At 38.7% G+C, this 71,740-nt stretch overlaps 5 protein-coding genes across 7 annotated transcripts in view; 2 read left to right on the forward strand and 3 right to left on the reverse strand.

The window, feature by feature from the left end:
* Positions 1 to 1,341: 1,341 nt before the first annotated feature.
* Positions 1,342 to 36,298, forward strand: LOC105935750 (toll-like receptor 13). The gene is made up of 4 exons (XM_036125733.1): positions 1,342 to 1,624; positions 14,935 to 15,052; positions 16,535 to 16,709; positions 34,816 to 36,298. Exons 1-4 carry the CDS (start codon positions 1,342 to 1,344, stop codon positions 34,897 to 34,899), a joined length of 660 nt encoding a protein of 219 aa, XP_035981626.1. The 3' UTR covers positions 34,900 to 36,298.
* LOC110367115 (slit homolog 2 protein) lies at positions 8,928 to 11,795 on the forward strand. Of its 2 annotated transcripts, XM_036124871.1 has the most exons (4): positions 8,928 to 8,998; positions 9,218 to 10,140; positions 11,219 to 11,277; positions 11,683 to 11,795. In XM_036124871.1, the coding sequence occupies exons 2-3, from the start codon at positions 9,286 to 9,288 to the stop codon at positions 11,255 to 11,257; spliced, it is 894 nt and encodes a 297-aa protein (XP_035980764.1). In that variant the 5' UTR covers positions 8,928 to 8,998; positions 9,218 to 9,285; the 3' UTR covers positions 11,258 to 11,277; positions 11,683 to 11,795. The 2 variants fall into 2 exon arrangements, with proteins under 2 accessions (XP_035980764.1, XP_021167460.2); XM_021311785.2 differs by lacking the exon at positions 11,683 to 11,795 and having other exon boundaries at positions 11,219 to 11,339.
* A 2,951-nt stretch (positions 36,299 to 39,249) lies between the features above and the next one.
* Positions 39,250 to 40,502, reverse strand: LOC105935751 (C-C motif chemokine 20). Its single transcript, XM_012876306.3, has 4 exons — positions 40,290 to 40,502; positions 40,093 to 40,195; positions 39,669 to 39,743; positions 39,250 to 39,579 (listed from the first exon to the last, which is right to left on the reverse strand). Exons 1-4 carry the CDS (start codon positions 40,369 to 40,371, stop codon positions 39,525 to 39,527), a joined length of 315 nt encoding a protein of 104 aa, XP_012731760.2. The 5' UTR covers positions 40,372 to 40,502; the 3' UTR covers positions 39,250 to 39,524.
* Positions 40,503 to 51,479: 10,977 nt separating this feature from the next.
* On the reverse strand, positions 51,480 to 52,670 carry LOC105935752 (C-C motif chemokine 20). The gene is made up of 4 exons (XM_012876308.3): positions 52,508 to 52,670; positions 52,310 to 52,412; positions 51,913 to 51,987; positions 51,480 to 51,819 (listed from the first exon to the last, which is right to left on the reverse strand). The coding sequence occupies exons 1-4, from the start codon at positions 52,587 to 52,589 to the stop codon at positions 51,765 to 51,767; spliced, it is 315 nt and encodes a 104-aa protein (XP_012731762.2). The 5' UTR covers positions 52,590 to 52,670; the 3' UTR covers positions 51,480 to 51,764.
* An 18,551-nt stretch (positions 52,671 to 71,221) lies between these two features.
* Positions 71,222 to 71,740, reverse strand: part of map3k15 (mitogen-activated protein kinase kinase kinase 15) — a 48,763-nt gene continuing 48,244 nt past the window's right edge. For both annotated transcript variants that reach the window (XM_021323449.2, XM_012876309.3), the window contains one exon: positions 71,222 to 71,740. This exon is cut by the window's right edge and continues 4,310 nt beyond it. The gene's annotated coding sequence lies outside the window, so the exon portion shown is untranslated.

Below are 71,740 nucleotides of genomic sequence, written 5' to 3' on the forward strand. Positions count from 1 at the left end.
AAACACAATTGGACTCGGTTAATCAACCTGTCTTGCGCCATTCCTACTGTATCCAAGTTACAGTTTTGTCACTACAATCTCAGATCAATCTCTTCATATTTCTTAAAAATGTGTACCAACGTTATAGAATTAGATTTATCAAATAATCATATTAAAAGAGTCGACACAAATGCCTTTAAATCTATGGAAAATTTAAGAATTTTGAAACTGAGTCAGAATAAACTTTCATTGGTTCCTACTGCCATACGCACTCTGCGCAATCTTTCTGAGCTTGATCTCAGCAACAATGTCATCAGCACGCTCGGGTGTCAAGATTTCTCCAATCAGACAAAGCTTAAAAAACTAAGCCTGCATAACAACTTGATTCTGGCTCTGACTAATTGTACTTTCAAGGACTTGGAGCAACTCCAAACTCTCACATTACAATCCAATCAAATTTCCGATTTAAAAGGAGCTTTTAAACAATACCTGCCAAACCTTAAACGGCTCCATTTAAATGGAAACAAACTCACTGCTATTGGAAAGGAGGAATTTAAAGGACTGACATCGCTGTGGAATCTGTCACTACATCAAAATCAAATTAACAATTTTCATAATGATTGTTTTGTTGGACTGGGGAATCTAACTGACATCCAGCTTCAATCAAATGATATTAAAGCCCAAAGCCTAAAAACAAAGGCCTTCCATGCTCTTACCAACCTGAGGCGATTGGATTTAGGCAATAATCACATCAAGTATTTCAATAGTACACATCTACCTGATCCACCATTTTGTAATCTTTCCCATTTGGAAGAATTGTCTATTCACGCCCAGCACCACAGGGGAAAGTCTTCTCTACCTTCCAATTTCCTCCAAGGGTTAAAAAATCTTTTGCGTTTCAATGCTAGGAATTGCCAGCTTACTTCTCTTGACAATGACACATTTATGTACACACCTAAATTAGAAAGACTCGATATAAGCTCCAACGATTTAAGGACTCTTTCTACCCAAATGATTGCCCCTATTAGGAACCTAAGAAGCTTGTACATATCTAGGCTGGCACTTGAGTCATTAGATTTCTTTGTGGATGCAAACCTGACTAACCTGGAGTTTCTGCAGGGAAGATACAATCAATACTCAGTCATCACTGAAGATGTAATAAAATCCCTTCCATCTCTCACGTATGTGGACTTCAAGTATAATAGTTTCTATTGTGACTGTGATAATGTCTGGTTCCTCAACTGGACAGTTGCCAGTAAGCAAACACAGGTAAATGATGCGTATAATTATTCTTGTAACTACCCAGATGAATTCAAAGGCAAAAAGCTTTTGGACTTTGACTTAATTTCCTGCTTAGAGGATATGGGTTTTATCTGCTTTGTGTCCACCACATGTATGATCCTCTTTGTCATTGCTGGCTCCTTCACTTACCATTTCATGAGGGCGCAACTGTACTGTGCTTACTACCTATTCTGGTCATGGCTCTTTGACTCGAAGTATACAAATCAGCAAGTTCCCCACCAGTATGATGCCTTTGTCTCCTACAACTCCAATGATGAGCCCTGGGTGACTGGAGAACTGTTACCCAAACTGGAAGGAGAGCAGGGCTGGAGGTTGTGTCTGCACCATCGAGACTTTGAACCAGGTTAGACCACTTCTGCACTACATGGTTATGCTGTATCTTTTTAAAACCTGAAAAATACTACACAGGAACTCTGCAAAAGCAAAACCTTCATCTATTTAAAGGGCTTTTAAACTTTAATGGCAGAAAGAAATACCACAAAAATAAGAGTTTAGTGGCCATTTTTCACAACAGAGAGCATTCATAGAGGCCATTTCTGTTTAGTGTGTTACTTATTGTTTTCATTAAATGCGCTGCAAGGTTTTTATCGTTAACTAAAACTAACAAAATTATAAAAGCTATAAAAGTAAATTTTTATAAAAGTAAAAAACATTTTAGTTAACTGAAATAAAAATAAAAACAAGACATTACAAAAAATTAAATTAAATTAAACTGTAGAGTTTACAAAACTAATTAAAACCAACTGAATTCTAAGAGAAACTACTTAGTTTTCGTTTGTGTGTCTTTATCATAATGCATTAACATGAAATCTATTTTACGGTTGCAGTTTTAGCTTTTTTCGCTTTACTGCATTATGCAAAATCTATGATTGTTTTCTGGGTTGTTGTAAAACTCAACTATTTGTTTTTTCTTCAGTATTTCAACTAGTATGTAAGTCTTGTTAGATAAAAGACTAAAATGATGTGGATAGGCATGAAAAAAATTATTTTCATGACTTTTTTTTCCTTCTGCCATACTCTAAGCTACAAACATTTGTTATTTTTGTGTGCATGTTTTGGTTTAGCTTTGATTTACATTAAATTGGCATGCATTATCTGATTGCCACATAAATGTTTATCTTAACATTTTATTCATCAGAAACTTGGATTTGCACTTAATGACAATTAATGGCAATTTCAAAATTTTGAATATTAATAATTTTACTACATCTTTGATCTCTGGACAAAGTTCAAATGCAGGTTGAACTGAATCTCTGATTGCTACACTGGGTCTGAATATGCCAGTTAAACTACTAAAACTGCTAACATTGGGTACATTTTCAAATATAAAAATAAGACAGCAAAGTTTACAAACTATGTTTGTGAAAACATTGTCTGTGGTGCATATCCCTAAAAATGAAAAAAATTATTGATATATGACATCAATTGTGAGTTTTGGCTGAAGTTAGGTAAACAAAATGCTCTTTAGGGCTTTCTTCCTGTTTTCACCTTGCAGGACAGTTTCTACTTGCAAATTAAATCTTAAGTTCAGTCTATTAAACAGATGTGACCACAACATTTAATAGATCATTTCAGTTCTCAGCACTCAGTTCTGTGCCTCCAGCTGAACTGTAGAGGGCGCCACTGTACTGCTGCTGGAGCTGTTTATCAGCCCTGACCGGCTCTTTTTGCATGCATTTACCTCTAGGAAAGCCAATCGCAGATAACATCACAGATGCCATCTATGGAAGCAGGAAGACCATCTGTGTCATCAGTCGCAGATACCTGGAGAGTGAGTGGTGCTCCAGGGAAGTCCAAACAGCCAGGTATTTAGTAGTCTCTAAATGTGCATCCTTATTATCTTGATAGATGTTAATTTTTGCCTCACTTTACAGTTTTTTTTTTAATGCGTTGCTTCTGTAGACTTTCAAAATCACAAAAGCAAACAATTAACGATTTAGATCTATTTCATTTATATTTACAGATTTGATCTTTCAAAGCTATCAGTGTGCCAAAATACTCACACCTGTTAAAGCCCTTCTTGCTTTCTCTTGATTTCACAGCTTCCGCCTCTTTGATGAGAAGAGGGATGTGCTGATCCTGGTCTTCCTGGAGGACATCCCCACCTACCTGCTGTCTCCTTTCCACCGCATGAGGAAGCTGCTGAAGAAGCAGACCTACCTGAGCTGGCCTCGAGCCGCAGCCCAGCCAGAGGTGTTCTGGGAAAAACTGAAGCAGGCTTTGCAAAGCGGTAGCAATTCTAATGAGGACAATGTTCTCAGTTTAACAGACGCACGGGAATGAGAGAACATCTTTAACACTTGAGAAATAGTGTATGGTTTTGTTGTAAAATATCAGGTAAATAACAGAACAACTGCAGCAAGCTAGTCAGTGTTTTTATGGTTAAGGTTTGATTATAGGGAAATTTTGCATTAAATGAGACAAATGAGATAAAAACAGGTTTGATCATGATTTATCCTATTTTTTCCTGAGGTTTATTATGATTTTAGATTTTTCTGCTCTTGTTGTCATGATTTTATTTTAGTGTCTGTTTTATTGCCTTTTGATCCAACACAGTGGTTTACACTTGAGACTTTTTTTATGTTCATTCATGTCTTCCCTCTCTTTAATGACACCAGATATTCTACACACCATATTAAAAACTCGTAACCGTTTGTTTTTCTCACTGTGTAAGATTAAATCACACTGAGCTTTTTCTTGACGCAGGTCAGTTTGGATGAACTAAATTACCTTAATTTACAGAGTTTACAGAAGGTCAGGACATCAGAGTGGAGGGTGTAAGGGGACAAAATTGAATAAATAAATCTAAAATGAAATAAAAAAAATTAAAAATACAATGAAAAAAATGTACCATGAAATAATGAAATGTAAAATGAAATAAATAAATGCACCATTAAATGTTCCATTAAAAGGGCCATGACAAATGTAATTTTTCTGGGGTTTTGAGGGTATAATATATACTGTTGTGCACTGATGAGGCCGTGTTAATGTAAAAACTGAAAACCAAAGGAGCTGCTCAGGGGCAGTCAGCTTTGTTGCTTTGCTCAAAAGCGGTCAGATCAAAAAACGGATTATCTTTCTAGGAAAGTACATTTTTATTTTGCCTCCATGCCCCACTTTGGATGGGGTTTTCATCTGTTTTCAATGAAGATAAGGGTAACCTTGTTTAAATGATAGAAATAACCAATGGCTGATTATGGAGCTGAATAACCAACAGCCGGAGAATGCAGACAGCTGGGGAATCCGATCGAATAATGACATGTGTAAGAGGTGATAGAGGCAGGACAGAGCTGTGAGCCATCCATGCCTATGTTCTGACCTTCTGGAAACAACTACACTAAAGGTCAGGTGGAAAAAAAAAACTGTTTTAGTCACAACAAAGCAAAGTGGTATGTTTCTTTTTTTCATTCTTCGTGGGAGGCTTGTAAACCTCTACAAAGTATTTTAGATGTGAGAAACCAAGCAACTACCTGTCATGTTTTTTAAGTGTTTAGCCCACATGCAGATACAGACGGGAGACAGGAATAAATTTAAGATGTTTATTAAAGGCTCGGACAATGGGGAAAGACACAACGGGTGGCTCGAGCGAGGTCTGAATGCCAGTGCTGGAACGACTACGGAAAGAAAGAGGAACAAAGTTATGAGAGATCGAACCAGGGGAAAATTCCAGAATCTGGGCCGCCAACCATTTAGTCGAGAAGACCTATCCAGGGAGAGTAATGGCGAGGGAACTCTGTGACCATAACTCATTGATGATAACAGGTGGCTGAGGGACTGGAGGGCTGACAGATGGTAATGCTGGCGAAGGATCCGGAGCGCACCCCAGTTGACGGCAGACGGGACGAGCAGATGGAAGAACCGGAGTATTGCGGGTGAACCAGGTAAATCCAGGGAAGGAGGTCTCACGCCCGGCTTGGTACCACCAAGAGAGTATGAGGGGAGCTGCCAGAGCAAAATCTGAGCGGCGGGGATTCTGAGGAGCTGGTTCTTTAAACACGACGTCAAGGCAGGTGAGTAAATCCAGACCCGAAAAACTGAAGGACACCAAGAGAGACAAAAATTATTCCAAAAACAGGATTTCCAAGATCTCACAAATACGAGGCACATGAGACAGGTCAGAGGCCTAGGCATACCACGACTGGGTTAACACTCTGGGGTCTTCCATCTGTCTGAGCGCTCCTTAAGTAGCCAGTAGAAGCCGCTCCTGATGAGCCACAGGTGTGGGCCACGCCCCCCAGTCAACTAGAACCACCTGTGGAGCAGAGTTAGAGCACAGAAACCACAGAGAACCCTGACACTACCGAAGACACTTAACAGTTTCTAGAGAGAATATAAGAGGAACCAAATAGACAACTTGGTGCATGACAAATGAGCCAGCAGTCTATTATAAATGATGAACAGAAAACATGATCAGTGCCAGTGCTAGACAAAAAGTAAAGCGAGGACTAACTTTCCTGGGCTGATGCAACATTTTTAGACCCAGATGCAAATTCAAAGGTACACAGGCAGTGATTGCAAGGTGAGTTGACTACAATGACTACAAAGAGTTTAAGTAGGACTGAAAAAAATTAGCAAAGGCAAGACAATTAGCAAAGGCGAGACTCCTAAAGCAGCATGAGTAAGATGACATGATGGGGGATTTCAACTTTAGAGTTGGAGGACAGCGCTGAGGGAGAAAAGGTGATCCTGGGGGCTATAAGGGGTTCCTGAAGAGGACAAAGCTGGTGGAATCTGTTCTGAGACTTTGGAGCAAAGGGCGGCCCTCTGGGGAGCAGGGAGTAGAGGACTTTCACCTGTTTTACAGGTGACCTAAAAACTCCGGTTATGATAGAAAACAATAGGAACCCTCTCTGGGAGCTTCTAGCTGGTTCCTTTATTCCTGGAGTTGCTAAAAATGTTAAAAGGTCATTTAGATCACTGTATTGCTTTCCATTACTGCGGCCCACACAGCAAGTCCAAAAGTGAGCCTTCCTCTTCTCAAACACATTTCCTGTACCAATTCAATGGGGTTGTTTGAAGGTGCAGTAATGAAAATAAATTAAACATAGAAATTGATCAGAAATGTAAACAACTATCACAAATTAATAAATTCCTTTGTTAACCTTCTTGCCTTGCAACAAGAAGGTTCTGAGTTCAAGTCCGACTCTGTGTCTTTCTGCATGGAGTTTACATGTTCTCCCTGTGCATGCGTGGGTTCTCTCTGGGCACTCCGGCTTTCTCCCACAGTCCAAAAACATGACTGTTAGGTTAATTGGTCCCTCTAAATTGTTCTTAGGTGTGAGTGTCTGTGTAAATGGTTGTTTGTCCTGTCTGTCTCTGTGTTGCCCTGCGACATACTGGCAACCTGTCCAAGGTGTGGCCCGCCTCTCGCCCATTGAACGCTGGAGATAGGCACTAGCAACCCCCGCAACCCCATGAGGGATAAGCGACTCAGAACATGGATGAATGGATGCCCCCCACTCCTAATTCTATGGTGCCACCACTACTTCAGTGGCAATGGTGGCTTTATAGGCCCGTTTACACTACACTTTTTTAACCGAGCCGAGCCGAGCCGAGACCAGTCCGAGCTTGGATCAGTTAACCAAGCCGAGACGACCGTTTACACACCAAACTATCCCGGTTCCTTGGTTGCTTTTCGCCTCCTAGTGACGATCTGCGGTACTACTGCTCTCTGGGATTGAAGGCGAGACCGAGCAAATCAAATTGGCGGCACCCGTAACATTCAGGATGTTATGGTTAGACAGATTCCGCTTTTGGGACGTGGATAAGACAAACGAACGTCTAATAATGATTTACAGACGCAGGAAACAACGACAGACACTGAGGTTCATCACACTGCTAAGCAGAATCATCTCTGGAAATCGTGTGGTATGGTAAGGAAGCTAGTATTTTTATGAATGTCTGAAATTTGTCTGAATGGAGTGTGAATCGGGACGTGCAGCCAGACACGCCAGAAAAAACGCAGACAGTCAGCTGACTGTAAGGGGATGACACGGTCCGCTCATGCGCTCTTCGTTATCAGATAACCGGGATAAAAAAACAGGCCGAGACCACACCTGGTACTGGTCTGCATTTAGCGCGGTCCGGTTTAGTCTGCTGACCATTTACACACAAAAGTTATCTCAGTTACCCTGCTCAGTTAAAAAAGTGTAGTGTAAACAGGCCTTATATCCCCATTAGTAGATGAGGGTGATAGCTGACAGGTGTGCTTGTCTGCTATTGGTCCACCACAGCAGGGATCCTGGATTAAGGAAAATTACTCACATATTCAATTCAATTCAGTTTTATTCATATAGCGCCAACATGTCATCGGGCATGTGTCACAAGTCAAATCGTACAGATATGTCAGAAAGTTTCCTATCTAATGAAACCCAGCAGATTACATCAAGTCTCTCCAAGCAGCATTCACTCCTCCTGAAAGATCGTAGAGCCACAGTCGTCTGCATTGTTGATGACTTTGCAGCAATTCCTCATACTGAGCATGCATGAAGCGACAGTGGAGAGGAAAACTCCCCTTTAACAGGGAGGTTGCCCTCCAGCAGAACCAGAACCAGGCTCAGTGTGAACGGTCATCTGCCTCAACCGACTGGGGCTTAGAGAAGACAGAGCAGAGACACAAAAAGCGCAAAAGCAAACATTGATCCATATTCACAAGACTAACTAACACCTCAGGATCCCGACACTAACGGTAGTAATAAATACCAAGCAGAAAGCAAGACTACATGGAAAATAATGGTACCATCTGACAAAGCCAGGAATATTAAAATGATGAAGAGATAAGAAAATTGCTGTACCAGACAATTTTATTTACCATTTTCGTGTAAGCAAAGCTGGTCTTCAGTTCTGAAGAAATCTTTTCAAGATGATACTAATTAACAATCTGAGCCTCTCCAAAAAATAAAGAAACATGACATTTGTCAGGTTTCTTCTTGCATTTTTTTTAAAGAAATCGTGCTAAATGTTTATCCATCCATCTATCGATTCCTGCTGATCAGAGTGGTATGGGACTGGTGCCTGCCTTCAGTCATCATGGGGTGAGAGATGGGTTACCCGCTAGGCCCGGTGGCAGTCAGTCACAGCCGTGTTTGGTTGGCAAAATTATTTCCAAAAGTTCCAGGAAAAAAGTTGTTGGGCAGGCCAAGTCTCTCAGAGAGACAGTAAAATTCAAACTAGATGCCAACTTTAGCATCAGCAATATCTTCTTCCAGTGCCTGCAATAGTTTCACTATATATATTTTTTTGGCTACTTTGGTCAGGCCGGACAATAAACAGATCTTTGAGCCCCTTTGACAACATTGCGTGGAGCTTAGTAGCCAGTGTAGTTACCTTTTGCCATAATTAAAGTTCTCCTCTGTAGGTTTAAGTCAAACTCAGGAGCTGCTAATCATTCTCTACAATCATTCAGTCTGTCCCCATTAGGTCAAAGATTTATGAACTAAAGCTGCTTCTTTTTAAGCTAAATTTAAATTAAAGTTGATTTTTTATTTTTGGTCAAGTGTCTAATGCACATGCAACAGGTATAAAAACAGCAGTACCCAAAATAACGTGTTGTATTTTGTTTTCTTAGAAAAAACAATTATTAATAGAGTAACGTGTTGCAAGTTTCACTTCCTCAGGAATTCACAGAAAAGGACTGAGAGAGATTCTTTTTCATGTTCATGTTGCAGCGAAGAAAAACACAACAAATAAGTCTTTGCAGAACGGACTCTGTCAGGAGGTGAGTGGGTACTTCTTTTTGTGAAGGTCACTTATCTGTGAGCTTTTTTTAACATAAAAAACGGTCTTAAATGTTTATGATTATTTTTTTCTTTTAACTTTTGTACTTATTTAGTACTCATTATCACCGTATTTTCTTCCAAATACATGGACAACTTTTAGAAATGTTGCAAACTTACACATTGTATACATGCTTTTTTTCTTTTTACTGAACCTTCAGGCATCCTGGATGCAGATATACTCACCCAGAGGTTGTTTTCAACATTTGGATTTGACAAAGATAACCAAATGGGATCAGAGGACAGAAAAAGCTCAAAAGGACAACCAAGAGGTTTCAAAAGCAACATGGTCTTCCTCTTGATGATCATGATGTGTTTTCTTGTGCTTGTTGGTGGATTTTCATTGCAGAGCTGCCAACTCAGCAACAACAAAGCCATATGTGTGATGAGGAGACTAACTACCATTCCTCAGGACATCCCCCCAACAGTTACTGGCTTTGACCTATCTGTAAACAGGCTGACAAGAATACAGCAATCAGATTTTACACCTTTGCCTCTTCTACTGTACTTGGATCTGAATCGCAACAAGATTTTGCAGATTGACAGCGCTGCTTTTGCCACTCTGACTTCCCTCAAAAAGCTGAATCTTAACAACAATAAAGTTGTTAAACTGGAGGAGAGAGCTTTCGATGGCTCAAGCAACCTCATTGAGTTACGAATTAATCATAACCAGATTAAAGCAGTGTCATCTACATCTTTTCTGTCCTTGACAAAATTAAAACTTTTGGACATTTCTTACAACAAACTGCAAAAGATCACGGATCTTCATCTCATCCTGCAGCATATGCCACAGCTAGAGGAGTTGGTGCTGAGAGGAAATAGCTTAAAAACTTTTCATTCATGGGAACTTACCAACCACTCACTCGATCTTCGCACTATTGATTTGACTTTTAATCCATTGCAAGACTTTAGGATCACTGCTGATGTCTTCCAAAATCTCAGCCGCCTGAAGATCGGGAATCCTTTTGGCAACAAACCAATGACGTGGGACGTGAGAAACAACACTTTCCTGAGCAGAGTGTCCAGCCTTGACGTCAGCGGACTTATCGTACCTCTTGATGACATGGAAACGTTGCTTCAAGCGGTAAACTCCTCACTCACCTTTCTACGGATGAACAGCATGAGACTCAACCAAAGCCATCTCATCGGTGTTTCTTGCTCCATCCCGACAATGTTCAAACTGCAGCTCCAACGCAATAAGATGAAATCGATTAATTCAGATTTTTTCAAATCATGTATTAATCTGACTGAGCTAGATTTAGCATATAACGCGATAAACAATATCCAACAAAATGCCTTCACGGCTCTTAAATGTTTAAAGGTTTTGAGGCTGAGCAGCAACAAACTTTCGTCTGTTCCAAACGCAACGAGGAATCTAGAAAATCTCTCCGAGCTTGATCTGAGCAACAACAATATCCCCTCAGTCACATGTACAGATTTCTCCAATCAGACGAAGCTCAAGGAGCTAAGCCTGCAGACTAACTCAATCTCAGCTCTGGATGACTGCACTTTCAAGGATTTGCTACAACTCCAAGTTCTGCGATTACAATCCAATCAGATAACACACTTAAACGGAGCATTTAAAAACCATCTTCCAAACCTTAAACGACTGTATTTGAATGGAAATAAACTCACTACCATTTTACCAAATGAATTTGGTGGCTTGAGGTCTCTCCTGAACTTGTCACTCCATCAAAATCAAATAAAGGTTCTTCATAAAGACAGCTTTGTCGGACTGAAAAATCTAACTCATATTTTTTTGCAGTCGAATAGCATCCAAAGACAGGCCTTAAAGTCAGGTGCTTTCAATGCTCTTAGTAATCTAAGAAAACTGGATCTAAATTCGAATCACATCAGATATTTAGATATTAGTCCTCTGACCCACCCACCATTTTCTAATCTTTCCCGTTTGGAGGAGTTGTCCATTTTTGGCCAGCACAGTTCTGGAAAGTCCTTTCTGAGTGTCAATTTCCTCCAAGGTTTAAACAACCTGTTAAGTTTCAATGCCAGAAAACTTCACATTACCAGTCTTAATAAAGACATGTTTCAATACACCCCAAAGCTGGAAAATCTTGATGTTGCCGCAAATGATTTGAGCAATGTGTCGTCGCAACTTTTTGCCCCGGTTCGAAACCTTAAAAACCTCTACTTACACCGAACAGGTCTTCATTCGCTGGATTTCCTCATCGATGCTAACCTGACCAAGCTGGAGTTCCTGCAGGTGAGACACAATCAATTCTCAGTCGTCACTGAAGATGTAATAAAGTCACTTCCATCTCTTGCCTATGTGGACTTTTCATACATCAGTTTCTCTTGTGACTGTGATAATGCCTGGTTTCTAAACTGGACAATAGCCAATACACAAACACAGGTTGATGATGCGTATAACTATACTTGCAACTATCCAGATGACTTCAAAAACACAAGACTTTTGGATTTTGACTTCACATCCTGCTTAGAGGATAAGGGTTTTATCTGCTTTGTGTCCACAACGAGCCTGATTCTCCTTGTCATGGTTTCATCTTTCACTTACTATTTCATGAGGTCCCAACTTTACATTGCCTACTACCTATTCTGGGCTTGGCTCTTTGACTCAAAGTATAAAAATAAGCAATCTCCCCATCAGTATGATGCCTTTGTCTCCTACAACTACAATGATGAGCCCTGGGTGATTGGAGAAATGTTACCCAAACTGGAAGGAGAGCAGGGCTGGAGGTTGTGTCTGCACCATCGAGACTTTGAACCAGGTAAGGAAATCTTTAAATTGGATCTGTAAAGAGCCTGTACATTTGCATAACAATGGGTGTTTGTATACCTCTACTACTCAGGACGAGGGGAGAGTCAATGCAACAGAGGCTGGATGATAGAATCTATCAGTATCTGAACAGAACAACACAACTTGAGCAACCGTGCTAAATGTTGTAAAGAGAGCATTGTATGCCTTTTACATGTTAGCGTTCACTTGTATACTCACTGGCTTCATATTTGACACCCCTTAACAATCAACAATCCATCTTTTAATTGGGCTATTTGACCACCATACCTGATCTAAATCCAACAACAGGCCTCATATTAACCTTTTTCAAGTGCTGCGAGGATTGTCTGATGTGTCTATGGCGCATCCTTTGTGTCTGGTGACATTAATTTACCGTTCAGTTATTGAGATGATCATGGGGTTTATGCTCCTCCGACAAGTCATCTTGTAGTTTGCAGAATGACCTTTAGCAGCAGTCCATTTCTGTTCGAACATATCAGTCTGTTATGGGACTGTGGGTGTGAAAGAACACTTGGCTCACTTCTCTTTACAACATTGCTTCCGCTCCCTGAGCTTCGCACAAATGTGTTTTTACTCAAATCTCTCAAGAGTTAAGGTCTAAGTTTTGAATGGGCTATTGCAACAGCTCAGTTCATTTCTTTTTTAGCTACCTTGAGGTAGATTTGTTGAATTGTTTTCTTTTTTTTCTTTTTTGTCATTGTCCTGTTCATAACCAAGCTTGGTCCAAGCTTAGGCTGTCAGACTAATAATAGTAACACATCTGACTATAGAACACTGTGATACACAGAGGTCTGCTCAGTGCACATTGCTCACAGACTTTGCCAGTAAACATCTCTAAATCATTTCCCATTGATGTCTATGCTTGACAGTCACTATGTTGTCTCCTAGCATTACACATTTTATTATTACCAATTACCTCCACATTGGTCTCATCTATCCAAAGGACTTTATAGTATCGTGATTGATTCTGGTGCAACTTTGTTGAGCTGCCCTGCTGTCACTGAGAGAAGCGGCTTTCTGTGGGCTGTCCTACCAAACAAGTCATACAAGTTCAGTGTATTAAACTCTTGTGAACTTTAAAATTGAAAGGCCTGTACAGTGTGTTATGTAACTCAAATTCTCTAAGACCAAAGAAGACATTTATGGATGGAGTGAAAGAAGACATAAAGGTAACTGATCTGAGAATAGAAGAGGCTGCAGATGGGGTTAGATTGGGACTGAGGACTGTCTGTGGCTACCCCGGAAAGGGAAAATGTGAAAGAAGAAAAATACTGGAAAGCAAGAGCTTAAAGGAATGGCCACACAACAGAGTGAAACAGCAAAGAGTGAAAAAACCCCAGAAATGATTATATGCAAAGGAGAGTTGACCAGTGGAGTGAGGAGACCAGAGACACATGGGCTCCATCCGAACTACCCTTGATAATAGCTCCTAGCTGCTGTTCCTAGGGCCTGTTCCTTGAGTGTTCATGGGGTCAACAGTAAGAACTCATTCATGGGAGGGAAAGGAACCTTAGACTGCTCCACCGATTTCGGACAGCCTTTAACTCCGACGTCATTACATGACAGAAACGCACATGGATGATCCAGGCCTACAGCCTTCTGAAAATGAACTACAAAGTACACGCTCTCTCCCCTCCAGACATTTTCGTTAATTTCTGTGAGGTGGGATGTGTTTGTACATCATGTCACGCAAAGGATTGTGGGATACCATATAGCTCTTTGCTGCCAGTAAGGGATGTCGCATGGTTCCTAGGCTAAATTAGCCATGAGAGGAAGCATATAGGCTCCTTCCTCACTGACTGCACTATTCGGACAGCACTTATCATGGGGACTGCTGACACTCTTCGGCTAAAGAGTCCTTACTCAATAAGGGTGTTTGGATGATTCCATGTAATCTGTTGCAGGGAATGTCAGAACAGAAGCTAAACATACAAAGACCAGACACCAGAGAACAGTATAATCACAAAACACTAAATGACTCCTCTGGAGATGGACTGAAACAGAAAGACAAAAGTACAGATTCAGAGAAAACCAGAAACATGTTTAAAAGAAATCATGAAGTAAAGAGAACTCACATCAGAAATAACCAGACAAACCAAAAAAAAAAAACTGTAACAGGAAAAAAATCAGAATCTAAAGACTACAACTTTAATGGATAAGAACTAACCTCTTAAAGGCATACTATGCAACATTTTTCAGTTAATTAATGTGTTCCATACCATTTTGGATGATTAAATGAGTCATTTCAGGTCGAACAAAGGTTTTCTCGGCAGCCCTGGTGGTCTGTGGGGGAAATACCGCACTTGCAATTGCAAGAGCTCTCGGCCCGCACACACAGGCTCAGAAGTCTCGCGCAACACCACGAGACTTCTGAGCCTGTGTGTTACCGACACACAGGCTTGTTACCAAAAAAGTACACTTTTTTGGTAACAAGTTTTGTCCTTTTTGTCATAGCTGATCACCTACGTGTTCTTGTAAACATCACTCAGGATGTTTCAAATCCTCTTTTTGGACTCGTAATGAGTCCTTCTGTGCTTTTTTTTTTGCAGAAGCAGAAATATTTGCAATCTGATCTTTGGATCACATCAGACATTCTTTGATTCTATGCTCTTAACAGAGCTGCTGTTTCTGCACCCAACACTTCAACCTACCCACGCAGTTGTTCATTTCCTCTTCACCATAGCTGCACATACCAGTTTAGCAGCTATTTTAGCTCCCGCTTTTAGATGTGGGCCTCCAACAGCATTTTTTCTTGTGCTGTATAATTATAGATGATCACACATATCTAGCAACTCTGTTGACACGGATCCCAGGTTGGATATAATGTCAAGCCACATTGTTCTATCCACATCCTCTGCAGCCATCCTATTTCGTGTTATTTACACACGTTTGGTAGAGATTCCCATAGTATCTGGGATACTGGCCACATTACCACATTCACAGGTCTCCAGAGCAGAAAACTGTTTCTGCTCTGGAGACCTGTGAATGTGGTAATGTCGCTGGTATCCCAGAGGGTGTCGCTGTCTCCTATTAGCTGATCTGTTTGAAAGTAGTCATGATGCATCACTGAAATCCTTTGTGGTTTGTTGTTCCTCTCTGCAGGGAAGCCCATTGTAGACAACATAACAGATGCCATCTATAGCAGCAGGAAAACCATTTGTGTGGTCAGCCGCAGATACCTCAGCAGCGAGTGGTGCTCCAGAGAGGTCCAGGCAGCCAGGTAATGAAGGTGATAATGCAGAAGTACAGTGCTGCATGTTTCTTCTTGTTTTGCATCTTTGTCACAATGGTGGTTGCAATAAAATATCATATTGGGACTCAATAATGGCAAATGATTTGATGACTCTACCGTGACTTGGATTGGTATATTGGGGTGAAACATCCAGCCGAGGACATCCCTGATTCTCTACTAAACAGTAGTTTATTAAAACAGTTTCATTCTGCAACAGAGTTTTATTAAAACATAGTTTGTAATCTCTGAAATGTTTAACTCTCACTACTATTTGTGATGTTAGGGCCACCTTAGATGCTGTAGGAAGTCATTCTTACACACGATTACAGATTCTATAAAACAGTTTGGATTTGTGAAATTTTTAGCCTTCTAAAAGTCCATTTTAAAGGTTGTTTTTCTTGTTGCTGATCGTTTTAATGCTGATTTTAAGTCACTAAACATTTCTTAATGGTCACATTGTGTTAAGGGTCTTGTTTACTGTGAATAGTCTTGCTACTGAAAGGTGCTATACAAATAAACTTGCCTTGCCGTGTTGTTTTGATAGCTGCCTGTAATACCTTTTTATTATCGTGTTAGCCCTTTATTTCATACCTTAAGTTTTTACTCATATAGTTATTCCACTGCCTTATTTCCAATGACTTTTTATTATTTTTAGAATCACTATATTACTTTACAGTTTAGTCTTTAATTTTGACAGATATTTACATTTTCTTTTTTCAATCATGACAAATGTCATTTCGAGGAAGTTTACAAGACATTACATTTGTTTACAAGTTTACATATTAAGCATATTACATTTTCACCCCCATAATATATATATATATATATATATATATATATATATATATATATATATATATATATATATATATCAAAATGTGCGTCTTCATCCAGTCAAGTACACTTTTTGGGGGAGTGGTGGCCTAGTGGTTAGAGCATGGAGCTTCTGTCCCAGAGGTTCTGAGTTCAACTCCCACAAGCTGCCATTCTGGGTCCCTGAGCAAGACCCTTAACCCCCGATTGCTCCCCAGGCGCCGCACAGTGGCAGCCCACTGCTCCCCAAGGGGATGGGTTAAGATGCAGAAGTGAATTTCTCCATTGTGAGATCAATAAAGTTAAATTATTATTCAATTATTATTATTAAGACTAAGCGGATCAAAATACTTGACCAGTCCAGTGATATAGGCAGTTTCAAATTCAACTACCTACAGCCCAGTTCAGTGGTCCTTTTAATACAGTCAGATTAACAGTGCTGTCCTAAAGCAGGGGTCTTCAACCCTGCTTCTCAGGATCCACTATCCTGCATGTTTTAGGTGTTTCACTGCCTCCACACACCTGATCCTGATGGCTGCTGAGGAGGTCATGCAATCATATGGTTCAGTTGGGCGGAGCAGAGACACAGCGAAACCTGAGGAGTAGGTTTGAAGACCCCTGTCCTAAAGCCATTCTTGTACCTTCTGGTCTCCTCAGTTTCCGCCTCTTTGACGAGCAGAAGGATGTGCTGATCCTGGTCTTCCTGGAGGACATCCCCACCTACCTGCTGTCTCCTTACCACCGCATGAGGAAGCTGCTGAAGAAGCAGACCTACCTGAGCTGGCCTCGAGCTGCAGACCAGCCAGAGGTGTTCTGGGAGAAGCTGAGGAAGGCTTTGCAGAGTGGACACCATCTGAACGAGGACAAGCTCCGGTTCACGGTGACAGGAGCACAACCGTGAGAAGGAACTGCAAGATTATCCATATTTCTTCTGGATGACTTGGGATATTTCTTCTCTGGTAGATGCAAACAACAGAGCACTTCTTTCAAATAACTTTTATTTTTTTATTTTTATTGTAATCAACAGAAAGATCTCCCAGTGAGAGTTGGGAGAATTGTTGTGTGTTTGAAACCTATGCTATGCTATGTTTCTATTAAAAAGAAAACATTCATGTTCATGCAAGTTTTTAAAGTTCAGACCAGTTCAGTTCCTCCTGCTGTCTGTATTTCAAACAAGAAATATCAATATTTTTTTAAATCAATTTTTATTAAATTATTAATAAAAACAATTCTGAATAATTATAACCGCGGATAAATTACATAATTTGTCAAACGACTTGTTTAAGACTTTTGACTCAACTTTAATGCCTTTACTTGGCACTTGGAACCTGGTAAAACTTGAGACTTACTTGGGATTTTCAATACAATGACACAACCCCACCTCTGGAAAAAGTATTTACACTCTCACAGATTTCTTCTAACCTGACCCTAGCCAGATAAATTTCGTTCCGCCTAGCTCCGCCTAGCTTCATTCATATCCATCTGGGACATCTTTCATAGAGAGTGATTTCTTCAACCAATTTTATTGTCTAGCCAATCAGGACACAGGGCTGGAGTTTCATAGATGTGATGTAGTGGAGAAGCGAACATGACGTGAGACTGTTTTGATTCAGACAACAATGGTAGGCTCGCATCGAGGAATCAAGCGTTAACATTGATGCTGCTATTTCTTCCGTGTTGTCCAATCTACTTAATGTTGTTTCATTAAAAGAACATCAGAGAACGGCTCTGAAGGCTTTTGTTGGTGGAAACCATGTTTTCGCCCTTCTACCGACCGGATTTGGCAAGTTTTGTTTTCCGGGGCGCGCCCGTGTCGGAGCGGTTAGCACGAACCATGTTAGGAGGCCTTTAGTCCTCGACGTGGTCGGCCCGGGATCGACTCCGACCCGCGGCGCTTTGCCGCCTGTCTTTCCCCCTCTTCCTGTCAGCTCACTGTCAATAAAACGCATGCCACTAGAGCCGCAAACACACGTCATTTTTTTTTCCTGCGTCGCTCTCACAGCGTCACGGGTTGGCTTCGGTGTGAGTGGTTGAAATAGCACGTCGATAAAGATGACAGACAAGTGGCTTTTCCAATCATATGCAAGGATTTTTGATAAGGCCCAGCCTTTTGAAACGCCATTCCTATGGATCTGTCCCAGATGGATGAGTGGAGCTAGGCGGAGCGAAATCCATCTGGCTAGGGTCAGGTTAGATTTATTCTGCTTTTTATATTTAAATGTTTCAGATCAAGAAACTTATTTTATTGTCGGAAAAAGATAACCTAAGTTAAGTACAAAACAAAGTTTTCAAATGATGACTTCTTGGCCCCGTGTGAAAATGGAAAGGCCCTTCTTGTATTAATCATGAATTAAACATCCCCCCATGCACACCAATGTCAGACTACTGACCTTTCAAAATCAATAGATTACGTGAAAGTAGGCAGGGACAGAGAAGCTGCCCAGAGTTGATGATATAACAATATAATAGAGCACTGGTTCTCTGTATCTCAGAGAGTTGTTTATATATATAACAACTGAATGCCTTAAAGTGGACATATCTTGCAAAATCCACTTTTTTAGCATTTAAAACATTGTGTTTTGTACTTGGAGTTTCTAGGAGAGCAGAGAAGTTGAATCTACTCTGTCCAGAAGCTGCGTAGATGTCTGTAAAATTTGATTGGATGACACTTTTTGAGCCATTCACTTTTCTCTGTTTTCTATTATGTTTTTTTTTGTATAATTATGTCACAATATTGGCTGCAGAACTTTGAAATTAGGCAAGGCAAGGCAAGGCAAATTTATTTATATAGCACAATTCAGTACAGGGACAATGCAAAGTGCTTTACATGATTAAAATACAGCAAATTAAAACAAAATAAAAGCAAGTAGGAATAAAATGTAGATAGAAATTAGAACAAAGAAGTGGTGATTCAGTTAACTAGAACAGTTGAAGGCAATCCTAAACAAATGTGTTTTTAATCTTGATTTAAAGGAACTCAGGCTTTCCGCACCTTTACAATTTTCTGGAAGTTTGTTCCAGATAAGCGGAGCATAGGAACTAAATGATGCTTCTCCATGTTTAGTTCTGGTTCTAGGTTTTCAGAGTAGGCTGGAGCCAGAAGACCTGAGTGGTCTGGATGGTTGATACACTGATAACAAGTCTGTGATGTATTTAGGTGCTAAGCCGTTTAGGGATTTATAGACTAACAGAAGTATTTTAAAGTCTATTCTCTGAGATATAGGGAGCCAGTGTAATGACTTTAGAACTGGGGTGATGTGCTCTACTTTCTTAGTCTCAGTGAGGACGCGGGCAGCAGCGTTCTGGATCAGCAGCAGCTGTCTGATCCACTTTTTAGGCAGACCTGTGAAAACACTGTTGCAGTAATCTATTCGACTAAAAATAAACGCATGGATTAGTTTTTCCAGATCCTGCTGAGACATCAGTCCTTTAATCCTAGAAATGTTCTTCAGGTGATAGAAAGCCGACCTTGTAATTGTCTATAGATGCTTTTGGAGGTTCAGGTCTGAGTCCATCACTACTCCCAGGTTTCGGGCCTGATCAGTGGTTTTTAGCTGAAGCAGCTGGAGCTGTGTGCTAACTTTTGATCTCTCCTCTATTGGTCCAAATGTTATTACTTCTGTTTTGTTTTTATTCAACTGAAGAAAATTTTGGCACATCCACGTATTGATTACTTCTAGGCATTTACTCAGTGCCTGAACTGGTCCATAGTCACCTGGTGACATGGTGATGTAGAGCTGTGTGTCGTCTGCATAGTTATGGTAGCTGATGTTGTTGTTTTTATTATCTGAGCTAGAGGGAGCATGTAGATATTGAATAGGAGGGGACCCAGGATGGACCCTTGGGGAACCCCACATGGGATTTTTGTCATCTCTGATGTAAAATTACCTACTGACACAACAAACTCCCTGTCCTTTAAGTAGGATTTAAACCAGTTGAGAGCTGTACCAGAGAGGCCGACCCAGTTTTCCAGACGTTCTAACAGAATGGAGTGATCGACAGTATCAAATGCTGCACTGAGGTCCAATAGAACCAGCACGGTGGTTCTTCCACATACTGTATTTATATGGATGTTGACTTCTAGTTTAGATTTATTTCTAGTTTAGTCTCGGGAAACCATAACATTGTACTTCAAGCTGAAGGATGGTGAAGCTACAATAAGTCAAAATGTCAGGCTGTTCATTACACCGTCCCCCGGCATACCACAAAAATGGTCGAACTGGGTGGAGTGGAACGCTCTGCGATCTGGATGGGGGTTCGGTGTACACACATATGCACTGTGGGAAGCGCTGTTACCTTGCAGCAAGAAGTTCCTGGGTTCGAGTCAATTAAGTATTATGCCTGTTGTGTCTGCATGCTATATGTTATCTGTGTACATCCTAAGCCGTTGTCTGTCCCAAAAAAATGTCACCATAGTAACACATGGTGACAATAAAGGTTATTGAGTCCTGAACCTTCTGCTTCCCCAAAATCGGAAGCAAACATGGAGAAGCAGCATTTAGTTTTTATGCTCTCCTAATCTGGAACAAATTCCAGGAAAAATGCAAAAATCCTGATACCCTGAGTTCTTTCAATGTCAAAAAAAAAAAACATTTTTTAGGTGCCTTTGGCTTTTTTATTTAGGCTATTTACTTAAACATAATTAATCCATAGTCCAACTTTACTTTTCATTTATTAGACCTCAGCGATGTAATCTTGTGTTTTGTTTCTTGGGCTTTTGTCATGTAAAGCACTTTGAATTGTCGTTTTGCTGAAATGTGCTGTACAAATAAACTTCACCTGCCTTGCCAAAGGGAGCAGAGGAATTAAAGGGCTATGCTGGCAGAAAACCAGTCAGACAAATTTTCCCAAGAATGGTCAGAAAATACACAGATACAAAGTTGACAGGCTGAATCTTCTTATGGCTGCCATCAAGCGTGAGATCCAGCGAAGTAGAAACTGTAAGCCCGACACTTAACAAGGAACAGAAACATTGGCAATTATTGCCACTGGTTCCCTTAAAGTTTTGTTTTTCTATTTCTACTGGGGTTTGTTTTTTCTTTTCTTTTTCATTTTAAGATAATAATAGAATTAGACAAAGATGAGTTCAGTCAATATAAAAAAATAATTTCCATGTTAATGTATTTTGTTTATGAAAGGTGTGGTGACATCACTGTATAAAGTATTCAATCTAGGTGTTATTGCTGTGCAAGTAAATTCTCCAAATAATGTAATTTAAACAGGCGACCAGAGTTGGAAATAATTAATGGCAGTAGCTGGATTTGGTCTGGACTAATTGACTGGTGACTGAGCTGATTAGACAGTGGCTGGTGGCTGAGAGGTGATAGGCTGACAAAAAAGTCCACAAAATTCCAACATAAACAAACAAAACCCTAAATCACGACAAGGACAGAGAGCCAAAGCGGGGAAGACATGGTAGGGAGAGGAGAAGCAAAAGTGTCCGCCTTTACCAAGAGCCAGAAGAAGGTATATGGTATATTATGGCTAGTGGAACTATTTGTGTTACAGAATGTTGGACAGGAGAAACCAAGCTGACCAAAGGCTTTAACCTGGCAGCACGATTCATCATCCACAGAGTGGGACCTTAATCCATGGTCCACAGCAACTGTGCAGTGAGCTCTCTACTGCGACCGCAGCGGAGAGCTCACTGCACTGGTGACAGTACTGATATGTATATCAGACAGGACTGCATTTAGAAATTAAATTAACTCATGGGTAATGAAAGAGTTGTAGTCGCCACCTCCAGTTTTGGTACAAAATATTTTTTCAAATTCAGTTTAAGGTACCTTTTAAAGAGCCCGAAATTTTAAACATCCTTCTTAGAATTAAGATTAATAGCCAGTACCTGTCATTTAGAATGCACTGTGACGCCCGGCGTGACATAAATTGTCGTCGCAATCACCGATACTGGGGGCGGCATTTAGTGCCCAAATACGGGCAGTAATGACGGCCTGACGTGACATCCTGTGTTGTTTCTTAGCAGAGGCACTGCACTCATACAGCTGCGATAAACAACAATTATTTCGGATTTTCAGAGGACTTCACCATTGAAATTTTCTAGAGCTATTGTTGAAGCAACAATGCCCACGTGCATGGCAGTTTGATGTTGCAATACATCGGGTAAAAGTGGAAAATCATCACAAAAATAAGGAGACCGCTGCTGCAGCAGACAGATTCAACTCACATTGTTCCTTTTTGGTCTCCTTGCTTTAAACTGGTATGGCTGGATTTTGTCAAAAATCAGGTTGCTGTCAAGAAAGTCTTCTATATATTCCAAATCACTTTCAGATGATGATGATAAATCCATTAAACTCCATCACTATCGCTAATTAATCCATCACTCTCTGCTAGTTATGAAAATTAAATTTTTGTTGCAGTTTTTGAAAAGTAATAAAAAAAGAGTGTAAAGTAAGAAAAAAAGTGGACATTGACACGCATGCAATAGTTATTGTGTAGTGTGTATTGTCTGATCTAAACCTTTTAGTGCCACATGCGTTTTATTGTTAAAACTAAGAATGGTCTCTTTTATGACAACATACTAGGCTTAAAACTATTGCCAAGCAACTTGCATATGATCAACGATGAGAGTGAGACAGAGATCTTTACATCAAATAAAGATGATCTACCATCAGGATCAACATTCAAACAGGAAGTGAGGTTGTGGCACACAAAGTGGTTGTCATCAGTGGAAAAATCCAGCTCTCTCCCTGAAATTCTAAGGATAACAAATAGGAAGTGCTACCCAAACATTTCTATAATTTGTCACCTTCTGTCAGTTATACCTGTCACAAGTGCTTCTGTGGAACGTGCTAACTCAGGCCTTAAAGCAGTGAAAACTTTGCTGAGGTCAACAATGGGACAGGAAAGGTTTGTGGCTTTGCTACTTATGTATGTCCACAAGGACATTCATTTAGACATCAACAAAATCATAGACATATGTGCCCAGAAGCATCCTAGAGGGTTGACATTCATAAACCCATTATCATCGTCATCATAAAGTTGAAGGTGTTGTAGAAGAGAACAATATTCTTTGTGAAGTATTACAGTTCTATTATAGGCTTATGGCTTAACTTCACAGTACATGTTCATTGGTTTAACTTACTTTAAAGTTTTTTTTTTCTCAACATGGTTTATCTTGTTAAAATATGTTAAAAAATCCTTTATCACTTGAACTATACCAAACTGTTCTTAAATCCTTGGGTCTTTCTAAGTATTTTTTTCTTAATATAGTTTATATGGTTAAAATATATTGTTAAAATACATGTATATTTTTAAAACTCTTTTGTCACTTGAACCATACCAAACTGTTATTAAGTCCTTGGGTCTTTTTATTTAATTTTCTGTATAAATATCATATGTGGAAAAAAAGAAAATCTTTGTTTGATTAATTGTTGATAAGGATAATTTTTTCTTCAAACTACTTTTTAACCTTGTGCATGCTGTAAAAAGCACGAGATTTTGGCTGAAAAACCCATTTTCAATTACAATAAGGTAATCATGCTAATTCCACTTATGTTCATCCATTAAAAATTATTATCAATTAAAAAACCCTTAGATGAATAATTAGGGTAGTGTGAAAGAGTAAAGATGGCATTCTTTGGTCATTTAGCCTCACATTGTCTCGACCCCATGACCCTTGACCCTTGACCCCATGACCCTTAGTTGCGCACCCCCCTTGAAAAATCCTGGATCTGCCCCTGATCTTTTGAGCAACTCTCACATCCTCACTTAGAAAGCGAGTCAGACAGTAGACTGAGATGGGCAGTCTCTAACCACACAGCGAGAGTTCGCTCACATTCTCTCCTTAAGTGTAGGAAATACTTTCCTTTTATTGAAATGTCCAACCACTGTCGTGGAATCCAGTAATTTGCATCACAACGAAAGGGACCGTAGCTCTGCTTTGTGTTGGTAAGTATTACAACTTTTTCCTTTATGGAGCGATAGTTAAGATAAGATAGTCTTTATTGATTTCGGTCCGTGTATCTTTTGATAATAATTTTTAAAATTTTACTTTTCCCTTTTTGACAATGAAAAAGAGAAACCCTTTGTAATTTGACTTTGTATATTAAAACAAAAATCAAACGGCCATTTTTTTTTTGTTTTTCAATTCCTGTGTCTGAAACGAAAATCCAATGACCAAAAGTACCCTCACCACCTTCGAGGTGAAAAGAACTCACATTATCCGTTTTTTTTTCCTTTTTGACATCTCTTTTATGTCATTTATTACTTTAAACACATAAAGAACTAACTAAATTTAAATCATTACCCATCCATTTTTACCATAGAAAAAAGAAAACCAATTGAAATTCTTTTTTTTTTTTTGCAATTTAAATGGAAAAAATAGAATAAAATGTCTTTAGTTTTGTTTTTTAATCCTATTATCAAAATCTCCACCGACGGATAGTTTTTGGTCATTAGATTTTCGTTTCAGAAACAGGAATTGAAAAAACAAAAACAAATAGCCGTTTGATTTTTGTTTTAAAATACAAAAAAGAAAATCGAAATATAAAGCTTATCTCTTTTTCATTGTCAAAAACGGAAAGGTGAAATTTGAAAAAATGATTTGAATTTCATTTTCCATTTCGGGTAACAAAAAACAAAAATGCTTTTAAACAGAAACGAAAAAAGGCTCGTTTGTTCATATTCCGAGACCGGAAGTGGTCACGTATGTTTGACAAAAGAACCAAATTCTTCAGAATAAAATGTCTTTAGATACAACAAAACAAGGCTTGTCATCCATAAAAATCTCAGTGCAGATCTCCCAGATGAGAGGGGGAACAAGAGGATATTACGCATGAAAAGTGAGGCGATTTTCAAATGAAATTGGCTGAGTTTACTGCAGTTAAGCCAGCCCTCAATTGCTTTTGTAGGTCATGCGATCCCCATGCATTACGATGGTAATGCCTGAGACTACTTTCCAAAATAAAAGCAATGTGTTTGACGTGCTTTAGCCTATTCTATTCTTTGTTTTGTTGCACATATGGACTTCAGTTAGTTAAAATAATTTCTTCCAGCTTTATGAATTTTTTTTTTATAATTCAGGCCTGCTGGTGAATATGGAAATATATATTTTGGTCATAGTCACTGTTTAGCCTGAATAATTGCAAAAAAAATAGCAAACAGCCTTAAACAGTCTTGCTGTTGCGATGACTTGAATAAGTGAAAATTTGCATAGGGATATTAAAACAATTGTTTTTTTCCAAGTGACTACTTTCACTTACAGATGACGGATTAAGATCTTGAGATGTTACTCATCAAAATCCACATACATGATGTGGAATTTCTAAATTAAAGCCCTCCAAAATCTCTAAGTTAAGTCAATTTCACCTAAGGTGCTGCTGTTGCTACTAAACGGTACATTTTCAGGGGATACTGTCACTTCAGCCTGACAGTAGAACACCTCCAGATGTTGCTCAACAAATTTCATCCAAATCTTATGTGGAATTTCAAAGTGAAAGCCCTTCAAAATCTCTCTATATATTCGCTTTGACCTAAGTTACTGATAATATTGCTTCTAACCCTTATGTTTTAAGGGAACATTTTTGATTCAGCATGACAGTAGAACATCTCCAGAGGCTGCTCAACAAAGCTCATTAAGATTTAATGTGGAATTTCAAAATAAAAGACTTCCAACATAACTAGATACACTATATTGCAAAAGTATTCACTCCGCCATCCAAATTATTGGAATCAGGTGTTCCAATCACTTCCATGGTCACAGGTGTATAAAAGCTATGCATGCAGACTGTTTTCACAAACATTTGTAAAAGAATGGGTTGTTCTCAGGAGCTCAGTGAATTCCAGTGTGAAGCTGTGATAAAATGAAGCTAAATACGGAAATTCAGACTGAAGAAACTCATTGCTTACCTCCATCAATAAAGGACTCATTCGCCTCCGAGGCAAGCCAATCAGCTTTCAACTGCTCCTCCTCGAAGCCAATCGGTGTCCTGGATTCATCTTAAAAGAACTTCAAATCCAGCTCAACTTCTACCCAGCAAGCAAGCAGTCGCTGTGCGATGTCGGATCTGGACTCTGATGACTGGATTCAACCCACCTCCATCCCCTTCTCCACCATCATAGCAGCTCCATCTGGCTTTCCTATGTGCTCCTACAACCTTGTTCCTATTAGAGTGCAATTCCTCCTGGACTCTACAGAATTCGCTGTCATATCTCAATCGGTCCGGCAGAAGACCGCCATGTTGAGCCCGGTTCTGCCAGAGGTTTCTTCCCAAAGGGGAGTTTTTCCTCTCCACAGTTGCTTCAAGCTTGCTCATCATGGACTATCATGCAAACCTGTGTTTATCAAATTGGACATCTAGCTCAAACAGATCATCATATGGACTGAACAAACTTCTTCTATCTCCACTCCACCACCAGTTTCAGGCCTGGGGGATCATTCCTATTCTCATACACCTGCTTATGCATATTGAAGTATAATTCAGCGTGAATGTTTCCTGCCGAGGTCTGAGCGCCAAAGTCTTAAAATATTGAATCAATAAATTCTTCTAATTGTCTCTTCTCTCCATGTGAGTTTTTCAGATTGAAATGCCAGCTGGCAAAAAATCCAGTTGTCAACTTTCCTCACTCCTAAATATTCTTGAGTCAACTGCTGTATCATAAGAAAATGGAAGTGTTTGGGAACGACAGCAACTCAGCCATGTAAACTGTCGGACTGACCCCGCTCCGATAAGTGCATAGAGCGAAAAGGTTGCCAACTTTCTGCAAAGTCTAACACTACAGACCTCCAAACTTCATGTGGCCTTGAGATAAGCTCAAGAACAGCACAGAGAGCTTCATGGAATGGGTTTCCATGGCCGAGCAGCTGCATCCAAGCCCTACATCACCAAGTGCAATGCAAGGCATTTGAGACACGTTCTTAGGAGTGACAAATCAAAATTAACTGTAGTCGACAGTTGTAAAAAATATAAATAATAAAATAGGCTGATGCACGTCAACCATATTGCTTTTATTTTGGAAAGTAGTCTCAGGCAGTAGGAACCACATCCGGTTTCCGGAATAAGAACAAACGAGCCGTTTTCCCGTTTCTGTTTAAAAACATTTTTGTTTTTTGTTACCCGAAATAAAAAATTCAAATAAATTTTCTAATTTACTTTTCCCTTTTTGACAGTGAAAAAGATAAACGCTTTGTATTTCAATTTTCTTTTTTGTATTTTAAAACATAAATCAAATGGCCATTTGTTTTTGTTTTTTTAACTCCTGTGTCTGAAACGAAAATCCAATGACCAAAAGATACACTGACCGTTTTTACTTATATTGTAAATCTGCATATTTTATATGTCTTGTTCTTAATTTACAGACAAAAGGTGCAAACGTCATACTCCCTCAGCTTTGGACTTTTAAAAAATGGGATCAAAAGAGGCCAAAACACAACCAAAAGGAGAACGGAGATGTTCTAAAATTAGCTTAACGTTTCTCTCACTGTGTGTGATTGGCTTCCTTCCTCCAGGTAGTGGATTTTTCCTGAAGAGTTGCCGAATGACCCAAACCCATGCCATATGTAAGCAGAAAAAACTGAACACCATTCCCCAAGATATCCCCCCTACTGCAACAACCTTGGATTTATCTAAAAACCAAATCGAAAGAATACAAGTATCGAATTTCACACATCTGCCAGTTCTGTCATGGTTAAACCTTTTTCATAACAACATTTCACAGATAGACAGTGACACATTTGCTGGTTTGATTTCCCTCCAGGTGTTGGATCTCAGTCGCAACAAACTCGCTCATTTGGAAGACCGACTTTTCATCGGGTTAAGCAACCTCACTGAACTGAGACTTAGTAGCAACAGAATAAAAGTCGTGTCACCTACTGCTTTTCAGTCTTTGACGAGATTAAAACGCTTAGATATTTCTGACAACAACCTAGAAACAATTGCAAGTCTTCGGCTCATATTGCAGCACACGCCACAGCTACACGAGTTAGTGGTCAAAGGTAACTGTTTAAAAAGCTTTCACTCGTGGGAACTTACAAATTCCTCTCTGAGTCTTGGTACTCTTGACCTGTCTAGGAATCCCTTAAATGATTTTAAGATAACTGCGGATGTCTTCCCAAATCTGACTGTCTTCGCCATCGGTGACCCTTCCAGCAAAGCCCCAATGACATGGGACGTACATAGCAAGACTTTCCTGAGCCTCGTCTCCAGTCTCGACATCAGTGGCTTAAACATGGCTCTCGCTGATAGTAAAGCGTTACTCCAAGCAGTGAACTCGTCACTAACATCTCTAACTATGAACAGTATGAAACTGAATCTTCGGGAGCTTGTCAACATTTCTTGCAGCATCCCAACAATGTCCACATTGCAGCTTCGAAGCAACAATCTGACATTTATTGATTCAGATCTTTTAAACCTCTGTGTTAAAGTAGCGGAATTGGATTTAGGAATAAATGTTATTAAGAAAATACAGAAAGATGCGTTTACTTCTTTGCCAAGTTTAAGGATGTTGTCTCTGGGTCGCAACAGACTTTCATCAGTTCCTGATGCCACAAAGAATCTGCAAAAACTTTCCACGCTTGATCTCAGGAGCAACTGTATCAAAGCAGTTGACTGTGGAGACTTTTCCAATCTGACGAATTTGGTCGTGCTAAACCTGCAGAATAACTCAATCTCAGCTCTGAAATATTGTCTTTTCAATAACTTGGCGAGACTTCAGAATCTAACGTTACAATTCAATCAAATAAAACTCTTACAAGGAGCTTTCAAAGCAAATTTGCCAAAACTGCAAAACATGCATTTGAATGGAAATAAACTGACTGCCATATTGCCGGGGGAATTTGGTGGTTTGTACTCCCTCTCATACCTGTCAATGCATGGAAATGAAATATTGGAGCTTTGCAATGAGAGTTTTGTTGGACTGACAAACCTTCGCCAATTGGATCTTACATCAAATCAGATTACAAGAGAGGGCTTAGACACAGGGGCTTTCAATGCTCTGACTAACCTACGGAGACTGGATTTAAGCCTAAATCATATAAAATATGATGACAGTACAGCTTTGAGTAAAATGCCATTTGGTGCACTGTCCCGTTTGGAGGAGTTGATGATTCCTTCACAGCACTACAGGTTGAAATCTCACCTTCCTGTCAACTTCTTGCAAGGTTTAACAAATCTTTTGTATTTCCGTGCCAGGAATATTCAGGCTATCTACCTGGACAAAGATACGTTTAAATACACGCCTAAGCTGGAAAGACTTGATATTAGCTCAAATGATTTAGGCACTTTGTCTCCACAACTGTTTTCCCCAATTCAAAAACTCAAAAGCCTCTACATATCCAGGACACAGATTCGCTCACTGGATTTCCTCATAGATGCCAACCTGACTAACCTGGAGTTCCTGCAGGCAAAAGTTAACCAATACTCAGTCATCCCCGAGGATGTGATGAAGTCTCTCCCATCACTCAAATATGTGGACTTTGAGAACAATAGTTTCTCCTGTGACTGTGACAACGCCTGGTTCCTCAACTGGACAATTGCCAGCACACAAACACAGGTTGCAAATGCATATAACTTTCTGTGCAACTACCCCGATGACTTTAAAGAAAAAAAGCTTTTGGACTTTGACATAACATCCTGCTTACAGGATACCGGCTTCATCTGCTTTGTTTCCACAACAAGCACGATACTTTTATTCACTGTTGCATCTTTCTTTTACAATTTCTTGAGGTGGCAGCTGTACTCTGCCTATTACTTGTTCTTGGCTTGGCTGTTTGACGCAAAACAAAAACGTAAGCAAGCTCCTCATCAATACGATGCCTTTGTCTCCTACAACTACCATGATGAGCCCTGGGTGATCGGAGAACTCTTACCTAAGCTGGAAGGAGAGCAGGGCTGGAGGTTGTGTCTGCACCATCGAGACTTTGAACCAGGTATGGACAATTTTTGTTTCTAAACTAGTAGCCTAGTACTGTATTTACCAGATCACCATCTGACAACAGAGGCACAAAATGCTAAAATGCAAAACTTGAACACACACTCCCACTTCTTATGTCAATATAAGGGGTCCAATTAACCAACCATGTGTGTTTATGATTGGTCCAGATGCACAAATATCCAAACTTGAGACCTTTCCAGACAAGAGAGAGTACAGTCTTTAAAACACCTCTATTGCAGTCCAAAGGGAGTCAGGCCCGAAGCATTAACTCAGACCTCTAAGATTTAAATGGACAATTTAATACATGCATTGCTGTGAAAAAGGGTTTGCCCCGTGACATATTCAGATCATAAAACACATTTTAAGATTGGATAAAGATAAAACAAAAAGTTGTTTTTCAATCACTATTCCATTAATTTGGGGGGAAAAAAAACATCTATCCATACCAACCTGGATCTATGTGAAAAAGTTACAGTCCCCTTGTTATAGTTTTATTACATCTTATAGAAAGCTGAGTTGCCTTTCAGACACAGCCTGATTGCTACCAGGGGTCCGTTCTTCGTACGTTGCTTAAAACATCCAAGATCAAATGAGACATCCAAGATGATTTCATCCGGCTAATCATGATCCGGCTAATTGGGTTCCTCGAACACACCTGTTGTTTACGATTAGTATCACTGGATTGAGTTATCTGAGACAACTGCGCGTTCATGCGTTTGTTTAAAAGGGGAAATGTATCGATAGTAGAAACATTGATCAGCAACGCTGCTATTGGCTGTTCAGCATGGCCAAAGAACGCCCACAGATTTTTTTCCCAGCAGAACAAAAGCTTTTAATGGAAGGTTATGCCGAATTTGAGTCATTAATTAAAACACCTAAAAATCTGTTAAAGCCAGGAGAGAGGGCTGGCAAAAAGCAGCAGACAAATTAATGCTTAAATACTGTCCATGGTAGATGTTTCTATCACTTTCTACAGTATTAATTTTTGCATTTTAATAATCTCATATTTACTTTGTTCTTTTATGTCAGAGCCTCCACGGGACCCACTAGAACATGGGGACAAGTAAAAGGGAAATACAAGAATATTCTACAAAATGGTAGCCTTTAATTATTATACTGTATTTTAAAAAGGCACTTGTTATGTCAAGAGATCCAAATTTCAGTGTCATTCCTTAGATACGGGAAGTAAAGGACACGTGCAAACTGGGAATTTTAACAAAAAAAAAAAAAAAAACAATCTTTATCCATAAAAAATGAAAATCTTCCTTTTCCAAGTCATCCACAGTTTACACGGTAAAACTGTATTGCTCCGTGTCTAGATAATCCAACCATAGTTTTTTCTAATACAATAGGCTTGCTTCTCGACAGGAAGCAAGCCTTTCAAAGTAAAACTAAACTTCACAATAAAATGGCCCGAACAAATCTTCTTACTGAATAGGATAAAAATAAAATGCAAACCTCCATACAAATAACTTAAAATTTTAGATTTATGGCTCCAACACCACTTTTTCCTCTTTAAAAGCCACTGTTAAATGATGTGTTTGTCTGTTTATAACAGCCACCAAGAAAAATCTCTACACTGTCTGCTCTAAAGGATCCTGTCTATTGCGTAATACGCGATTAATTCGAAAAAAACTGCAAATTATTCTTGCACCTTCCGCAACAGGTTGCAGTCGTAAAAATGGACATAGCTACGGCAGACTTCCCTATCTCCTCCGCTTATACAGCCGTGATCTAATCTTGTTTACATGAAATAAGCCTGCTCTGGAGCAGGCTCAAGCTGGCGCACTTGTTGCTATGACAACAAGTGCAGGAAGTCTTTCGAAGAACCAAACGATCCAAGATCATGCCAAATCGTCAACAATGAAATCCTGCTAACTGAGTTAGCGACGTACGAAGAACGGACCCCTGACCTGCAGATATAATAAATAACTGGAATAGAACCTTTGTGACAGCTGAATATTGTACAAAACAAAACAAAACAGAAAAACAAGTCAATTTAGGATTCCAGTCTATCTTTGATGAATGCAATTTGAAAACTACTTTTTTTACTTACCTTAGCCATTTTGTCCAGTGTTAAAATGTGTTTAACTATCTGAAGCATACATTTGTGACAAAAAAAAAGAAAAAAAGTGGACATCTTTAAAAGGGCAAACATTTTTTCACCACATTGTTTGTATGCTTTCTCAGGACGAAAGCCTCAGTCTCACCTCAGGCTCCCACAGAGACCATATCAACCCTACCTAAAACCTACGACCACATCAGTCAACATCAGCAAAGCCTTAAGTCAAGCCATTTCAACTGGTTCCTGTTTTTCCTGAGCTGGCTGAGAATAACCCATGTAGAAAAGCACTGCTTCTCAGTTCCTCGGGGGAAACTCAGAAGCTCTCTGATGGACCCAACAGAGTCCGCCTCATGTTTCTGTTCCTTTTTTCTCAGAGAAGTTTCTGTCTAGGAGAAATTGCCTCTTCATTGAGAACCTGTCACTTTCCAAACTGGCCTTTCTCTTTCGACTCTTTGCTGGCTGCTTTCACCTCTACATTCACTTCCTGAGATCCAAAAAAAGGCTTTTCCAGCCGCTGCGGTAGCCTCCTAAGCTATGTTGAGGGTTTGAGTACCAGGGTTTACCTCCTGAGGTCCAACATGGGTTCCTGCAGCCTTTGATCAGACAGCTGCAGCTGATCCAGAACGCTGCTGCCCGTGTCCTCACTAAGACTAAGAAAGTAGAGAACATCACTCCAGTTCTAAAGTCCTTCCACTGGCTCCCTGTATCTCAGAGGATAGACTTTAAAATACTTCTGTTAGTCTATAAATCCCTGAATGGTTTAGCACCTAAATACATCACAGACTTGTTATCAGTGTATCAACCCTCCAGACCACTCAGGTCTTCTGGTTCCAGCCTTCTCTGCAGAACCAGAACCAGAACCAGACATGGAGAAGCAGCATTTAGTTCCTATGCTCCACTGATCTGGAACAAACTTCCAGAAAACTGTAAAAGTGTGGAAAGCCTGAGTTCCTTTAAATCAAGATTAAATACACATTTGTTCAGGATTGCCTTCGACTGTTCTATTTGAACTGTATAAATGAAATATAATTAGTTTACTTTGTATTCCAACTGTTTTTACTTGTTTGCTTTTAAGTTTTATTTTCCCATGTTCTATTTTGTTTCTGCATTTTATTCCTACTTGCTTTTATTCTATTTTATTTTCCTATATTTTAATCATGTAAAGCACTTTGCATTGCCTCTGTACTGAAATGTGCTATATAAATAAATTTGCCTTGCCTGCCTTTGATTGGGCTTGAACTTTATGTTGACAATTTTCTTTTATGTGCTCCATTTTATTTTATTTTTTTTGGACTCCCTATTTGTTCTGCTTTCTGAGGCCCCCTCCACCTACCTGGTTTTAGTTTGGGTTTTGTTTTTACATATTTCTAGAGCTAGAAGCTCCTCCTGGAAGAATGGGGGTACTGTCATGATCCCACGGATGTTCTGTGTTCATATTGTTAAGGCACAAAGATCAAAATGATGCCATTTATCAGCTGAGATGTAGCTTATGGATACTGGTGTTTAGGAGCAGAAAACCTCTCCCTTTAAGCACAATATAGTGAGTAAGTGACAAAGCAAGCTAACATTGTTACAACCAAAATTCTGATCTTAACTTGTACTAAAATTTGTCCAAGCAAAGCTGATTGTGACTTTTACAGGTTCATACATGGTTATTTGAATCATTTTCCAGTTGCAGCAGAAATTATTTTCCAGTGCAGACAGCATTATAAGAGGCATAAGCATAATTAAGAGTCTCTTTTCTAGACTTCTGAGCCCAGTAATGAAAGCACATGCCTTTCCCCGTCTTCCCAAAGCAGTTTAAGTTCAGTCCACAGAAATGATGTAAATATTTTCCCACCTATTATTTCCATTCATATAAATGAACGTTGTAATTCACATGCATTCCAGACGGTGGCACTGCATGGCCATCGCATTATGGTCTGCAGCTACTCAGCATTCATTACCGACTCCTTTGTCTCCCAGGGAAGCCCATCATAGACAACATCACAGACGCCATCTATGGAAGCAGGAAGACCATCTGCGTCGTCAGCCACAGATACCTTGAGAGCGAGTGGTGCTCCAAGGAGGTCCAGACCGCCAGGTAATGCATGTTGTGAATGTAAATATGACAAAGCAAAAGCTCATTGTTACCCACACTATAAAGGAGCAGGATATTGACAGCCATGATGAAAATGATGTTGTAAAGATGTTTCATGGTCTGTCTTCCTTTTCTGGTCTTTATCGGCGTCTATTTAGCAATAATTTATAAACTTCTTGTTGACATTTCCTCTCTTACTGTAGAATATTTTGTCTTTCATCGACGTGTCTATTTTCTTTAAGCTGGTGGTTGTTTAATAAACTGAAGCTTTTTGTGTCTTCATGTAGGTTTTAGTGACTGGCCACATGTATTAGGACACTTGCTAAAGATGCATAAAAAGTAAGAAATAAATACACCATTAATAGCAGAAATGTCCTCTTTAGGAAATTAAAGAGGAAATCTTAAGAACTTTAAGAAAAAGACAACACTAGCAGGTGAATAAATGTGGCCCTCGGACTTTTGCTTCTTTGTGTTGGTATTTGTGTCATTTTGTCAGCTGCTTATCATTTTCTGTCTTGTCTTCCCCCAATAATACCTTTACTTCAACCTCCAGGTTTCTAGACTGTACGTTGCCTCTTGTTTTCATTTCACTGCTTCCAACAGTTTTATTTTTCTGCATAACTCCTAGATTTCAGTCTTTTTATCCAGATACGAACTGATCATCCGCTGCATCGTTTAAACGCTTCTGTTCGTCAAGTTATAGCTTCCTCTCCTTTTCGCCACCGCAGCTTCCGCCTCTTTGATGAGCGGGAGGATGTGCTGATCCTGGTCTTCCTGGAGGACATCCCCACCTACCTGCTGTCTCCTTACCACCGCATGAGGAAGCTGCTGAAGAAGCAGACCTACCTGAGCTGGCCTCGAGCTGCAGACCAGCCAGAGGTGTTCTGGGAGAAGCTGAGGAAGGCTTTGCAGACCGGAAATGACCACAATCAGGACAATTTCCTCCTCAATGTAACACAGACACAGTGCGGGGAAGGAAATGCATGATAATCAGTCAGCATTACTATCTGAATTATCCTGGTTGACTAAGGAAGTTTCTGAATGATACAAATAGTAACAACTTCAGCAGTGTATACCTATTTTTGTGTTTTTTAAATTTATGAACTTATCAATACATTATAAGATCAGCTAACAGTCATAAATAAGCTATTTCCATGCAAATAGGTGGAACCATAACAAGATGGGTGGTTTTGGTCGTTATGTTTGGCTTCAAATAGGATTCCTTTGTCAAAGACCCTTGTATATTGTTTATTTGTACCTGCCTTGGGAACCTTTTGGACTTGCTTTGACGAAGCGAGACTTAAGGTAATTTTCTACCACTTACAAATAGTCTAATAGAGGCTGGCTAAGGACAGTAACAAACAAACGGGGTCAACACCAGTTGGTAGTGTTTTAAGAAAGGAGTTTATTTAACTAAACCAAAAAGTAATTTGTTCAATCAGTTGTCAGTGATGTTAGAATGAATGAATGTGTAGAAACACATGTGGTGCAAAAAGCCAAACATGACCAAAACTCCCAGCCTTTACAGTGCAATGGTACACCGGGCCCAGCCACAGACCCCTAAAGCTGCTTAAAGGTGAAATTCATCGCACTGTTGTAAGAAAAGGACTCCAGCCAATATCATTGATTCACTGGAGGCGACTAACTTTGGTTTGACCAGGCGCCATATTTTATTTTAGGGTCAACTGAAGAAATTCAGGATCTAAACCTTATGGAAGCCCATTTTATCATCATAATTTTGAGATTGTATCTCATAATTACGATTTAGCTATCTCATGATTATGAGATAAACATTTTTATTCATCAGAGTGGCAGAAATGGGCTTCCATAGTATGCAGTAAACAGGCACATGCATATTTATTTTTTTTTAGCAATTTCCTACTTTTATAGTTAACTGCTAAGCGAGTAAAATCAAAAGGACAGATAATAGATTGAGTCCAGCTCTATATAATATGTTGTCATGTTCAATAAACTACAAAATGCATTCCGATGAGGCAAATTTTTTAGATTAAAAGTACCTTTTGAAAACAACAACCTTTAGGTACGTATTAAGCTTGCTTTCTATTACGCTTGTTTTTTATAGGTCTGATAATATTTTAATCGTAAATGTGTTTTCATTTGCTGTAAGCAGGAAATCAACAAAATTAACACCCATTTGTCTGTAAATTAACTATATAATATGTTTCACTTAGTGCTGGAGTTACTGGAAGACAAACTTTTAAATAATATTCTAGTTTATTGAATGAGTGTGTACCTTTGTTACATTTATGAGCATGTCATATTAATTTGGTTTACTGTTATTTGTAACGTAATTTTTTTAGGTTATATAGCTTGAATTGCTTTTTTATTCTTGTTTTGTTGATTAAATTACCTGTTTAATTACTGATTGGTTACTATATTACTTGATATCACAGTGGTCAAAACCACTGTAATAGACCCTTTTCACATGACGTCACTCAACTTCCGTTTTGAAGCGGAGCAGGGTATCTTTACTTCCGGCTACATGCTTTTACATAGAAAATTCGGGAGGTGAAGAGGTGTTTCACTGATAATCAGCGCGATTTCATAAGGTAAGACTGAGACCACAATGTGTCGCATTGACTATCTTTATTTTCCTTAGTATTTGTAGCGATCATTGCTGTTATATAGATGCTTTGATCGGGACAGTAACATGAAGATCAAAGCTAACATGCAGCAGCTTGTTAGCTTACCTTACCAAACTTTTACCTATCAGTAATCAGCGTGATTTCATTAGGAAAGACTGAGAGCACAACATTAAACGTGTCTTATTGACTATCTTTATTTTCCTTAGTATTGGTAGCGATCATTGCTGTTATAAAGATGCTTTGATTGGGACAGTAACATGAAGATCAAAGCTAACATGGAGCAGCTTGTTAGCTTACTTTACCTGTCATTAATCTGATGTAGATGTTATAAAATGATTACTGTAGCTTTGCTATTATAGAAATAAATCTTGTTCACTGAGTGAAAAAAAGAGACATTTATCTGCTACATTGTTCCCTTTACTTGATTATGGTGACGTGTTTTATATATATATATATATATATATATATATAATTGCAGTCACTGAATTAAAAAGATCTTATTCCATTTGAATCTTTTTGTTCATTCCTAAAAAAAATTACCGTGGGTCTATTGGACAGTACTTCTGTTTCTGAATTTTCTGTGTATTATAATGAATTTTCTTCATAATATTATTTGCACTTATATTAATGCACTTTTTTTTAGTTTTTGTGCAAAATACTGTATATTTTAAGTAGAAGCCTGAAATTGTTTTTATTATACTGTATTAGTAATGACATGTGCTGCTGACCTCTTAGTCAGATCAACCTTTAAAAAAGAGATCTTAATCTCAATGGGAGTTTATCTGGTTAAATAAAGGTTTTAAAAAGTATTATAGTTGATCTATTTTTTTCTCCCCTTGTGTCCATCTCTCAGCAGCATCATATCCACCAAGCATGGCTCAATCACAGAGAAACCGCTACTGCAGTGTCCCACAGTGTTCGAACAACAAAAAAAACTTTCCATATCTCAGTTTTCACAACTTCCCGGCTGATACTGAGACTGGAGCCCGTTGGGTGACGGCAATAAGAAGAGACGAGGGGCCAAATTTTAAAATCCTTCGTGGCAGCACTTACGCCTGCAGTCAGCACTTCTCTTCCGAGGAGACCTATGTTTCTGCAAGTGGTCTTTAACAAATTAAACTCCATCTTTCTTTCTTAAAGATAATTGAGTTATAAGTTAATTTAGCTATTCCCAAGATAATTTCAGTGGCTCACCACGTAAAATTTTATTAGAGCTGTCAAAATCAATTTGTTAATGAAAGGAAATTAACCAGGATCAGGCAGCAGGGTCCACACCTCGGCAGAGAATTGACAGTTCAGGGGAGAACCCACCAGAGCTCGGCAGCAGGCTCTTCTGTAAGGCAGAGGGGAACCGAAGCAAGGCAGCAGGATAAACAGGACAGGTAAAAGGTAAAATGGACAGAGCTGCTATGAAGTATCTATGTAATAAATAACTAAAATATATGAAGTGTGATGTCTGAAGTTTTTTTAAATCCATGTTTTTTTGGTCAGTTCCTGAAAAATAACAGTATAGGACACAAGGGGTTTGCCCCGACAGCAGCATAATCCATAAATACTATAGTGAACTGATTATTAGTGTGCATGCAGTGTGCTTGCAACATTATTGACAGCGTCTTTCTCAGTCTATGATGTCCTAAACTATCACAGTTTTAACAGGAATGGGCAGAATTATTTTATTAATTGAGGCTCCAGATCTACTGACGAGACTGAGAAACACACTGAACCCACAGAGGAATTTTGAGGGATACTGCAAAAGTCTGCAACTTCAGTAAAATACTACACAAAAAAAAAAACGGGAGGGAATGAGGCTCCTCATTTTTATTCATAGAGCTGTGACCAAGTGGCCAACAGCATTGACACTGTTCCAAAACAAAGTAAGAAAAGGCTCAACATTATACATCAACTATATCCCTGGTGTGACTCATTGACTAAAAGCTGTGAAACAGAATAGCTCATATAGCAATAAAGCTAGCGTAGCAATATAAAGGAGAAATAGAAAACTAATAAATGACAAAAGTCCTGTTGGTAGCATAGCTACCATTATCCTAGCATCTATGCTAACAACAGAGCTAAGAAGACAAAGCTCTTACCTTCATAATCGAAAAGGTACTGTTCCACAAAGAACTTGTCATCTTTGTCGAGTTTGGAGGCTGGTGTGGCCGGAAGCTTTTGTGCCAGTCTGTGCACGTCTCCCAAACGAAATTTGGGTAGATTGGTGAGGGACTGTGTGAATTCCCTATGTAAAAACACTGCTCGCGGAGAAAGCGGAAGTAAAGATACCCTGCTTCACCGCAGAACGGAAGTTGCATGACGTCACTGTGAAAAGGGTCTATTGCTGCCTTTCCGTTCCCTTATTTTCTCTCTGGTTTTTATTCATCTCTACATTTTTTTCTCTGTTTATACTGAAGCTTGTTACTCACCCTTTTCATCTGCAGCCTTTTTATCCATTTTGGTTCTTTCCGCAAATCTGTTAACAGTTCTCCAGAAACATTTCTCCAAATAGCTTGTTTCAATTTTTCCATTAGAAATGTAGTTGTGTAACAGAATCTTAATGGGTCAGTTTGTTTGGACTGCAATGAATCAATTTGATTAGATATGTTTTCATATGAGTTTAAATCAAAAAGCAAATAAAAAGCTGCATCTCTGCAAAACATTTACCTCAATAGCTTTGTGATTTTAACAAAGATGCCTCAGTGTTGCATAAACACATAAACCAGCCTTAATTGTGAAGTCAGTTCAGGGACATTTATTGAAAAATAATGCAACAATGTGTTTTTTAGCTCTCAGAGCAACAATAATACAACAAAAATGCTAACATACAACAACATCATCATGTTATTTTCATAGCATTTTATCAAAACTACAACTACAACTATTATTAATATTACACGTTCCTGTTTATAAAACAGAAGGGATAGAAAAGGTCCCAGATGAACCTTTCAGCATGAAGCTCATATACGATTTCTCCTATTTTTTTCCTCCAGTTTGGCTCCAGGTAAGGAACGTTTAGTGGCCATTTTTCAAGTCTCCCGTTTGTTCAGCATTCCTCTTCCTTCTCTCACTGGAAAGAGCAACACAGATTTGATCAGTAAGAGGGTGCAAAGAGCCAAAGTTGGCCTGCATGTGAAGAGGATTATTTAATATACTTACTTAACACATTTCATCACCCTCATGGTCCACGGCTTCAAAGGGTCAGCACACACAAACTTCCCGCCGAGATGGAAGCTGCAGAGAGGACCAAGCACATGCATGAGCTGTCATTCCTGGCCGACCACTGGCCTTGAGACACCCTGCTGAGTGTCTCTGGTAGATATTTAACAAGCCTTTTGGTTTTCATTCATTAACTGCACAAAGAGCTGCTTTAGCTAGCGATATAATCATAAAAATGGCTTATCTAACCACTTGCTGCAGTGCATTAAGTGCAGAAATAGGCAAGTTCAGTTTTCCTCTCTTCGAGCAGTATTTCTACTAATTATCAATTACAGTCTTATTTTGTTCTTAATAGTTGAAAAACTCCCATAACTTGCAGGTTTTTAACAATTAGACGTATCTGAATGTCAGAGTCATAACTTACATGATGGCGCTGATGTCACAGGAGCCGTTGATGGTCTGAATGTTGTAGCCTCTCACGGCTTTGCAGTGGAGCTTCCTCTTGGTGTATTTCATGCAGCAGCTCACTGTGAACCCAGGAATAAAAACTGTTAATAATCCTCATCTTTATTTCTTTGCTCTGAAAAAACATCGGAGCTCTCACAGATTTGTCTCACTGACCTGACTCGGAGCCGCTGATGAGGCTGGCGACGATGAGCAGGGAGCACAGAGCTGCGAAGAGACACGCTTTTCTGCTTGCCATTCTCACACTGCCGGTGTTCTCGCTCTGTTGTGGGAGAAGCTGAAGTGACGTGACAGGTCTGAAGGAATTCAGCACTTGCTACACACCGCATGTGTCGAGCTCCGTCCTTAAATAGGCCAAGAACGGGATTTCCCCAGGTGGGCTGGACAACGGGATTTCATGCACTGAGGTTAAATTAAAGCCAGGTAATGATTGCTTACAGCCTTGTATTGTCACATACAGGGAAATAATACATTAAAATTAGCTGTAGCTACAAGGGAAACTTAAAGTTGTTTACTTTTTCATAGCTGCACAACTGAAGAAGATTAAATTGAACAATTAACTTTAAACCTGAATCTATCAGGGGTATGAATCGTTTTGCACCTATCTCTGCATGTACAGTAACACCAGTTTGTCTGAATTCAAGGCAAAGTCTCACCAATATGTCTGCAAATTATACCTTCTGGAAAGCTTTTGTTTAAACATCTTCTGTCATTGTGATTGTACAAAGATTCTTTGCTTTCTATTAGAGCAGCCAACTCTGACTCCCACTGGGCAGATAAGAAATGTTGTCACAAAATTCAGAAGAAATCCCCTGTTATCAGCTTAAACATTGTTTCCCAGAAAAGCCCCCTTTAATTAAATCTTAGTTACTCTCCTGTGTTGAAAAAAACAACAACCTAGCATTACTTATCCATGGACTAGTCGCTTTCCAGTTAAAGTCTAACTCACCCCAAGATCAACTTTTCTTGCAGATAAACTATATTAACTGGGCCTAAGGGTGTTACTTTAATGTTACCGCGCAATTGTTTACATTTTTATCTGAACTTGTTTAGTTCTTCTATATTGGTCTTAAAACTGCCCTAGAGCTGCCCTCTTAGGGTTGAACGGTGGCTATTGCAGTTGAATTTTTCCTATTAGTTCAAACGGTAAATGCTTTAGTCGCGCATTCAGGTATAAAAGCATCGCAGTCAGATAGACACCCGTCGCCCTGTGCCGAGTAAGACCCGAGCAATGGGGCCATTAATCGTTTAAAGTTTGTTACTGCGTTGAACGTCTGCCCGTGTTAGGAACAATGCTGCTGACATCACTTCACCACTCAGAAACTGCACCCATTCTGTCCTCCACTGCCTAACAGCGTCGGCTTTGGCCACCTGTTCACAGCTACAGGTGACAGGCCGGATGGCAGAGGCTGGAAACATTTCTGTGAACAAACCTGGGTTGATGACTGGTAGAACAGGGTCCAGCAACAGTCCCAGCCTGCACCTTTTTGATTAAATATTAACATATAATACGCTAAACACTAAGCCAGGACAACGGTAGAATGTTGGACCTTTGCACCCAAAAACCTGAATTACAGTCATTGTTAATTCTTCACTGGGAAAATGAGAAGAGGAGTAGGAATTTAATGTGTCAGGAACAGAATACATCATCTGGACCGGTTTCAAAAATGTGCAACACATATCAATATTCAGCCTGGGATTTTTTTTTCTGACCTCACAACATTTCCAGATAAAATAGTCACCCAAAAACCCTGTTCATTGTACTCCTTGGAGTGGGATTTCCTGTTACATGTGCATAGCTCTATGTGCACATTAGAGTGACCCTGTATGGGATTTAAGTGGGTTATTTTTGTTTCCAAGACATGTAAACAATACAGAAGATGAGAAAATGAAGTAAGAGGACGTTATTCTGATTAATTGAACAAAGTTTGCGACATTTGCATATTCTCTGAATAAAAGCCTGTGTGGGATGGGGTAGGGCTTGTTTCTGAGGAAAAGCTAGGAAGTACATTGTTTTTATAGTGGAGAGAAAAAACATTGTTTTAAATCAAAGGTGATACAAAAAGTCCCTAACAATCCTTATCAGGCAGATTAAGCTGGTAGTTAATTACTTCCTTGATTTATCTTCCAGACTGCAGGCATTATTTTCCTAATTCCTAATTGCGCCCTTCTTCCCCAAGTTTTGCTTTAAGAAGCTGTATGTATAGTTCCTAAACCACATTTGGAGCATGAAACTGGTTGTAAAGGCAGTAGCAAAATAAAATCTTGTCAGAGGTCTCATGACGCAAAAGCAGTGCTGTTTGGCCAACCCTTATCCAAACTTTTATCACCTAAAACAAACATGGGGGAGAAACCACAATAAATTCCACATTCTACAAGGATAATTTCCCTTGAAACTGTAAGGCTATATGCCTACATTTCATTTGCTAATTTTTGGGTGGTAAAATCGCTTCTTTGTCAATGTTTGCCACATTGACACAAATCTGCAAGAAATGGTCATGGAAAAAAAATCATTATAAATAATTTTGCATAATTGTATCTGCACACTGTCTTGGATATTTTTAAGGATAAGGTAATCCTGTGTGTGTGTGTGTGTGTGTGTGTGTGTGTGTGTGTGTGTGTGTGTGTGTGTGTGTGTGTGTGTGTGTGTGTGTGTGTGTGTGTGTTTAGAACTATGATAAATAAACCAGTAACGGTTAGGTTGGGTTTCGTGCAAGGCACGGTCCTCTCTTTGTATCTTAAACAAGGATGAGTGTGTGTGTTCTTGTACTTGCTGCTGAGCAAGGATATTTTTTGCACATTTTACAATTTAAGTAAGTACTTTGATGTAAATAGAGGAATTTTTTTTTGGTCCTCACTTTTTTTTCTGGCCAGAGGTTAGGTTTATCACCAAGGTGTCAATTAGGTTCAGGGTTAGGTATAACCCCAAAGGTTACGGTAGGGTTAGGTCTAAGACCAGGGTTTGGCTAGAAAGGCTTGAAAATGAATGGAAGTCATAGTCGTCCTCAATAACAATGTTGTTGCTCTTCAGTTTTACTGGACTTCCTTGGAGTTTCTTGGATTCCTGCCGTTTTTTGAGCGTTATGGAAATATCTGGGAAGACGCCGGCATCAGCAACAGCTGATCAGTTATGTGAGGTAAATGTTTGCTGCATCAGAACTTATTTGACAAATGTATCTCCATCTCCTTTTAAGAGCATTTATGCTTTTTCCCCAAAAACGTCTAAAACCACCTCAAGCGAGCATCAAAACTTTTTTTGCAAAATTTTGTGAGTTAATTTGAATTTTTCCGTTTCCATCAACCTTGTGTGCATTCCTATTCACTCAAACTCATCGTATTTGACAGACTGAAGCTGATTAGTGTGTCATGTTTCTCTTTAGGTATCAAAGGTCATGTGACTAGTTAGTCAAGACACAACCATTCAAATATTTACAGCCTTGAGATAAAATACCCTGCTGTTCTCATGCTGATTCTGACAAAAGATAGCACATACTGTGTTATCTATTTTTAGACCACAGAGCAGCTAAACATAGTACAGGTGTTCAAAATAGTAACTCATTAACAACAAATGTTGAAGGTGAAGCGTAGGAATTTGTGTTTACATTGGTGAAGTTGTTTCCTTATTGGTGATGCAACATCATTTGTATAAATTATCTGAAAAGTGCACCAAAAATCTGTACCCACTCTCCTTCAATTGAATCAATACTTTGCAGAAACACCTTTCCGTCTTCTGGGCTATGTCTACAAGCTTTTTAAGGAACTGGTATTTACTTTGCGAAATAGCTCTAGCAAACATCTGTGAACATCAATTATCAAGCCTTTTCACAGATGCCCCGTTTGTCTTAGGTCTGAAATTTGACTGGGTCATTCTAACGCATTGAAATGCTTTGATATAAACCATTTTCTTTGTAGCTCTGGCTGGATGTTAAGGGTCGTTCTGTGCCTGAAAGGGAAATCTTGAACCCAGTAAAGTGTAATTGTGAAAGGCACACATTTCTAGATCTACAAGGAGAAACAAATAAGAACCTCAACTTTCAATCCTTCTTATTGACTCAAACTCAGTGTATTTGAAAGACTGAGGCTGATTACAGTATAATTTTTCCCTTTAGGTGTCACAGCCTATGTGACATGTTCATCAATGAACAACTAATCACACCCTTGAGAGAAAATACACCCTGCCGATCTCATCCTGATTCTGACGACAGCACATACTTTGAAATCTATTTTTAGACCACACAGCAGCTAAACATAGTACAGGTGTTCAAAATAGTAACAAATGTTGAAGCGTAGGAATTTGTGTTTACATTGGTGAGGTTTTTCGCTATTGGTGATGCAACTTCGAAATGTAAAAACTGAAAGCTTTATCCTTTGAATTTGTATTTCCCAGATTGGAAAAGATTTGTAATTCTTGAACCATGTTGAGAGATTTGTCTCAGTGCAAATATTTGTTTAATTTTGAGTTAAAAACAAATGCTTAGAAACTGCTTTCAAATCACTGCAAGTGCTGAATATCCAAAATATTCAAACGATGACACCATAAAAACACTCAAAACAATCTTGAAACATTTTTTTAAACCCAAGCAAAAACTGAGCAACATCAAGGCTTAGGTTTTAGTTTAGTTAATGAGAGATAGAAACAAACTCTGACGCAAGACCTGGACTATAGTTTCTTACTCGGGTGTAAATAGCACCAGGTGCCAGGACTGGGGAAAAAACATTAACTTAGATGCTAATCATCTGCTGAAGGGATCACATGTTTGCATGAATGAACATCTCACCAGGCAGAAAGCGGGAATTTCCAGGACAGCGATAGAGTTTAGACGACAGAGGAAAGTACGAAACCTTAGATGGTTAATTAGAAAGTTTTGATTAAGCTAAATGCACCACCAGAAGAAGCAAAAGGGTTGATGATCAGAAATGTGGAGGAGCTCAACAAGTACGTCCGAGCAGCATGACTGGATATGGAGGTACCACCGCAAATACGCGACAACTGTGGATTGAAGGGACACGACGGCCTCTGGACATGACAGCATTGCAGAAGAGTTGAAATTATCACCATCGGATAATACCTGGGACAGTTAGGAAGATTTTGGAAATGGTTCATTCATTTTTGTCTTCACCACAGACACCAACTATTACACCAAAAAACAGTTTGATAAGGAATTCTCATCCAAGGACAATTCGACAATAACCCACTTTAACAACAGAGGTTTGAAAGCTATTTTTTTTACTACATTTGAGAATATTTACTCACACTTTCAACTGAAACCTGGCTGAACACAGCTTTCTCATTTAATACGTAAAACAAATTATTTCATTTTTGTTAATTCAGAAGTGCAAGAACGTATGTGGGGTCATATGTGGAACAAATACACAAAACACATTGTTAAAAGCATTGTTAAAAAAGATTGGTCATAGTATACAAATATGAGCACTAATTTTTCAGCTATTACTATGGTATTATTGTCATCATTATTGTTGTTTATATTAGTCACTGACATTATTAGTTAATGTTAACAACGTTAGCTCTATACTGATACAAATTAGATAATTATGACTAAAATTACTGTTGCTTATTTATACTGACATGCAAATAGGAAAAGTGCTGTGCTTTCATATTGATAAAACTATTTATCATGAAAGTAAAATGTTAAAAGTAAACTTTTTCCCAACACTGTAAATGACTGAACAGCCAAGTTCATTTCATATTTCACAGCTTCATAGCAAGAGTTGTCTCACATTCTCTCCTAACGGGTAAGAAATACTTTGCTTTTATTGAAATTTCCAACCACTGTCATGCAATCCAGTAATTTGCACCACAATGTGAGGATCTGTTGCACGTGACCTCTGCATTGTGATGGTATTTAAGTATTTAAACTATTTCGTTTTATGGAGTTACAGTTGTATTTATGATCAATGTTTTCTTCACGGTAAATCAAAATTATTGGTGAAGACAACATAATTTTTTTTATTCCAGACTGTGGTATTATTAAAGGAAGAAAATGTGATGATTTTGAATATTTTTTTTCATTTCTTGTTTTTACTTTTAGGGTTGTTGTTTCCCCTTGCTGTTTAGTATTATTTAGGTCTAATTTAGTTCTCATTCCATAATTTATTATTGTTTAATGTTTTCCTTATTAAGTTATTCTTCTACTTTGGGTCTCCCACCTGTTTTGTAGTTTCCTCTATATCTGTTGAGCTTCATTCAGATTAATTTTAGGTTTTCACCCTTAGCCATGAGGACCATTCAATTCAGTGCTGTTGCCTTCTCACCTGCTTACCCTGCTATTTAGGATCCCATTTCTCATTTGTAGTGTTTCTGCTCATGACCATGAATGTTTGTTGCCACACTGCTTTTGTGTAGTTCTATATCTATCTAGCAGAAAGTTTTTGTTTTTTATTTTGTTAAACTTTTCAGCCCTCTGTGCTGATTCCACCTGCCTGTGTGGCCTTGAGTCCCCTACAAGAACTTCATTTTGACTGAAGGAAAAACAAGAACTTAAAATTGTCTAAATCATGGCAAAAAAGTGGGAATTTCAATTTTGTTTTAAAATGCAAAAATGTTAAATTGAAATTCAAGCAGGGGTTTTATTTGGATGAGTGATTTAAAACTTGCTTTTATTTAAATTTTCCTAATAATAAAATTTGTTCTGTTTTCTCATTTATTCTGACACCCTCCACTCCACATCTCACCTTGCGCTACCAAAATGTAAATTTTGGATGAGTCATTTTCACATGGGTTTAAAAGGTGATTATAAAATGTAACAAACATTTTAAAGTATGTATCTTTCAAACTTGTAAGAATTTTAAATACATTTTTGTGTATCTAAATGTATGGGTAAACACCTTCAAGGTGCAAAAAAGTCACAATATTCATTGCAACAATTTGGCGCTCGTTTTTTTTTTTTATTCCTGTTTGACATATATTTTACGTTAATTATTATTTTAAACACATAATGAACTAAATAACTTTAAATCATTACCCATCAAGTTTTACTATAGAAAAACAAAACAATGTTGTTGTTTTTTTTTTGTATTTTAAAGCAAAAGTGCAATAAAATTTATTTAGGTTTTTTTTATCCTATTATCAAAATCTTGATAATAAGATAGTTTTTACTTATATTGTATAATATAAGTTTTTACTTATACTGTAAATCTGCATATTGTATATGTCTTGTTCTTAATTTACAGACAAAAGGGGCAAACGCCACATTCCCTTAGCCTTGGACTTTTAAAAATGGGATCAAAAGAGGACAAAACACAACCAAAAGGAGAACGGAGATGTTCTAAAATTAGCTTAACATTCTGTCAGGGTTCTTTGTTTTCGTGCTCTCTAACTCAGTGCTCAGACAGTTGGAAGACGCCAGAGTGTTACCCAGTCGTGGTATGCCTAGGCCTCTGACTTGTTACCTGTGCCTCGTATCCGTGAGTTTTGGAAACGCAGCTTTTGAACTAACCTGTCTCCTGTCTTCTCCAGTTTTTGTCGTGTTTTGGATTTACTCACCTCTGTTGGCTTCGTGCTCTGAGGACCAGTCATCTGAATCCCTGCCACTCAGATTTTGCTCTGGCACTTCCTCTCTTACTCCCTTGGTGGTACCAAGCCGAGCGTGAGACCCCGTCCCTGGTTTCACCTGGTTCGTCAAAGTCACACTCCAGTTCTTCCAACTGCTCCTCCTGCCTGCCGTCTGATTTGGAGCTGTTTGGGCCCCCCGCCTGCATTACATCTGCAAGTCCTCCTGTCACTCAGCCACAACTGTCCATCAGAGAGTTACGATCTCAGAGTTCCTTTGTCACTCACTCCCCCCGGACAGGTCTCCCCTTCCAAACGGTAAGCGGCACCATGTCTGGAAAGTTTTCCCTCTGGTTCCATCCTCTGTAAACATGTCTTCTTTCTGTCTGCAGTCATTCCAGCTCTGATGTTCAGACCTTGCCTGTTGCACACAGCGTGTGCTTTTCCCCTTTTTTCGAGCCTTTAATAAACATCTTAAACTGTTCTTGTTGCCGTCTGTGTCTGCATGTGGGCCAAACACTTAACAACCATGACAGTTTCTCTCACTGTGTGTGATTGGCTTTCTTCCTTCAGCCAGTGAATTTTTCCTGAAGAGTTGCCGAATGACCCAAACCAATGCCATATGTAAGCAGAAAAACCTGAAAACCATTCCCCAAGATATCACGAGTTAGTGGTAAAAGGTAACCGTTTAAAAAGCTTTGACTCGTGGGAACTTACAAACTGCTCTCCTAGTCTTGGTACCTTTGACCTGTCAATCATTGAAGGAATCCCTTCAATGATTTTAGGATAACTGACTGACAAGTCTGACTGTCTTCGCCATCGGTGATCCTTCCAGCAAAGCCCCAATGATATGGGATGTACGTAGCAAGACTTTCCTGTCCAGTCTCGATATCTGTGGCCTAAACATGGCGTTACTTCAAGCAGTGAACTCGTCACTAACATCTCTTACCATGTCTCCACAACTGTTTTCCCCAATTCAAAAACTCAACAGCCTCTACATACTCAGGACGCAGATTCGCTCACTGGATTTCCTCATAGATGCCAACCTGACTAACCTGGAGTTCCTGCAGGCAAAAGTTAACCAATACTCAGTCATCCCCGAGGATGTGATGAAGTCTCTCCCATCACTCAAATATGTGGACTTTGAGAACAATAGTTTCTCCTGTGACTGTGACAACGCCTGGTTCCTCAACTGGACACATGCCAGCACACAAACACAGGTTGCAAATGCATATAACTTTTTGTGCAACTACCCCGATGACTTTAAAGAAAAAAAGCTTTTGGACTTTGACATAACATCCTGCTTACAGGATACCGGCTTCATCTGCTTTGTTTCCACAACAAGCACGATACTTTTATTCACTGTTTCATCTTTCTTTTACAATTTTTTGAGGTGGCAGCTGTACTCTGCCTATTACTTGTTCTTGGCTTTGCTGTTTGACGCAAAACAAAAACGTAAGCAAGCTCCTCATCGATACAATGCCTTTGTCTCCTACAACTACCATGATGAGCCCTGGGTGATCGGAGAACTCTTACCTAAGCTGGAAGGAGAGCAGGGTTGGAGGTTGTGTCTGCACCATCGAGACTTTGAACCAGGTATGGACAATTTTTGTTTCTGTACTAGCAGCCTAGTAATGTATTTACCATATCACCATCTGACAACAGAGGCACAAAATGCTAAAATGCAAAACTTGAACACACACTCCCACTTGTTATGTCAATATTAGGGGTCCAATTAACCAACCATGTGTGTTTATGATTGGTCCAGAAACACAAATATCCAAACTTGTGACCTTTCCAGACAAGAGAGAGTCCAGTCTTTAAAACACCTCTATTGCAGTCCAAAGGGAGTCAGGCCCGAAGCATTAACTCAGACCTCTAAGATTTAAATGGACAATTAAATACATGCATTGCTGTGAAAAAGCGTTTGCCCCGTGACATATTCAGATCATAAAACACATTTTAAGATTGGATAAAGATAACACAAAAAGTTATTTTCAAATCACTATTTCATTAATCTGGTAGGGGGGGGGGGACATCTTTCCATACCAACCTGGATCTTTGTGGAAAAAGTTACAGTCCCCTTGATTTTATTATATATTCTAGAAAGCTGAGTTCAATTTCAGACACAGCCTGATGGCTACCTGACCTGCAGATATAATAAATAACTGGAATAGAACCTTTTTGGCAGCTGAATATTGTAAAAAAAAAAAAAAAAAGTAAAACAAAACAGAAAAACTAGTCAATTTAGGATTTCAGTCTGTCTTTAATGAATGAAATTTTATTTTTACTTTTACAGGTTCATGCACAGTTACTTGAATCATTTTGCAGTTGCAGCAGATGTTGTTTTCCAGTGCTGACAGCATTTTAAGAGGCATTGGTTTTTAGTTAAGCATAATTAAGTCTCTGTTTCAGACTTCTGAGTCCAGTTGTGAAAGCACATGCCTTTCCCCATCTTCCCACAGTGTTTTAAGTTCAGTCCACAGAACTGATGTAAATATGTTCCCACCTAATATTTCCCTTCATAGCAATGAACGTTGTACATTCACATGCATTCCAGACGGTGGCACTGCATGGCCATCGCATTATGGTCTGCAGCTACTCAGCATTCATTACAGACTCCTTTGCCTCCCAGGGAAGCCCATTATAGACAACATCACAGACCTCTGGCTTAAATTTAAGTATATTAATTTTGTTAAGAAATGTTAATTTTTCCACAAAATTACTGTTGGCACAATATCTCAAACAATCCATTTGAACAAAATTTAACTGAAGCTTTTATCAAACTTCTTAGGTTGATCAAAGTTTTTTTTAAGAATGTCTAAGAATGACCACTTGTCTGAGCAGGGACTTATATTTTACTTGCAATTAGAAGGACACTAAAGGAAAATTAAAATAATTTCTAAGGTTCAGTTAGGGAACTGCAGTATCTTGAGGTCATCTAGTCTCCACAACAATCTTTAAATGCCACCTACATGCCTGTTTGTTGTTTGGGAGGAAACCCTGGAGAGATATGTTTTTTTCCTACCATCATAAACATCCGCAGGTGAAATTTACTGATCTCTGCTTGGATTTCATGTGCTTTGGTCAGATGAAAAAAATAACCTTTTTTACAACCTTTAACTTTACCTTATGGAAGCCCATTTTATCATCATAATTTTGAGATCGTATCTCATAATTACGATTTAGCTATCTCATAATTATCAGATAAACATTTTTATTCATCAGAGTGGCAGAAATGGGCTTCCATAGTATGCAGTAAACAGGCACATGCAATTATATTTATTTTAGCAATTTCCTACTTTTATGATTAATTGCTAAGCAAGTAAAGGACAGATAATAGATTGAGTCCAGCTCTATATAATTTACAGTCATGTTCAGTAAACTACAAAATGCATTCCGATGAGGCTAATTTTTTAGATTAAATGTACCTTTTGAAAACAACAACCTTTAGGTATGTATTAAGCTTGCTTTTTATTGCGCCCACATTTCTGTATTAAAAAGGTGTTTGTTTGTTAAAGGTCTGATAATATCCTAATCGTAAATGTGTTTTCATTCGCTGTAAGCGGTAAATCAAGAAAATTAACACAAATTAAGAGTTTAAACCACCCATTTGTCTGTAAATTAACTATATAATGTGTTTCACTTAGTGTTGGAGTTACTGAAAGAAAAACTTTTCAATAATATTCTAGTTTCAATTTGATTAGATATGTTTTCATATGAGTTTAATTAAAAAGCAAATCAAAAGCTGCATCTCTGCAAAACATTTACCTCAATAGCTTTGTGATTTTAACAGAGATGCCTCAGTGTTTCATAAACATATAAACCAGCCTTAATTGTGAAGTCAGTTCAGGGACATTTATTGAAAAATATTGCAACAACTTGTGTTTTTTAGCTCTCAGAGCAACAATAATACAACAAAAATGCTAACATACAACAACATCATCATGTTATTTTCATAGCATTTTATCAAAACTACAACTCCAACTATTATTAATATTACACGTTCCTGTTTATAAAACAGAAGGGATAGAAAAGGTCCCAGATGAACCTTTCAGCATGAAGCTCATATACGATTTCTCCTATTTTCTTCCTCCAGTTTGGCTCCAGGTAAGGAACGTTTAGTTGCCATTTTTCAAGTGTCCCATTTGTTCAGCATTCCTCTTCCTTCTCTCACTGGAAAGAGCACAAACACAGATTTGATCAGTAAGAGGGTGCAAAAGAGCCAAAGTTGGCCTGCATGTGAAGAGGATTATTTAATATACTTACTTAACACATTTCATCACCCTCATGGTCCACGGCTTCAAAGGGTCAGCACACACAAACTTCCCGCCGAGGTGGAAGCTGCAGAGAGGACCAAGCACATGCATGAGCTGTCATTCCTGACCGACCACTGGCCTTGAGACACCCTGCTGAGTGTCTCTGGTAGATATTTAACAAGCCTTTTGGTTTTCATTCATTAACTGCACAAGGAGCTGCTTTAGCTAGCGATATAATCATAAAAATGGCTTATCTGCTGCAGTGCATTAAGTGCAGAAATAGGCAAGTTCAGCAGTGGTTGTCTTATTTTTCCTCTCTTCGAGCAGTATTTCTACTAATTATCAATTACAGTCTTATTTTGTTCTCCAACAATCAGACGTATCTGAATGTTGAAGTCATAACTTACATGATGGCGCTGATGTCACAGGAGCCGTTGATGGTCTGAATGTTGTAGCCTCTCACGGCTTTGCAGTGGAGCTTCCTCTTGGTGTATTTCATGCAGCAGCTCGCTGTGAAGGCAGGAATAAAAACTGTTAATATTCCCCATCTTTCTTTCTTTGCTCTGAAAAAAACATCGGAGCTCTCACAGATTTGTCTCACTCACCTGACTCGGAGCCGCTGATGAGGCTGGCGACGATGAGCAGGGAGCACAGAGCTGCGAAGAGACACGCTTTTCTGCTTGCCATTCTCACACTGCCGGTGTTCTTGCTCTGTTGTGGGAGAAGCTGAAGTGACGTGACAGGTCTGAAGGAATTCAGCACTTGCTACACACCGCATGTGTCGAGCTCCGTCCTTAAATAGGCCAAGAACGGGATTTCCCCAGGTGGGCTGGACAACGGGATTTCATGCACTGAGGTTCAATGACTATAATGATTGCTGACAGTCTTGTCTTGTCACGTACAGGGAAATAATACATTAAAATTAGCTTTAGCTACAAGGGAAACCTAAAGTTGCTTCCTTTATCATAGCTGCACAACTGAAGAAGATTAAATTGAACAATTAACTTTAAACCTGAATCTGTCAGGGGTATGAATCGTTTTGCACCTATCTCTGCATGTACAGTAACACCAGTTTGTCTGAATTCAAGGCAAAGTCTCAGAAATTACACCTTCTGGAAAGCTTTTGTTTAAATATCTTCTGTCATTGTGACTTTAAAGAGATTCTTTGCTTTCTATTAGAGCAGCCAACTCTGACTCCTACTGGGCAGATAAGAAATGAAGTCACAAAATTCAGAAGAAATCCCCTGTTATCAGCTTAAACTTTGTTGCCCAGGAAAAAAAAAACTTTGATTAAATCTTAGTTACACTCCTGTGTAGAAAAAACAACAACCTAGCATTACTTTTCCATGGACTAGTCGCTTTCCAGTTAAAGTCTAACCCACCCCAAGATCAATTTTTCTTGCAAATAAACTATATTAACTGGGCCTATGGGTGCTACTTTAATGTTACCCTGCGATTGTTTAAATTTTTGTCTGAACTTGTTTAGTTCTTAAAACTGTCCTAGTGCTGCCCTCTTAGGGTTGAACGGTGGCTATTGCAGTTTAATTTTTCACATTTGTTCAAACTGTAAATGCTTTCGATCTGCATTCGGGTATAAAAGCATTTCTGTCAGACAGACACCCCGTCGCACCTGAGTCAGACTCGGGAGTTGGAATCACGAGCATTGGGGGCATTAATCGACAGTTTTTAGTATTTGTAACTGTGTAGATTAGAACGTTAGCCCATGTTAGGAATGATGCTGCTGACATCACTTCACCACTCAGAAACTGCACCCATTCTGACCTCCACTGCCTAACAGTGTCGGCTCTGGGCATCGCTGAGTCAGCGCCTTGAGCTCGCAGCTGGAAATGATAAGGCTCAGCTCCGCTAGGTGTGGTCAGAATTCTAAACAATGACTGACTTCCTAGAGTTATTGAATAAGGAAACGGTGGAATGATGAAGTTCCAGCACTTTTATTCAGAAACAGAGCTGAGATCACATAGATGGAAAGTAATCCCACCCCTCGGTCCCGCTGCAGTCTGCGTCTGACTCTTTCTTCCCCTCCTCGCTTTCGGCTCTCCATAATACTCGATAGTTGCCTTGGCATGAGACAAAACAAAGACAGTCTATCCTAGACAATCATCATCCCGGACAGTAGCTACGTAGCATGTGGTCTTGTGATCAGCAGGCCCGTCTGAGTGGCGTGAGGCCATGGTGACTTCAAAATAATATTCCCATAACATTCCACCCTTTTGATCACAGAGATAATTCTGCTCCTGTCTTTTTTTCTAAGAAACCTGGTCAATATAATTGGAATTGTAACAGAGAGATTTAAATCTCTTTTTTAGACATTCTGAGATGCGAGTGAGTACCAAACGGTGCCGCAGCGACATGAGGGCTGATTCTAGGGAAAAAGGGAAAAGGTGATGTCATTGACTTCTACCTAATCCAGTTCTGATTAAAATACAATGAAATTATGGAACTCTACATTGTGGTACATCTTTTCACATTTGGCATCAACGGACACAATCTCCAACCAACGAGCCAGGAAGTCCGAGGACAGCAGTTGCTTGGCCGGCCCGGAGAAGTTATCCGGCCTCTGATACCCCGAACCGATTTCAAGGGACGAGGAGGGGCTCCTGGTTTCGGAGCGTCTCTGGGGCGTCGGCGCAAAGATCCAAACCTTTCTTTCATGAGACGGCAAGAGGATTATTTTCCAGCATTTTTAAATAACGAAATTGCCACAAAACGCTTGCAAGCTTTTCAAATTTAAGCCCCATTTAAAAAATACTGCAAGAAATTTCAAAGTAAGAGAGAAAAATCTGCAAAACTGTAAACCTACAAGGTATTAATAAATAAAAGCCTGTGGACATAATTAATTATATTCAGTCCTTAAAGCAAGTGAAATAGGATTTCCAAATACAGAACAGTGACTGAATGGAAAGGACTGATGTCTCAGCAGGATCTGGAAAAACTAATCCATGCGTTTATTTTTAGTAGAATTGATTACTGCAACGGTGTTTTTACAGGTCTGCCTAAAAAGTGGATCAGACAGCTGCAGCTGATCCAGAACGCTGCTGCCCGCGTTCTCACTAAGACTAAGAAAGTAGAGCACATAACCCCAGTTCTAAAGTCCTTACACTGGCTCCCTGTATCTCAGAGAATAGACTTTAAAATACTTCTGTTAGTCTATAAATCTCTAAATGGCTTAGCACCTAAATACATCACAGACTTGTTATCAGTGTATCAACCCTCCAGACCACTCAGGTCTTCTGGCTCCAGCCTACTCTGCATACCTAGAACCAGAACTAAACAAGGAGAAGCAGCATTTAGTTCCTATGCTCCACTTATCTGGAACAAACTTCCAGAAAACTGTAAAAGTGCAGAAAGCCTGAGTTCCTTTAAATCAAGATTAAAAACACATTTGTTTAGAATTGCCTTTGAATGTTCAAGTTAAAATGTTTTACTGTTTTCAAATGTTCTTTTTTGTTTCTACACTATCCCTACTTGCTTTTATTCTGTTTTATTTTCCAATATTTTAATCATGTAAAGCACTTTGCATTGTCTCTGTACTGAATTGTGCTATATAAATAAATTTGCCTTGCCTTGCCTTGAAGTTTTAAGGTTAAATCAAATTAAAATTTAATTCAAATGTTCAGCTGAAATACCACCACTCCTTCTGGGAACAGAAGTCCTCTTGTCGGAGGGACATGGGGCTGTCCAGTATTCAGTGCTGAATGAAAGCCGTAGATATCTACGTCTTGATAGATCTGACTTCTATCTAGATGTAGGTAGATTTTAAAAGGAGAATTCTCTCTCAATATACCTGAACGACCAATAAGTGTGAAGCCTTTCATTTGGTTGGTCGATGATTAAAATAAAAAAAAGGGTTTGGAAGCAGAGAAGTCCGTTAAAGGAAAAGTCCGGTCAAAATCAGAATGCAAACTGCTGAAAGTACTTTAAATATAAAACTATTACATACTGCTCAATAATTGATACGTTTTTTTTTTTAAGAGTAATTTTCATTTAATCATGTTTATGTGGAGGCGTCCATCTTGGTCAAGAATAGTACTGTCACCTCCCAGTTTGTGACGTCACATCGCGGGACCGGCTGTTGAGCAAGTTCAAAGGTTTTGTTGTTTGTCATCGCATGTTGTTATCAGGGAGTAAAAACTCATCTTTAGAACCAATCTCTCCTCAAAATGGTGATCTGCACCGCCAAATCTACTTTCAGCAGTTATCATCAGTTATTACAACCGTAAACTGCAGAAAATACAGGCAGCGCTGATCTTTATGACTTTACTCACTATGGCAGGATGAGCTTCAGTGCGTTATGAGGCAGAGGGATATTTCCGCTGGTGTCTGAAGTGCGGCAGTGTCACATAGTTTAGAGCTGAAACAATCCACTTCACTTTCTGAAACAAGCCTGAAAAACTGCAAAAATTAACAAGCTACTTAAAAAAAAAGATCAAAGTCGCATAAAATAAGTGGGCTTTGCAACAGTGAGGGTGGGTCTGTTATGCAAGTTTCTAGCAATTTTGGAACAACGTAAGCCGAGGGAAAAAAAAAAAAAAACAGAGTCCGGAGGGCGTGATGGGGGAAAAAAAACAATAATGCTGTTAACACACGTTAAAAAAGGCACCGTTATGGTCAAACAAAGTTAACGTGTTAATAACGCGTTAAAACTGACAGCCCTACTTCTAACAGATATTGTTTTGGTCTGCAGACAGTGATCAACAAAAAACACCTAGTGGTGAAGTTTTGAGTTTAACCTGTACGTGTAGAAACCTAAAACAGGCCTAACTCAATTAGTTGAAACCCAAATTGTAGATAAATGCTAAACCTTTGATCTTGTGTATTACAACTCTACGTAGCATTCATGTTGATCACTACTAAAAGTTCCAGCCTTATGAATTATAACTGATATGATTCCTTTGTGTTTCCCCTATACTCATGTGATGTGTCGTCTTATGTTCCTTTTTGAGTGATCATATAGATAAAACATTATCTCTGTGATCAAAAAGGGTGGAATGTTATGGGAATATTCTTTTGAAGTCACTATGGCCTCACGCCTCCTGGACATGTGAGCACGGGCCTGCTGATTGCAAGGCCAAATGCTGCGTAGCTACTGTGCGGGATGACGATTGTCTAGGACTGCCTTTGTTTTGTGTCATGGCAAGGCAACTATCGAGTATTAAGGGGAGCAGAAAGCAAGGAAGGGCAGAAACAGACAGACGCAGACTGCAGCGGGACCGGGGGGGTTGATTTCTTTCCATCTATGTGATCTCTGCTCTGTTTCTCAATAAAAGTGTTGGAACTTCATCACTTATTCAACACCTCTAGGAAGTCAGTCATTGTTTAGAAATCCAACCACACTGGGTATGATGTGGGTAGGGAAAAAATCCTCCACCCCAACAGACAGATCAGTGGCAAAACCTCCAGCGCCGCCCTGATCACTCTTCATGTTTCGAAATGTCACTTTCCCTCATGCTGACCACAGCCGCACTTTGTCAGGAGTTACACTAAAGTGTTTTCCCCATTACTAACCTCGGGGCACGGCACATAGAGTGTTTCCATTCAACTTCTGATCTATCAGTCATTTGTGTTACGACCCAACTGACAGAGAACCTGATGATCAAGTCAGACACGCTGTTGCACTTAAACGATTAATAAAGAGTGAAGTGAGCCTCGTAGGCACATAAACCTCTGCAGGAAAAAGCTGAGGGACTGGCCGATGAAGAGTGTTGACTGCTCACAGCTACAGGTGACAGGCCGGATGGCAGAGGCTGGAAACATTTCTGTGGACAAACCTGGGTTGATGACTTGTAGAACTGGGTCCAGCAACACTCCCAGCCTGTACTTTTTGATTAAATATTAACATCTAATAAGCTAAACACAAGCTAAATACTAAGCCAGGACAAAGGTAGAATGTTGGACATTTGCACCCAAAAAGCTGAATTACAGTCATTGTCAATTCTTCACTGGGCAAATGAGAAGAGGAGTTGTAATTTAACGTGTCAGGAACAGAATACATCATCTGGACTGGTTTCAAAAATGTGCAACACATGTCAATATTCAGCCTGTGATTTTTTTTCCTGACCTCACAACATTTCCAGATAAAATTGTCACCCAAAAACCATTGTACTCCTTGGAGTGGAATTTCCTGTTACGTTATTCTGATTAATTAAACAAAGTTTGCGGCCTTTGCGTATTCTCTGAATAAAAGCCTGTGTGGAATGGGGTAGGGTTTGTTTCTGAGGAAAAAAAGGACGTATATTGTTTTTATAGTGGAGAAAAAAAATTGTTTTTAAATCAAAGGTGATACAAAAAGTCCATTACAGTCCTTATCAGGTAGATTAAGTTGATAATTATTTACTTCCTTGATTTATTTTGCAGACTACAGAAATAATTTTTCCTAATTCAAGCATAATTGCGAAGTTTTCTGTAGAGTTCCTAAACCACATTTAGAGCATGAAAGTGGTTGTAAAGGCAGATGCAAAATAAAATCTTGTCAGAGGTCTCATGACGCAAAAACAGTTCTGTTTGGCCAACCCTTATGCAAACTTTTATCTCCTAAAACAAACATGGGGGAGAAACCACGGTGAATTCCACATTCTACAAGGATAATTTCCCTTGGAACTGTAAGGCTATATGCCTACATTGCACTTGCTAATTTTCTGGTGGTAAAAACTATTCTTTGTCAATGTTTGCCACATTGACACAAATCTGCAAGAAATGGTAAAGGAAAAAAAATCCTTATAAATAATGTTTACGTAATTGTATTTGCAAGATTGTCTTAGATATTTTTAAGGATAAGGTAATCCACCTGTATGAATATCTAGATCACACATTAACTTGAACTAATAACAAAATTAAAAAAAGAAAATACACCCTGCTGTTCTCATTCTTATTCTGACGACAGCACATACTTTGAAATCTATTTTTAGACCACAGAGCAGCTAAACATAGCACAGGTGTTCAAAATAGTAACTCATTAACAAAAAAAATTGAAGGTGAAGCATAGGAATTTGTGATTAGATTGGTGAGGTTTTTTTCCCTTTTGGTGATGCAACTTCAAACTGTAGACTCTTATCAACTTTGGGTGCAAGTTTCGTGCTTTGAATTTGTATTTACCAGATTGGAAAATATTTGAAATTTGAATTCTGGAACCATGTTGAGAGATATGTCTAACAATTTTTGTTTCATTCTGGGTTTAAGAAATGCCTAGAAACTGCTTCCAAAATACTGCAAGTGCTGAATATCCACAATATTCTAAGGATGACGTCATAAAACACTCAAAACAATCTTAAAACATTTATTAAACCCAAGCAAAAGCTGAGCAACATCAAGGCTTAGGAAGAGCAGCAAGCAGCTATTTTAGTTCAGTTAATGACAGATAGAAACAAACTCTGACGCAAAACCTGGACTACAGTCTTACTCGGGTGTAAATAACACCAGGCGCCAGGACTGGGGAAAAACGTTAACTTAGATGCTAATCAGCTGTTGAAGGGATCACATGTCTGCATGAATGAACACCTCAACAGTTGGGCTTGGGTGAATGCTGGATGTCTGAGCAGTGAGCAGGCTGCTAGCTCGAAGGGTGTAACAGCCGTCGTTTGGGAAGCCAGACATGGCTGGATGAGCTGTGGACTGAGCTAGGCTGCAGACCTAGCTTCGATCCAGCCTGCATATGTGGCGGTTCTCCGAAATCCAGTCGGATCCTCCTCAGAGGAAGATGAAAGTGTTTTCCCCAATGCTGCTCCAACTTAGCAGCGAGCAAAAAAGAGTGATTGTATTATGGCCAGGAGACTTATACAGAGGCCCCTCTGCTGTGAGAACAGTTCTGCTGTCTCATCTTTCCTATTGACTCAAACTCAGTGTATTTGACAGACTGAGGCTGATTACAGTATCATGTTTCCCTTTAGGTGTCAAAGGCTATGTGACATGTTTGTCAATGAACAACCAATCACAACCTTGAGAGAATATACACCCTGCCGATCTCATCCTGATTCTGACGACAGCACATACTTTGAAATCTATTTTTAGACCAAAGAGCAGCTAAGCATAGTACAGGTGTTCAAAATAGTAACTCATTAACAACAAATGTTGAAGGTGAAGCGTGGGATTTTGTGTTTACATTGGTGAGATTTTTTTTCCCTATTGGTGATGCAACTGTGAACTCTAAAAACTCTGATCAACTTTGGGTGAAGGTTTTGTCCTTTGAATTTGTATTTCCCAGATTGGAAAGGATTTGTAATTCAAATTCTGGAACCAGGTCTAGAGCTTTGTCTCAATGCAAAAATTTATTTCATTTTGAGTTTAAAAAAATGCATAGAAACTGCTTCCAAAACACTGCAAGTGCTGAATATCCAAAATATTCAAATGATGACACCATAAAACACTCAAAACAATCTTAAAACATTTTTTTTTAATTCCAAGCAAAAGCTGAGCAACATCAAGGCTTAGGAAGAGCAGCAAGCAGCTATTTTTAGTTTAGTTAATGACAGATAGATACAAACTCTGATGCAAGACCTGGACTACAATCTTACTCCGGTGTAAATAACACCAGGTGCCAGGACTGGGAAAAAAACATTAACTTAGATGCTAATCATCTGCTGAAGGGATCAGAAGTTTGCATGAATGAACATCTCACCAGGCAGAAAGCAGGGATTTCCAGGACAGCGATAGAGTTTAGACGACAGAGGAAAGTACGAAACTTGGACGGTTAATTAGAAAGTTTTCATTAAGCTAAATGCACCACCAGAAGAAGCAAAAGGGTTGATGATCAGAAATGTGGAGGAGCTCAACAAGTACGTCTGAGCAGCATGACTGGATATAGAGGTACCACCGCAAATACACAACAACTGTGGATAGAAGGGACACAACGGCCTCTGGACACGACAGCATTGCAGAAGAGTTGAAATTATCACCATCGGATAATACCTGGGACAGTTAGGAAGATTTTGGAAATTCATTATTTTTTGTTTTCACCACAGACACCAACTATTACACCAATAAACAGTTTAATCAGGAATTCTCATCCAAGGACAATCTGACAATAACCCACTTTAACAACAGAGGTTTGAAAGCTAATTTTTTTAATCACATTTAAAAATATTTACTCACACTTTCAACTGAAACCTGGCTGAATCCAGATAAAGGAACTGATTTTCTCCTTGACGCCTATGAATTTAGATTTGTGAATGGAGAAAGCAAAAGTGGAGGAGAGGTGGGCGTGTTGATAAGTCCTTGGATATCAGACAGTTGCAAAAAAATTATCATTGCCATTGCCAATGTTGTCGGATATTGATAAATTCAGGGACTGGAGAAAATGTTTACTGCAGTATTAAGGTGTTATTTACAAATTCTTTACTGTTCACTTCTTTTACCTTACTTGACCTATTGTGCAGAGATAAGGAGCATTAATCGTTACTCATCATTAACAGCAAGGTGGATTATTTGGCTCACATAAGCGCACCATTAATAAAATCTAAATACTTAAAATTTACTGACATAGTGGAGCTACAAACAGCTTTCTCATTTAATACTTAAAACAAATTAGTTCTTTTCACGAGGAGGAATTTAAACTTGAGGGACAAACATGAGTGTAAAATTTGCTAATGCAGAAGTGCGAGAACGTATGTGGGGTAGAACTGTGGAACGGTTTAAATGTGGAGACAAAACAATATCCAAGCATTGTTCAAAAAGATTGGTCATCACAGTATCTAAATATAAGAACTAATTATTCAGCTATTAGCATGGTGTTATTATCGTCATTATTGTTGTTTATATTAGTCACTGACATTATTAGTTAATGTTTAACAACGTTAGCTCTATACTGATACCAATTAGATAATTATGACTGAAATTACTGTTGCTTATTTGGACTGAAATGCAAATATGAAAAGCGCTGGTCTATTTATATTGATAAAACAATTTATCATGAAAGTAAAATGTTAAAAGTACCCTAACATCCCAAGGTCTAGGAAAGGGGAGGGTTAAAAATAAGTTTATACTTCTACCCGCTCCATTGAGTGAGTATTCTTTGTACTTCAATTGTTCTTTGTTTTTATTCTTTTATCATGTGCAATTGTAGTTTTCCTTTAGTTATACCTTCCAATAAGAAATTCAAACTCTGCAATAACAAAGAATTACCTTTGCCATTATTAAGGGAAACAAAAGGGAATGTTCAGGTCCCAGTTTTAGTTTAAAGAACCATTGTGATTTGGATCAGCAGTGTTTGATCTGCTGAGTTAACCCAATCCCTGTGACCTAAATAGCACAGTGGTTTTATGTAACACGGTAAGAATAGAAATGTATTCCTTCTGATTTCCACAGGTGTTCCCGTTTCCCTTAGCCAATTCTGCAAGTGCTCCTTCAAAAATGCAACTATTAAAACTAAGAGGGTGCTGTCTTATTTAACTGTTAGTCGTTTATTTATTTTTTTACTATACCATTAGATGTGAAAGTGAAAGAAATCAGACAGACTACAGTCATACATCTGTTCGCACTTCTGCTTTGTTTTGCTTCTTACCAGCCAAGAAAACTTAATCTTATAGCACCAGGTGCCATTGTCTGTAATAAATCATCAACCTGAAGGCCCTTTCATGATCTGGCCTGTCTGCTGTCTGCAACCCGTCACTCCTCCTCTTCAAACAGTCATTAGGATAATTCACCACCACTGCTGACTGCCTCGAAACCAGGAACGTTGCTTCTGTTTTTGCCACCTTAAGGGATAGAACTTGGCTACATCTAAATAAGGTCCAGTTGGTGAGGATTCTTCAGCTAAAGAGAAAGTGTGTCAGTGTTCATCATAAGTGCTGTCTGACCAGTGCCATTAGTAAATAAGAAAGAACCCTGTTCACAATATATTGGTTTTACAGAAGCAAGGTGATTTCCAGTAGACTTGTAAACACGTACGCGGTGTTGGAATGCCATCACAGCTCCTGTATGGCTTCAAAGCTGTGTTGCACAGTTTTATCGGCCCAAGATCAGCACCTGTTTGTTTTCGGATCGTTTAATCTCAAAAGCCTTTTTGACAAACAGGGTCATGTGAACAGATGATGATTATTTTTCTCACTGGTTCCATTTGTGTTGCATTGGGTTTTCCCTCTTACTGTCGACATTCATATAAAGCAATCAAATGTCTGTTTGTTTTTAAACCAAGTAGATTCAATGACTTGAGAGCTCTCAAAAAAAAAACTGATTTTATCTTCATGCTTGATACTGAAGGGTTTTAAACATTAATTTGGCTAAATGATATACATGAGCAACACTTTTAAGTTCTCAACAGTGATAGATTTCTGTACATAAAACTTTACATGACCTGATCTGCTTTGCTAATATTAAATAAGGTGCATCATGTCGGGTGCTATGGTTGTGCTCTTTGTGAAACAACACAGCCCATTGAATGCTGTCAGATAAAAATGTGTGAAAAGATGTCGCTTTAAAAGCCACAGCAGATACTGTTTAGCTAAAGATACAATCTAAAGTGCTCTCCACCAAAGAAAAACAAGAAGGATGGATGGGTAGGAAAACACCCAGGGGCTTGAAGGCAAGGCAAGGCAAATTTATTTGTATGGCACATTTCAGTACAGAGACAATGCAAAGTGCTTTACATGATTAAAATATAGGAAAATAAAACAGAATAAAAGCAAGTAGGAATAAAATGTAGAAACTAAAAATAGAACATAGGAAAATAGAAACTAAAAGCAAACATTAAAAACAGTTGGACTGCAAAGTTGAACTAAGACAGAGCTGCACAATATATTGCATATTTATTCTTATTGCTTAAACATCTGGCTTTACAGACAAACGTAATTTTTCCCAGAAACTTTCTGCGTAATTTGGCAAAAGTGGCTCATTTTCATGAGAATCACTTCATATTAGTTTTTTAAAAAAACTTGCTCAAACTTGAAGTTGCCCAAAGTCTGCTGGAGGTTAATTTACCTCTCTCACTAGATTAGAGCCTCTTTATCATTGGAAGTATTTTCTTGTTTTATGAGGACTGTTTTCCCTCTAGATTATGTCAAAATCAAAGCTAATTTTTGACTTTTTGTTATGATCCATGACTGTGGATGTTTGTTCATCACTTTGGTTTTGAAATTAGATCCTTCTGGGCTTATAACTCCCAGCCTTCCATACCTTGTTAGTTCTGATTTTTTGCTACAAGGATATAAGCAAATCTCAGACCAGTGGGTGGTTTCCCGTTCTTGTGGAAAATTTAATTGTTCTATGTAACTCTGATCATATCCTGTCTAGACACAGCTGCATATTTTTTCCCATGTGAACGAGCTCACAGATTTAATATTGTGTTCTGTTCAACCAAGGAGACAGAGAAGAGTTGAGTTAGATAAGAACTGGGTCGTACGAACTATGTGCACTCATATTTTCTCAGATGAAAACTACTTCCACTTCCTATCTTAACCCAGGATGTATAAATGTGTGGTGGTCTCCTGACTGCGTTGGGAAAAAGACATTCAAACGCTCTATGCCTTTGAATAAATTTGCAAAGACAAAGATGCATGTTTCTCTTTCTTACTGAGTAGTCGCTCCTTTTTGATAAAGATTACATCCACCAGACCATGTTCTGGTCTTAAACACAAATGTGACGGATCTTGAAAATGGCTCCTTGCTTTCTTTTTGCCCAGCAACCAAATCCAACGTCACCAAACTAGGATCTCATAAATAAGTACTTAATTTAAGAAAAATTTCTTTTTAAAATTCTTTTTACAGGTTTTTTGTGATACTAGTGACTAGTTTTTTTTTTTTTTAAGTGGACTGACAAGAAAGAGAGTTTGAGAGAGGGGGGAAGACGGGTGGTAAAGGACCTCAGGCCCGAATCAAACCCAGGTCAGTCGTGTTGAGGACTAAGGCAATGGGTGGTGCTCACTTCCCCTTAACCATCGGAGCACAGCCCTTAATAAACAGTTCTAAGTTACGAGACATGGTCTGCCAACCAGATCTAGAGAACATTATTCATGCACTTGAGTCATCACATGTAGACAACTGTACCACTCAGGACAGATCATCAATTTCTCCTCTGCAAGCTCTTCAGAACGAAGCAGCCAGACTTCCTAGTAAATCTAGTAAACACACTGATGTCGCCCTGGTCTTGGTCCTGGACTGTCTCCTGGTGGATTTTAGAATTGGTTTAAAGTTCTTGTTCTCACCTACAGAGCTCTAAACGGCCAGGCTCCTGATTATTTGTGTCAGTTTTTCTCTAAACGTTCTGCTGCTCATGGCCATAATCTCCTGGTTCTTCCTCGTACAAGTCTAAAAGCTAACCGGAGCAGGGTCCTTCAGTCAGTCACTCCTAAACATTCGAAAGGTTTGCCCCTGCAACTTCGCTTTGCTGACTGTGGATGTTTTTAAAAGAAAATCTAACCGGAAACAATTTTGTTCTACCAGGCTTTTATGTCAGAATTTTTTTTTTATTCTTAATACTACATATAACTCAAATATGATTAATGTTATACAGCACTTTGTGACTTAGTTTCTGTGAAAGGGGCTTTATAAATACACTTTATTTCCTTACTTACTAATTAAGATTGAGTTCTTAGGTTTTAGATCAAATCCCGGACCTATTAGACCCTTGTATGTCCATTTCTGAGTTAATTATTAATTTTCCCTCAGCTCCACCTCACTCAGCTAAGCTCTGTTCTGTTAATTTAACTCACCTGGTGGTTTACATGCCACCAATCATCTCCCCAGAGGTTATTTAAGCCACTACAGGAGCCTCTCCTGTTCTCAGTTGAGTTTTGTTTTTGAAAGTTGTTCCCCAACATAACACTGCCTTACTCCTGTCTGTTTCTGGGTCCTATACCATGAGAGATGAACACAAATGTAGTTTTCCCTCTTAAATTATCTAATATTATATCATGATTTATGTGCACTCATGTTATATTAAACATTTCTAGCATACTTTATTTTTTCTCTGGGAACTCTGGGCCCACAATCTGAAAAGCATGCATATACGATTGATTGGACATCTGACTTGTAGATTTAAAAATCTAGCTATTGTTGAAATGGCGGATTTGTGTGAAAAAAAAAAAGTTCAAAGTTTTTTCCACCTATAAATGTGACTCATATCTTGTGCAATTAAACTGGAAAAAATCTGCTAGAGGTGAAATAATAAGGTTGGAACAACTTGGTGACAATAATGTGCTTACCCTTCAACTAAAACTTTGTTAGACCCCCTTTTTTATTCAATCTAAGGTCTCATTTTCCATTGAAGAGTCTATCAGAGTCATCCTGTCTTGGCATCTGCTCTACATTGCAAGGATTCTCCAGATCTATCAGATTGTGGGGATATCTCTCGTCTGCAGATGCTTTCAAGTGACTTCACAGATTTTCTGTTTTTAAATGTAGTTCTCATCTCTGCCCAGACCATAAAAAAACATTTATTTTTTCTCTGTTGAAGCCATTCTTTGGAGAGTTTCGTTGCTTGCTTGGTCGCACTATGACACTAAAGAATAAAATCCTTCTTTTAACATCATCTTTAAAGCAAATGCCTGAATGTTTTGGGTCAAATTTGACAGTTATTTAGAGTTGTTCATTATTTCTTCCTGCTTGAAAAACATTTGGGGTTTATCTGAAGAAAAGTGACACCAGAGTATGATGCTAAGAGCATTACATTTGACTGTGGGCATGGTGATATTTTGGTGCTGTGTTGTCGCAGTTTTCAATGTTTTTTTTTTTTTTTTTTATTCCCGAAAACTCACATTTAGTTTGATAAGACATTCTTACACAAGGGTTTGGGGCCATTTTTGGTGATGTCTGGATATTGTGTTTGGAGAATTTTTTTTTTATTTCTTTCAACCATAATCTGTACATATAGATAAAGCAGGAGAGACGTGTAGAAGAAAGTTGCTGTTTCAAAGTTGCTGTCAGAATCGTAGCATCTTCCCCGATTAGCCTTTATCTCGTCTCATCATGTTGAGTTTAAATTCTGTCAGTTTTGTTTAAAATTTTTCAGATTAATTGTTAATTAGTGTATTTAATATGCTGTATTGCAAACAGCATAGGGTTAGGGCTAAGGGTTAAATCTAGGGTTATCCTCCTGACTGTCTTTGTACAATAAGGTAATATTTCATCCTTTGTAGGCATAATCTTCAACGCCTCCTGTGAGCTTGAATAGGTACACTGTGATGCGGTCTCCTTTTTACATTGTGCAATATGTTTAAACAAGCTATTTCCTTTGCAGAATATTTGCCAACATGTAGAGAAATCTCCCGATTCACACTAATAATTGACAGCAGAAAAAGAAATGTGTTCACTCAGCGATGAGAAAATGGATGCAAAAGACCGTAGACCGGAGATGCAAGTCCTCTCCAATATGCCGGTGTTTAAACTCTCAATCAGGTGACAAAAACAACTTTGGGAGTTGTTCAAGGTTGGCGGATTCATTACATTCCCCTGAGTAAAGTCCCTGAGAAGCTGCAGAGCCTCACGTTGTTGCTTCGGTAGAACAACCTGTCAGGTTGATTTATATGAAGGTGACACATGGAGTTACATAGCGTGCTCAGCCAAAGCAAACAGCTATCATTTTCCATTCAGAAATATTTCTAAGTGTACCAGTGTCACGTTATGTAAGCAAATTAAAAGTTATGCCTCGTGTGGAAACTTGGCTGTTGTGCATGTTAATAAAGCATTACAGTTAAGGCATTCAAATAGACTTTAACAGTGGTATATTTACACACACTTTGCTTTCTTTAGTAAGTCTTAATCCAAGCAAACCAATATTGCATGTAGGGTTCCTCATGGCTCTATTCTTGGCATAGTTTTATTCAGTTAGATATTTTGAGGTATTATGACATTTTGAGCCATGAATAGGGCGATGGCACAACTTTTATCTTTGTGTTGCTACATGGCCACAGTGCCAAACATTCTTTTGGTGGTGACTAACTCAAAATGTATTCAAAAATATCAAGGGTTACTAACTTTCAATGTTAAAGTTGAAAAATCTGCACTCAACTCGGCGCTATGATACTAAAGAAATACAGAGCATGCTGGAATAATAAAAAATAAAATCTATCAGGCAGCCACACCTAATCCAAAGCACGTATGCCAGAGTCCTCCTGACCAACAGCAGGAAATGGAAAATATCACTGCTATCTCAAAATTGTTGCATCAATGTTGTTCTTGTACCTGTAACGTATTTCAAATACCTTGAGTGTGAATGGTGCTGTACGAAATATGCATGTCTTGTCTTAGAATGCTGTTTTTAAGAAACTTTCCAATCACGTGGTGCTGCATGAAAATAACCTTTATATGACTTATATAAATTACCATTTACACCCTTTGTACAAGCAGAGGGTTTTACTTTTTAAAGGCAAGGCAAATTTATTTGTATAGCACATTTCTTTACAAAGACAATGCAAAGTACTTTACATGATTAAATCGTAGGAAAATAAAACAGAATAAAAGCAAGTTGGAATAAAATGTAGAAACAAAATAAAACATGGGAAAATAGAAACTAAAAGTAAATATTAAAAACAGTTGGACCACAAAGTTGAACTAATGATGTTTCAGTCATGTCATGCTTTTAGGACCATACTTTTCAGCATGAAATCAAACTTTCCACCCTAGGGAAAAGATGGCTCTGGAAACTTTGCCATTGACCCATTATACGGACGTCTCTGCTTCCAGACTGTTTTTTTATTTTTTTAATTTATTATTGTTAATGGTCCTCTGCGAAGTCGACCAATCAAATGAAAGGTTTCACACTTATGCGCCGTTCGGATATAATGAGAGAGAATTCTCCTTTGCAAATCTACCTATGTCTACATAGAAGTCAGATGCTTTAAGCACACCTGCGGCTTTCACCCAGCACCGAATACTGGACAGCCTCTTGTCCCCCTGACAAGAGGTCTTTGGTTTCCAGGTGAAAATCATCAGCCCTCTCCTACCAGCAGGAGTGGTCGTATTTTAGCTGAAAAATGTAATTTAAAGGGCCACTTCTTTTTATCCATTTTATAAATAACATCCACCAAAAAGTGCCCAAACCAAAAATTCCATTTATATGTTGATGATACTGCGATGTACTCTACAGCCCCACCACAATTCAGGCACTTACCCAGTTACAAACGTTTATGATTTAAATCTTCTGCTGAATGCAGAAAAACCCAGTCATGCTTTTCTCAACCACCAAGATGAAATCTCAAAACCTGCTCCCAATTGTCACTTTGCAGGGCTCTCACAGAGTTTGTGTCATGCTACAGTAACTAATTGATTAGTCTCTTTCTTTTACTCTGCATATTCAGCAGCTGGTTGAAGCTATTTTATTTGATTTTGAACAGCTGGTTGCTGCTACCTTCATGTCAGTTTTAGATTATGGAGATGTTCTGTGCATGCACGCTTAATTTCAGAGTCTTTGTATTCTGGATACTATGTATTGTGGAGTGTTGAGGTACATCACAAACTCAAGATCACAAACTCATCACTTTTTGTTGTATAAACATGTTGCTTGGTCTTGGACACCGCTATATCTGTCTGTAAATGTTTTTCCTTGATTTAGGGTTTCTATGTAGTTATTGCATATTTTTGAATTCATGGTTTTAAACAAAATTTAGTATGTTGGAATATGTTTGGTTGTTTGAACCTTGTTTGCTTTGCTGCTGTCTTGATCTTGAGATCTTGATCTCAGTGGAGCTCTTCTGGTGAATAAAGGTTGAATAAATAAGGCCTTTGTAACTGCTTTGTAAAGTTCTATAAAATAGCATAGTTATTCTAATCCAAAACAGTTCCCTGTTGGAGGGGAGATCCTGACTGCTGACGACTCATTGCATCCCAAGAAAATTTTTACTTTTAACTGCCTCTTTAAGTTTTCCATAAGCCCACTGGCATTATGAGTGAAACAAACTAAGATCTAATTGTTAAGAAAATGGTTAAAGTACAGCCATATTTGGGGAATATATATATACCAGAGAAAGCAGATCCAATATTTAAAAAGTGGGCATTAGAGGGGCTGTAAAGAAATTACAGCATGAATTTTTTTTAAAGTTTTTATAGCTTAGAAGCTTCATTAGAACAAGCAAAACCAATACACTAACACTCCACAGTGTAATACATTTTAAGTCTTAGAAAAGTTCAAAAACTGCCTTAAAACTGCAAGTAAAGTCAACTTTCAGATTTGCATTTTTCCAATTTAAGAGGAGCCATGACAATTTACAACCATCACCATAACCAAACTGTGGAAAACACACAAACTTAAGTTCTGTGTTAAGAGTTTATAAGACAAAATGCGTACATTGAACTAAAGGGGGCTGTCAGTTATTACAGTGCAAAATGGCATGTGTAGGCATAAACTGCTACAATATTACCACCTGATGAGAGCCTGCATCATTCCAGTTAAATTAAATAGGCACAATAACAATAATAACAACAAGTGCCCAAATTATCACGAAAAATAACTGCACCTTTTTGGAGAAAAACATGCATATCAAGTTGTAATGTTCTGAATAAATAACCTTCCCTTAGAGAGTGTTGTCCATGCATGTAAGGGGATTTATTTGAAAATGTACAGAAGTCCTTTAATGGATATATCAGATCTGATTTAATGGACGAGGGAGAAAATGCATCTATCTATCTATCTATCTATCTATCTATCTATCTATCTATCTATCTATCTATCTATATATATATATATATATATATATATATATATATATATATATATATATATATATAGCCTATCTATAGCCAATATATATATAAAGCCAAATGGGATGAAGAAAAACAAGGCAAGGTTTTTACTTTCTGAAGCCTCTTTTTTTCCCTCATTCATTGCTCATGTTAATACTGCTATGTCATGCGCAGAGGCCATGTACACTAAAAAGAAAATAGAAATGGTGATTTAAAATGTGTAAGGTTTTTTTTTCAAAGCAAAATATTTACAAACATATTGTTCTAAAAAAAATGTGGAAACAGTTATTAATAAATTTGACAGGACAACTAAGCAAATCAAAGATCGCCTGCAGACGAGATGAAAACAATTAGCACAATCAAATCCTCAAAACCGTCTATCTTTCCTACCGCAGTATGGAGGTCAGACAGTTGTAGAAACTGGTTGGAGCAGTAGGCAGTAAACGAGCTGATGGAAGGAATGCAGCTTCTGCTCAAACACGTAGGCACTCATACATAACTGCTGCTGCAGAAAAAAAAAAAACAGTTTGTTCCCAAGAGCTGACAGCTAGATGCCATCTGTCACCTGTTTTCAAATGGAGACGAAGCCTTTTATGTCTGGTTAAGACTTTTTTAAGGATTAAAAATTACAATTTAAAGCAGTTTTGCACCAAAAAGTGACAAGAAATATCATAAACGAGCCAAGAGCACCAACGTTTTGTCAACTTTAACACGTTTATTGCAGTTGCTAAGCAGATAAATAAAATATAACAGCAAAGATAAAATAAAATAAAAAACAGGAAAAAAAGACAGTTTTAGCAAATAAATTACACACATACAAACAGAAAGGCGACAATTAGCGGTTCAAATCTGACAACATGTTTTATGCAACCAAGATGGAGATGCGTGAACAACACCAGGCCTAGCGTCCCTCCAGTTTTTACCAATGCTTAAGCCTTTCTGGTTGGATGAAATCTGCATGTCGTTGCCTTGGACTTTAAACACCTGCAATGGCAATCTTAAATCTAATCAAAACTTTGGTTAAACCTGACTTTAAGGCTTCAGGTGACTTGTTGCATCCGGACTATGGTACCCAAATATCCAGTTATGAAAAGCACTTTGCTAGTCGTAGCGACCACTCAAAGTGCTTTACACTGGAGCCACATTTACCCAATCGCACTCACAAACAAACCCAACACAAATGTTGACATGCCTTACCCAGGGGCACATCGACA

Source organism: Fundulus heteroclitus, chromosome 21 (genome assembly GCF_011125445.2).
Source record: "Fundulus heteroclitus isolate FHET01 chromosome 21, MU-UCD_Fhet_4.1, whole genome shotgun sequence".
Classification (NCBI taxonomy): Eukaryota; Metazoa; Chordata; class Actinopteri; order Cyprinodontiformes; family Fundulidae; genus Fundulus; species Fundulus heteroclitus.

Coding starts and splice junctions, on each gene's coding strand:
- LOC105935750 (XM_036125733.1), top strand. CDS start 1,342: ATGGGTTTTATCTGCTTTGTGTCCACCACATGTATGATCCTCTTTGTC. Junction 1,625..14,934: donor CCATCGAGACTTTGAACCAG/GTTAGACCACTT, acceptor TCCTCTCTGCAG/GGAAGCCCATTGTAGACAAC. Junction 15,053..16,534: donor AGAGAGGTCCAGGCAGCCAG/GTAATGAAGGTG, acceptor TGGTCTCCTCAG/TTTCCGCCTCTTTGACGAGC.
- LOC110367115 (XM_036124871.1), top strand. CDS start 9,286: ATGGGATCAGAGGACAGAAAAAGCTCAAAAGGACAACCAAGAGGTTTC. Junction 10,141..11,218: donor TGGAAACGTTGCTTCAAGCG/GTAAACTCCTCA, acceptor TACACCGAACAG/GTCTTCATTCGCTGGATTTC.
- LOC105935751 (XM_012876306.3), bottom strand. CDS start 40,371: ATGGCAAGCAGAAAAGCGTGTCTCTTCGCAGCTCTGTGCTCCCTGCTC. Junction 39,744..40,092: donor TGTGACATCAGCGCCATCAT/GTAAGTTATGAC, acceptor TCCTCTCTGCAG/CTTCCATCTCGGCGGGAAGT. Junction 39,580..39,668: donor AGGGTGATGAAATGTGTTAA/GTAAGTATATTA, acceptor TGCTCTTTCCAG/TGAGAGAAGGAAGAGGAATG.
- LOC105935752 (XM_012876308.3), bottom strand. CDS start 52,589: ATGGCAAGCAGAAAAGCGTGTCTCTTCGCAGCTCTGTGCTCCCTGCTC. Junction 51,988..52,309: donor TGTGACATCAGCGCCATCAT/GTAAGTTATGAC, acceptor TCCTCTCTGCAG/CTTCCACCTCGGCGGGAAGT. Junction 51,820..51,912: donor AGGGTGATGAAATGTGTTAA/GTAAGTATATTA, acceptor TGCTCTTTCCAG/TGAGAGAAGGAAGAGGAATG.